This window comes from Haliotis rubra, unplaced genomic scaffold (genome assembly GCF_003918875.1).
Source record: "Haliotis rubra isolate DU_JTF1 unplaced genomic scaffold, ASM391887v1 Scf10, whole genome shotgun sequence".
NCBI classification, from domain to species: domain Eukaryota; kingdom Metazoa; phylum Mollusca; class Gastropoda; order Lepetellida; family Haliotidae; genus Haliotis; species Haliotis rubra.
Window position 1 is genome coordinate 2,107,036 of NW_025764892.1, and position 72,089 is coordinate 2,179,124.

The 72,089-nt window shown below is 38.6% G+C and overlaps 5 protein-coding genes across 9 annotated transcripts; 1 reads left to right on the plus strand and 4 right to left on the minus strand.

Annotated features, from left to right (window-relative positions):
• Positions 1-3,194: 3,194 nt before the first annotated feature.
• LOC124257457 lies at positions 3,195-14,328 on the minus strand. Of its 2 annotated transcripts, XM_046691553.1 has the most exons (7): positions 14,029-14,129; positions 12,183-12,381; positions 10,635-10,757; positions 7,815-7,939; positions 6,245-6,955; positions 5,183-5,264; positions 3,195-4,224 (listed from the first exon to the last, which is right to left on the minus strand). In XM_046691553.1, the coding sequence occupies exons 2-7, from the start codon at positions 12,374-12,376 to the stop codon at positions 3,894-3,896; spliced, it is 1,566 nt and encodes a 521-aa protein (XP_046547509.1). In that variant the 5' UTR covers positions 12,377-12,381; positions 14,029-14,129; the 3' UTR covers positions 3,195-3,893. The 2 variants fall into 2 exon arrangements, with proteins under 2 accessions (XP_046547509.1, XP_046547583.1); XM_046691627.1 differs by lacking the exons at positions 10,635-10,757; positions 12,183-12,381 and having other exon boundaries at positions 14,029-14,328.
• A 3,285-nt stretch (positions 14,329-17,613) lies between these two features.
• Positions 17,614-29,412, minus strand: LOC124257716 (ribonuclease H1-like). The gene is made up of 8 exons (XM_046691878.1): positions 29,258-29,412; positions 27,798-27,889; positions 24,494-24,769; positions 23,047-23,164; positions 21,560-21,614; positions 21,151-21,235; positions 20,570-20,694; positions 17,614-20,060 (listed from the first exon to the last, which is right to left on the minus strand). The coding sequence occupies exons 1-8, from the start codon at positions 29,380-29,382 to the stop codon at positions 19,971-19,973; spliced, it is 966 nt and encodes a 321-aa protein (XP_046547834.1). The 5' UTR covers positions 29,383-29,412; the 3' UTR covers positions 17,614-19,970.
• A 337-nt stretch (positions 29,413-29,749) lies between these two features.
• On the plus strand, positions 29,750-36,212 carry LOC124257803 (40S ribosomal protein S7-like). Of its 2 annotated transcripts, none has more exons than XM_046692012.1 (7): positions 29,750-29,828; positions 31,034-31,108; positions 32,051-32,122; positions 33,327-33,467; positions 34,089-34,153; positions 34,724-34,955; positions 35,134-35,929. In XM_046692012.1, exons 2-6 carry the CDS (start codon positions 31,034-31,036, stop codon positions 34,935-34,937), a joined length of 567 nt encoding a protein of 188 aa, XP_046547968.1. In that variant the 5' UTR covers positions 29,750-29,828; the 3' UTR covers positions 34,938-34,955; positions 35,134-35,929. The 2 variants fall into 2 exon arrangements, with proteins under 2 accessions (XP_046547968.1, XP_046547932.1); XM_046691976.1 differs by lacking the exon at positions 35,134-35,929 and adding an exon at positions 36,105-36,212 and having other exon boundaries at positions 29,751-29,828; positions 34,724-34,874.
• A 7,284-nt stretch (positions 36,213-43,496) lies between these two features.
• LOC124257597 (peroxisomal membrane protein PEX13-like) lies at positions 43,497-51,136 on the minus strand. Of its 2 annotated transcripts, XR_006893330.1 has the most exons (5): positions 51,025-51,136; positions 48,160-48,851; positions 47,502-47,630; positions 44,724-46,680; positions 43,497-44,683 (listed from the first exon to the last, which is right to left on the minus strand). XR_006893330.1 is itself a non-coding variant. In XM_046691735.1 (4 exons), the coding sequence occupies exons 1-4, from the start codon at positions 51,105-51,107 to the stop codon at positions 46,295-46,297; spliced, it is 1,290 nt and encodes a 429-aa protein (XP_046547691.1). In that variant the 5' UTR covers positions 51,108-51,136; the 3' UTR covers positions 43,497-46,294. The 2 variants fall into 2 exon arrangements, 1 of the variants encoding a protein (XP_046547691.1); XM_046691735.1 differs by having other exon boundaries at positions 43,497-46,680.
• A 9,049-nt stretch (positions 51,137-60,185) lies between these two features.
• On the minus strand, positions 60,186-63,276 carry LOC124257988 (serine/threonine-protein phosphatase 6 regulatory ankyrin repeat subunit A-like). Of its 2 annotated transcripts, none has more exons than XM_046692099.1 (2): positions 63,055-63,276; positions 60,186-61,445 (listed from the first exon to the last, which is right to left on the minus strand). In XM_046692099.1, the coding sequence occupies exon 2, from the start codon at positions 61,417-61,419 to the stop codon at positions 60,208-60,210; it is 1,212 nt and encodes a 403-aa protein (XP_046548055.1). In that variant the 5' UTR covers positions 61,420-61,445; positions 63,055-63,276; the 3' UTR covers positions 60,186-60,207. The 2 variants fall into 2 exon arrangements, with proteins under 2 accessions (XP_046548055.1, XP_046548117.1); XM_046692161.1 differs by lacking the exon at positions 63,055-63,276 and adding an exon at positions 62,985-63,023.
• Between the last annotated feature and the right edge of the window lie 8,813 nt (positions 63,277-72,089).

The following is a 72,089-nucleotide window of genomic DNA, read 5'->3' on the forward strand; positions in this document are numbered from 1 at the left end:
TGACTTTGCAGTCTGTTATTTCTCATTTCTGTGACTTTGTATTAAACCTTTACGCTAGCTTTCCCGTGGTTTACGCACGTGTTGCTCTTCCATGGCGGGAAGTTTAGCGTGCCACGTGGTTGTCATATTGCGTTATTAACCAAGTATTTCATGTCCCGTGGTCGCATTACGTAATTTTCAATGTTTTGTACGTGTATATTTATGCTGCTGGTTCCGCTGTTAGCTACAAGCTTGCATGTTTGCTTTCAGGCGTTTACTGGGTGTTCTGTCCGTGGGCAGAACATCCCTAGAGCCGACAAGCATGTTTGTGCTGCTTAGAGAAGGTGGGACATAACCCTGATGTCTGCGAGCTTTGTATGGCCTTTTCCCCCCAGGCCCAGAAGAGAAGGGCGGCGGATTTCCTTTTCTATAAGGAATTGCGAGAGGCGGGAGGGGAACTTACCCAGGAGGTCCCCCCGTCCAAAGCCCAAAAAATCCAAACAAACTAAATCTAGGTCGCATAAGTTGCCTTTCCAGTCATACCACTCGGTGCTGGCACAGGGTCTGTTGAGGATTCCTGGGGTTCCGTTCCCTGCGCCCCCCTGCCCCATGTGTCTTGGGACCGGGGTTCGAGTAGTGTGTCGGTTGCCGGAGCGGGGAGTTCCTTCGGCTCTTCCCTTCCCTTGGTGTCTGGGGCTTGGCCTCCCACGGGTTGCCTCCCACCGGGTCGGGTTCGGATCCTCTTCCAGAATTCTGAATGGACTTTCGGGAGGTCGAGGAGCCGGAGGGCACTTTCCGTTTCTCATCGGCTCTCCGGGAGGTGTGGCAGCGTATTGCCGAGTACATTCCCCAAGCCGCGGTACCCACATGTCACTCGGACTCAGCTGAGTTCCGCCTGCCGGGCGAGGCGTTTGCCCCTAGGCAACCCCCGCAGACACTGCTCCATATCTGGTTGGATCCAGGAGGGGATCGCCTCCGGTTCGACACGCCTCCGGTTCGATTTACCCTAACTCGTTAAGAGGTACCAGCTGGGGGACGATTCTCTGTTCTTTGTGCCGGTGGTTGACGAGTGCGTGTTCACTTCGGTCGCCCTCGGGGGAGGCTCGGCTTTTCAGGCGCAGCCCCGGCTGCCAAGCAAGGGCGTTTAGTTCCACCGTTTGCCCTTGCGGGCGCCCCTCTGCACTTATGAGGAAGTCCACCGGAATGCCATGCAGCAGGTGCGGGTGGTGATCCATCAGGCCTACCTTTCCTCTATTCAAAGGTCGGCTCTGGAGGCGGAAGGGAGCACTTGGGACGTGTCCCCGCATGTTGTTCTGCTTTGCCAATTGTCCGAAGTGCAGGCCCACCTAGCGCGAGACTCTTTGCGGTCTGCCGCGTCTACGGTGATGTGCGCAGTCATGGGGATGCTCAAGCTGTGGCTGTCTACATCCCGCTACTTGGCAGCGAAACAGCAGACCTTGCTGGCTCTTCCCTTCCGGCTGGGAGCGACGTTGTTTCTGGGGGCTCAACGGGTCATTCGGGAGGCTGCTGCTGCAGCTACCTCCTTCAAGGACTCTAAGGGGCGCAGCCTACGCCCGAGTCTGCCGGCTGGCTTCGGCTGCTGGGCAGGGGTAGGAGGAGCAGCCGTCCCGCCAAAGGTAAGGGCAAGGAGCAGTCCTCTTCGTTTTCGAGGGCTTCCGGGAGCATGTTCAGGGCCAGGTGGTTCGTCTTCAGTTGGACAACCTTACGGCCATGACGTACATCCTGAAGCAAGGCGGCACGGTGTCCCTAGAGCTCCTTTGGGAGACGTGGGAATTTCTCCTTGGGATCCTGGCCCCACATGAGTGGATGCTCCACCGGCAGATATTCGGAGTTATCTCCCAGTTGTACGGATCATTCCAGGTGGATCTGTTTGCGTCCGGCGGGACGAATCAGATACCTGTGCTCTGCTCTCGAATACCGGACTAGAGGGCGTTGGCTTCAGACGCCTTCCTGCTGGATTGGACAGGCAAAGTGCTCTGGGCGTTCCCGCCGCTACCACTCATTCCCCGGGTCTTCTCCCAGCTGTCCACCCAGCCAGCTCGGCTACTTGTGCTACTGGCACCGCTATGGCCATCACAAAGCTGGTTTCCAGTAATTCTCAGGTTTCTCGCTCAGCCTCCTGTTCTATTACCTTTGCGACCAGACATTCTCACTCAGAACGGCGCGCCATACCCCAATCCAAGGATTCAGTGGGTGGCTTGGCCTCTGTCAGGTCTAGCCTCGAAGCACGCGGAATTCCTGCAGCAGTTGCAGACACAATTCTGGCTTCGAGGTGGGATTCGACAAACGTTCAATATGAGGATAGGTGGTCCCGCTATGCACGCTGGTGTTCAGATAAGGGGATTGCAGATCCCAGTATTGGAGTTTTTGCAAGCTCATTTGGAAGAAGGCTTGGCGGCTTCAACCATTCGTGGCTACTCCGCCGCTATTGCCACTTTTCACACCCCCGTCGATGGTGCTCTTCTGGGGCAGCACCCTCTTCTACAGCGCTTTTTAGCTGGCTTGGATCGGGTTCGACCTGCTGTCAGGCGAAACAGCCCACCTTGGGATTTGTCAATCATGCTAGATTGGCTGTCCGGTCCTATGTTCTCACGTCTATTGGCTATTTCCATTCAGTTGTTAACATGGAAGGCCGTATTTCTGGTGGCGGTAACATCTGGGCGTAGGGTCGGCGACTTACATGCTATGTCGGCAGACCCAGCGCTGACTGTGTTCCATCCAGATCGTGTCAGTATTCGCCTCCCGGATACTTACTGTCCGAAGATCGATCACGCTTTCCATGTGACAGCTCCTATCGAACTTCCTACTCTGTCTGTTACATTCTTCCTAACGATCGCTATTTATGTGTACTTTGACAGAATTCCCTCCTCCCTGGCCTCCGGGCTTTGGGAGTCAGAGTTAATGCATATATGTACCCCAAGGACGATCTCTATGAAAAAGAATTAGCTAAACCTGTAGAGGTTTCCAATTCTTTGAAGAGAGTCGTCCTTGGGGTAGGGACGCCCACCTCCCCACAATTCTGTTTACTGATTTATTCAGCAGAAGGAATGATGATACGGGCCTAGGTGCTTACCTGGTTGGCTGCGCATGCGTAGCAGGGAGGTAACTCCACGTGGTGGGGGCCGTATAATAGATAAAAAAGATTTTCATTTGTTGTAAAATATTTTTATTAAAACATTGATACAATTGTCACATGACATTTTCAGCGGCAGAAAATGCATATATGTACCCCAAGGACGACTCTCTCCAAAGAATTGGAAACCTCTACAGGTTTAGCCAAATTTCTCCACAATGAGACAACTGGGAAAATTAACTTCTGTTTCAGCTTAACTGGTCCAGTTAATTGAGGAGGCAACAAATAAAGGCTGCTGCATCCAACAAAAATGTCTTGGGGGTCTGATCACACATAACAGAATCAGGAACATTTTGGATGACACCTGGTACATGTCCAACGAAAATGTGATGTTAGATACTGACGCCAGGCTTCACATGACATGTCCTACACCAGTAGTCATGTGAGCATGATATGGCTGATAACGTCCTTTCACAATGAAGATGGCTTTCATTTCACTTTCTCTGCTGTTTCATTCTCTTAACTTTCTGCACCACACCTTTGCTTCATCTCTTCTGCCAGCTGACTCCTTTTGGTCAACTTCTTGAGATGGTTTCACCGCCATGTTTTCTGTGGTATCATCAGTCAGCTTGCATACATCTTCCAGCCTCTCGGGCACCTGACCTTGGTATGACCTTGGCATGAGAGACCCCAGATCTATGTCTGCCAGGAGAAAGCAGGTATGAGTACACTATGACCAGTGAACGTTTGCATCTCCTTTACTGAAAACCTCATGTATCCCAATTATTCAGCTTTGCGAGTCCTCATGATGTTGCATGTGTCATACATTGTGTTTCGTGTTCTTCTGTGTCTGCTCTTGTTCCTCCTGGACATGCTTCCTCTTCCTGAGGTTCTCCTGATCCACGGACCCCATCTGCCCCTGTTCAGTCTGTGTCACATGTGTCCCAGTTTTGGGAATCTGTTCAAGCAAGTCATCACAGGACATCAACTGTTTGTCCTTAACTTTGTTGGATGAGGATGTTAAATGTCTGTTAACCAAATCTCCATATCTGTAACACGTTACCACTTCAATTATGGCCTCTTGTAAATTTGGACTGGTGTTGGTGTTGGTGTTGGAGGAACTGAGTGGATTTCCATCTGGTAGACACATCCTAGAAGAAAACAGACGTTATCACAATATTCAGTTTCAAGGAGGGGATAAAAATACACGATCACAAACCTATACACTGTCAAGTCCCCATTCTCGTTGAATGTACACAATTGCTATTATTTTAATATAAAAGTATAATTAAAAAAACAAACCAACTAAAAATGAATTCAAAGCACAATAACCTTTTAAGCAAGCTTAGTACATCCACTACCTGCAGAAGGCACTTTCTTGTCATAGTAATTTCTAATTCTGACAAGAAATCACTGTCAAGTGTTTTGTTCATGAACAGTTGAAAGATTCCCAGTTGTTGTCAGTGGAAATGTCACATGTCACTTATGTACAGCACGTTGTATATTTCAATCATATACACATCATATTGTGTCCCCCTCTTTATCACAATTACACAAAATGGACTTGACACACAATTCAAGATGAAATGATTCAGTCTGAGAAAGATACTACTACTATTGTAAATGTTAAAAATAATATGCTCAATGTAATGGACTAGTCATGTATTATGCACCAATATGTTTTAACTGACTAAAGACATATGCAGAAAAACATGGCTGAAGTGCTGAAAAAATTATTTCTTCAATAGTCAGGTGATCTATACAACCTTGTGGCTCTATTTTCAGTTTGCCAAAGTGAACTTCAGTATATTGCATTGACAGCAAAAGGTACTATCCAGGTCATAATTCTAAATGTTTTCAATATGTTGTTTGTATCATATATACATATCAATTTTAAAATTGTAACACAATTTCTCAAGATTTGACGTGAGTGAGTAAGTTTTACAACACATAATCCAGCAATATCACTGCAGTGGGCTGAGAAATGGGCTTTACACATTGTACCCATGATAGGAAACGAATTCCTCATCTTCAGCATGACAAGCAAATGCCTCGACCACTGGACTACCCCAATATCCTTCAAGTGGCTTTAGCTGTGATATATCGTACCTGGAATTCCCAGGCTGATGTTGAGCCCCATTAGTGACAGTAGCTGCCGTCTGTAGTCCTCTGTGACACTCAACTGAACCCTCTGAAACAACACACTGTGGAATAGGAGGCATGAAGTCTCTTTCACAAAAAGACTAATGTTATTTGTAACAAACACTGAGCCAATTTGCTTATAAAACAGAGAGTTAAACTTAGTTTTAGGATCAAATGTTACAAAAGATCTTTCAGATTAATGATCTCTTTCTCACAAGAGATTTTTTAAGATAATGGACAGGTTTTCTGACCAAGTTTTCTGGCCCATCATCTGATAGTTAATGGATGACAACCAGATCTCTTGAATAACCCTCAATAAAATGTCAGCATTCCGCATACTAATATCTTGCTATTTTTAGCAGTTGTTGATTGAAGAAGCTCCGTATTTACTTAGCAACTATGAAATCATTGATTTTTAAAGTTATCAAGCTGTAAGAACAGTTTACTGAAAATGATGTTTGCTTAATGAGACATGTACAGTAAGCATGCAAGCAGTAACAATAAATTCTGATGGAAACGTACAAGGAGGTCCAGGTTGAGGCAGACACCTGCAACGAAGTACGAACCATGATTGGTTATTGTGATTTTTTCCAGTAACTTTTTTTCACAGCCAAAATTGTGACTTTTTTCCTTAAACTTTCTTTCCGATCACCGCTCAAAAGTTGCTTGATCTGGTTACAACATAAAGGCATGGTATGCATGTTGAGGAAATTACCTAATTTGATGCAGCAGTGACAGAAATTATACCTCATACAATATGCTACTTTCAGCGAATTGATGTTCCCATGATTTTTTTCAGGTGAAAAATTGGCTCACCTTTGTATGTGTTTGTGGTGGTTCCACCCATAGACCAGGATACGCTCACCTTTATTCCATTTTTGTGAGCTCCTGATACCTTCATTTTTTATATTGATTCATAAAAACATGCTCATGATAAAGTTGAAATTCTAGCTGAAATTTTTATGATAATGTAAAGGTTTTCTGTGGATGTTATTAAATTGTAAATCTGTGACCTCCGTAACACCTCACCTTGAGGGTGACCTGCATGATCTGGGTAATCATCTATTGGTTCCTCCTTGACCTCAACCAGATCAAATTCCTTATCATGAGGCTCTGAAATAAGATCACTTTCCTCACAAGTGTCTGTTGTTTCTCCATCATATTCGTCCTCCTCATCATCATCGTCATCATCATCATCATCAGGATTGATGATAACCACAAAATCATCTACAGGTTCCTCTTTCACCTCGAGCTGCTTCTCCACAAGTACCTGATGCTTTCCAGAACCACTCTCCCTTCCAACATGGTGTAGATTCCCCTGAATAACACCACCCTTATCTGGATGGTCATGTGGATTATCCCTGGTCAGTGAGGTTCTTTGGCCAGTCTGGACTGAAACAGGATTCTGAACTCTAGAACTGTCCAGGGAACTATTACTTAGCACCTGACAACCAATCTCATTGTTCATGTGTTTCGGGGGTACTTCACCTAAAATGTACCCATTCGATACCTGGTTCATAAATGCAGGCTGTTGACTGATCTTCGGATCAGAGGTTGTAGTTTGTGGTTTGTTTACAAAGGGTGAGTGCTCGAGAACATTTTGTTGATAAGAGTTCACGCTTGGCTGTGAGCCGACAAGGACTGGTATTTGTTGCTGATGTTGCTGCTGTTGCTGATGTTGCTGACTGTTACCCGTTCCAGATTTCTGCCTGTCCCTGCCAAGTGTCACATAAACCTGGCCTGGTTCAAAGAAAAGTTCAAAAGATTTTACTGTCAACTGTATAGCACAGGTGGGTATATTTGAAATGTTAACTATAAACTGTATATTTATATACTTATCTTATCTAACTTTGTAAACATATTGGTAGCTGGGACACATTGATGGTTTGGTTATTCAAAAGGCATAATATTTTAATTAATAATGCATTGATTACTAATGTGATATACATGAAGTTAATCAATTTTCCAAAGTTGAAGATTGTGGTCATGTTAAGATTGAGTCTTTCTATTCTATGAATTTTCTTGGAAGATTTCAGGGTGAAGTGGGTGAATGAGTACAACTGCTGAAATACCTAGGAACATGAATGAGACGAACTGGGATTTGAACCCATAATCATTGGTTTCTGGTGTGCCCAAGAAATGCAAATCTACACAGCTGCTGGATCACACTAAAGAAAGATAAAGGGGGTAAAATCATGGAACCAGGTAATAAACCAAGACAATAGTCTCCTTGTGTTATGGTTTTTAGGCACATACGAACATCTATTGTTGTCTCCATTATTGCATGAACAGTTGCAAAACATGTCACTAACTTTATCCAAAACACAAGCCGTCATTCAAGAATTTATAATGTCTCTGTGATGCAACACCCCTATAAACTGAGTGATTACTTCCGTTAAAAAATGTATGAGCCAATGATAATATAACGATTATGGGAATAAAACACATAAAAACGGAAATGACTTGGTTATTTTTATTTGAACCTGGGCCTGAGATACTGAGAAGGTGACTTATACCATCATTTACTTACTTCATTTCTTTGCCACTATACAAATTAATAGAGTGCTAGATAAATATTCTGAACTCATGGTAGGCTTACCGTTCTGATTGACAACTTTGATATTTCGGCTACTCAGGGATTCCCTTGAGCTGACTTCATCCTGACGGGAATCATAATTACTATGCAGATCCTCAACTCTGCTTATTATGCCTGTTTTCAGCTCTCTGAAACATTATTTTTACTAATGTTTTATGTTTCATCATGAAATGAGAATGACAGTACATTACAAAAAGCATTACTGATCTACATAAAAGTTCAAACCAATTCTTTTCACTCCTGCAAAATAATTAATTTCCCAGCATGATACATGCAGATTTACCATGAAATATATGTTTTGTTTTTATGGGATATTTTTCATTGAAGAAATTGAAGTAATTTTCTAACTGCATCCAAAGAGTTATGTCTTTTCTGCAACATATCGATTCCACGACAACCACAAACCTGCGAACTGGTTAACTTGCTCAAGCCTGATAAACCACTTTCTCCCAGAAAATGCTCAGATATTATAAATACAATTGTTTTTTTATAAATCTTAAAGTCACTATGTCACACATTTTTGACAATATATTCACCTATATTATATATATTGGGGCATATGCACTCACTTTAGCTTCCTATTGATGCAATAAAAGACTTATTATCCCTTAAAACTTGCCTGAAATCGATAATTGAAATTTCGAGGCGAACAGCTTCCATACAGAGAACACTTGCCATATATAGAATGAAAACAATTGCTTCGTACATAAAAAACTGTTGCACACGGTGTTGTTGGTTTCCGATTGTTTTTACTTATTCAGTTACAGTGTTGGAGGCTACACACGCACACAAACAACCATTTCTGCCAGTAAAATATTCCTATATTCCAAGAACCTGTGTTACGATGAAAGATATGAAACATTAGACTTCTATTGATAAGATTGATGTAGAAAATTGAAACTACAAATGCTTGTGTTAGTAATATTTCCATAGAACAGCAAGTGTAATATACGCTGAATACATCTCACATTTCTGTTATCATGTTTACAGATTTTATGACTGTGTTCAGAAGCTGGAATGATTAGTAGTGGTTGTAACAATAAGTTTGTTAACTTTGACATAAATATGTGAGAGGGCAACGATGTCTTGTTGCTTAAGAATTTTGTCAATTTTGAGTAATCTGTCACAAGTTCAGGGCTCCAAATCATTATATTAGAATCTCGTACATTTTCCCTCTCCGTATCCTTACCCTACACAATTGTACCAATACCAAACAAAAAGCAATCTACATTCATTTATTGAGTTTCAGTAGATGTAAGAATAAAAACAAAACAAAAATGTATTTGTTTCATGAGAATATTTATTAAGTGACATATTATTGTGAAACAACATAACATGCAATCAACAAAACAATTCAGTGTACCAGTAAGGCCATAACAATTATCTTTCTCATCAACATTACATCTAATCATAGAAATTGTTTCACAATCATAAACATTGCCTTAGAATGTTTTCCTGCAATCCTTGTCAAATTAGAATTGTTCATCAATTTCATCTACGACTGTGTCACATATCTGTTTTACATGTTTGGTAAAGAAACCCTAAAAATTCATGAAAATGATGTCAGGCAATGTTTATTTACAAAATATACACTAAAAATTATATAGGAAAAAGAAACCCACATTTTCATGGCCATAAATTTGTTTTTTACAGGAATCAAGTTCATGTTCTGGGGGACAATGAGGGAGGAAGGGGAGAGGTGGGCGTGGGAGAGGTAGGCGTGGGAGAGGTGGGCGTGGCTAGACTCGAAGAGAGACAGTGGGGCAGACATGACATCCAGCACTAGACTTTCAGGGACTAGTGCTAATTTCAAACTCTGCAAAACATTTCTTATATGGCAAATGAGATATTGTAACAGAATAAATAAGTAAATCATTAGAGCCTATATTGAACAAGAACTTTATCTCTTGTATAAACTTGTCAGTGGCTGACAGCCATCGAGAAGAATGAAGAGGTTGAGGGAGAGATCGTGGCCGAGGGAGGGATGGTTTGCATGAGTATGCTGTACAGCACATCTCAGCCCTGCGAGAACAGAGATTGGACCGAATTTCAATGAGGGTTTACATGAGCTTAAACAAAATATAACATTGCTACAGACAGATTTGCTTGCAGCAAGTGGATCATTTCAACATTGCTATGCAACAAGTATTTGTACATTGATCTACATATTTATACAAGTATAGTTACACATAATATACTCATCCAAAAAAGTTAATGACCACCCCAATATTCAATATTTAAGTATTATATGGATCATAATATGATCTATTTTAAAAATACTTTAATATTGGAAATTGGGGTGGTCCTTCACTTTTTTTTGTTGAGTATAAGATGTTGTAATAATTTGACCCAGCAATAGCACATGCTTGCCAGTGTCTTTTACAGAAAATATATGAGATAAACTCTAAGATTCAAAGTTTTAAAACTCAGAATACAAAAGGCTAAAATTCAATTTAGAAATTTGATTATAGTGAGCAACTAGGGAAAATTATTTATCAACATGAAATTTTTCGTGTGAAACCAAATTGGAAGTGAGAAATACAGGGAGAGGGAATCCATCATCATATTGAAAGCATATATAATCCAAGACTGCAAATGAAATAAACACTTGTACCATAACCAAAATCTTTTGAGACAATACGCTTTGTTCAGTCACCATATATGCTGTGAGTTTGAGGTGTAATTTGAAAATGACGTCACTTAGTGACCAATTGTCACCATGAATGAGCCAATATAGATAAAACATCTCTTGAGTTTCTATCAATGAAGATAACCTATTTATATCTGTGCCGAAATATTTAGCAAATTAATATTCATACATACCCATTAAAGTGATCTGTCGATATACTTGACACCTCAGACTTTCCTACCTCCATGTCATCAGGTCTCTTTCTCATTGGTGCTGATTGGGAATCGGATGCATTCATTCTCACGAATGCATCATTCCTGTCAAAAAAGGATATGATAAATTACCTTGAATTTACCTTGACTAATTTGTTCTTCATAATGACATTAAAAATCACAAACAAAAAGATTACAAAGCTTGACTGACTGAGCTATAACATGTTAGAATATAACTGGGAGTCACATCTGACAGTACTTTGGCAACAAAAGCAAAATAATATATATCTAATTACATAAAAGTAATAAAATATAGGATAAGATTTCTTAAAATGCCAAGTATCAGATTCCCCAAAAATGTTACAACATGATGATGCTTTACGATGATAGAGGTAAAAATAACTGGGCCTCTATTGGGCCTATATTAAGAACAGCACTATCCCGTTTCAAATGTAGTTCTCATGATCTTCTAACAGAAAAAAAGTAGATATTTAGGGATATCATGGGAAAACCAATTGTATCAATATTGTACTTATCAGGAGGTAGAATATGAATACCATTTCTTGCTTCTCTGTCCGTTGTATGTGAATATCAGAAAAGAATACATGAACTTAAGAATATACAACTTACAAGCGAGTCTGGCAATTCTGCGCAGCTGCAATAGCATACTTCCGTATCGAAGGTAAACATCGTCTGCTATCACATTTATGCTGGAAATCGGGACATTTCTACAAGGGACTGGCTTTTAATCACTAAAGGTAAGTAAATAACAGTAACTGACAGATAAATTTACAGTTTTATGAAAATTCTTTTTCTTCAGACTCTTAAACCTTTTTCTTCATTATTCATAATTGGATTTAATATGAAACACTCTTCCTTACATTGATGAAGTGATTTTTGAAAATAATTTGGCCCTAATACGCTTCCATACTTCGGATCTCCAGCTGGATGTTATGCACATCAGTTGCTGCGCAGAATTACCGGACAGCATACAATGTCGTCAGAACGCCGGTAAGGTCAACCGTATGGCATAATGCAACGTTAGAATCTCATAGCCGTCAATAAAATTTATATTTCTAGGTAAATATGATGCATACTAACATGTTTAGTCACGTAAACCACAAAAAATAAGAGACGTTAGTTGCTGTGTTGCGATTGATGTGCTTAGGTGCGCGGAATTACCGGACGGCATTGTATCTATCTGAACCCCCGAATAGAATCCCAATATGAAAGTCACAAAATATCTTGCAATGTATATATACCATGCAATGAATATCAGATCCTCTGCATTACAGATGTGATATTATTTACGATATATTCATTTCTATTGCACCCTGTGATATGGCCTTTTCAATACTGTAAATAAAGATTAATGGAACAATATTATTAAAAAAAAATGCTTTATTCAACAGAAATAATTTGCCTCAAAGGTGGAATATTGTAAACTTGATTGGGGAGTACTGCACTTTACCGGGCGCACTTTTTCTGATTACTTAGCGCTGCTGGGGTTCCCTAGGAAATCATGCTCACCTGTCTAAGAGCAACAAGGCAAACTGCTCGTCTGTCATGGTGCCCCTCTGCTCCTTCCAACGATCCATGGCCGTTTTAATGTACACCATCTGTTGCCGACGCCCTTTCTGCGCAGCATTTCTTCTTTCTCTCATATCATTTGGCGAGAATAAAACAGGCCTGCCTCTACCTTGTTTGTAAACATTCGCCGCCATTTTGTCTAGGACAAAGGAGTTACAGGATATTTGTAAAGAGCGCTCCAAGGGACGTAACTCTATGGGGGTCGCTTGAAATAATGTTCAGCCGATATAGAACGCGAGTAGATTCACTCGGAACTTTTTAATTTAATATTGTAATATAAATACGTAATTTGTTTAGGAATAAACTATATGGTAGCTTCCCTGAGGGCTGATAGTTAGTATTATTGAGAGAAATGCATTATATATTTATTTTAGAGAAGCGTGGTGTGATGCACTTTAAGAAGGTGATCAGCAAATTCAACGTTGTTATCTTTTCGAATAGCTTTCAGCGCCGACCATTGTTCAAAGCAATTTCCAAGATGGATTCGAGTTTTTTTCTCGTCGCTTAGGTTGTCTGCATGTTTCATTGCTCGATTGTGCTCATCGGAAACCCTTCTTCCTTTTTTCTTTTAGGGGAGCGTTAACGAATTAACTACATAAAAGATAAAGGATAAAAGACGCAAAGTCTACATAGCCCATAATTAGTCATTTCAGGTGAGATAATCTCCCTGAGACAAACACCGGCAAAGTTCGGAAAAGACATACAATAAGGGATAAAACTAAAATTAACTTAGGTGATGATTTTGTTTGTTCTTCACGTCCACTGTAACTTACCTTTTATAAGAACATTTTACACCTTAAGTATCTATCATTTTTCAGTTAGACTATGCATTCTGTTTATTCTTGAAAAAGTGGAAAATAGCCTTGAAGTTAGTTCCCCTCTTCTATATATTAGCTTCATGGATTCATCTTTGAAAATACACTGAAATACAGCGGTCTGTTTTCTGAATGTATACACAAAATATGAAAAGTTGATGCCATGCAGAGCTACAGATAACTTTTTTGGGTCATTGAGTTATGTACCCGCTTGTCTTCATCTCAATTGGGTATCCTAATTTTCCTTTGAGTAACCAAACAAATTGTACTCACCTTACTCAAAATCAATTGGGTATTTTGCCTTTTTCCATTAATTGTTAAAATATAATAAAGTTTAAATGTTAGTGTTTGTTATTTATATTTGAATTGTAATATGAGAAACGATATGAAAGACTGCTAGTTGAGTGTTCATGTGCCGAAATAGAACCTCTAAATATACCTGTTCCTTTATCTATCCACTGGTACGCAAGCTAAGATTTGACAGTTTTCTGTGTACGCATGTACAATCAAATTTATTGAGCATTTACAAAAATACAAGCGTACTTGAACGCAACAGACGTAATAGGAATTGAGTTTTCACATAAATATTTGCGTAATTTACGCAGATACGCAGCTTATCTATACCTCTGGCCATGTCTACAATGGTATACATAGATTTGGCGTTTTAATGCAATCTTTAGCTGATCATGACTATGATGTTAAAATGATAAATCAAAGCTCAGACAGTCTCCAAACTTGAGGTAGTCTGCCCAGTTGATAATACATCTTCATACAGATAATTCATGGTGTATGATTTGTTCGATCCCGACAGCAGTTTGGAACATAACAAATCCAACAAGTGTTTTGACATGTTCCCCGAATGTGTTCTTCTTGTCATTTTACGAGCGCTTTAGTTAACATGACCGCTCCTTGTGTTGAGTACACAGGAACGTGTTTTCAAACATGTAACAAACACAATGTCAAAAACGCACCTGCACGATTTGCAGTAGTGTTCGTGTACTTTGAGTAAATGGTCTGCCAGTTCGACGTTGTTATCTTTTCGGAGACTTTTCAGTTCTGCCCATTGCGGGAAGCAAGTTCCAAGATGAATTCTCGTCATTTCTCTTCGCTTGTTTTCAGCCCGTTTCCGTTCCCGCTTGTGTTCTTCCGACACCCTTCTCCTGCCCATCGTTACGTAGTTAAGTATCCGTAACCTAATTGATGAGCAGTCACGCTCGGAAAGAAAACACAGGACAAATTCCGGACAAAAGACAATTACTCCGCCAGTTAATTAGACGCCGAAGGGAAGTAACCGTGTAATGACAAATGTTTGTGTCACCTCCGGAAAATAGGTGTATAACTGGGAGTTCGAACCCAACCTTTGCTATTTTTTGGGCCATAACGATCTTCACATCTCGGGAGCATTGATTAGTTTTATTTATGTAAAATTAAACTCGCAATACTTTCGAAAATACATAAAAGTAACAAATTTTGCGCATTACACATTAGAACTTTACAATACAAGCAATAATTCTGTTCGGAGGAATTCTAATTATGAAATGGCCTGCATAAGTCTTGCATTCCACAAGGTTAAATTAAAACAACATGGTTTATGTAATAACCTGTAGCCGGAAAATATGAACATTCTCTTCGGAAAGCTGCAAAATAATGACAGAAAAGGGAGGTGTGCCTTAGGGACCGCTCATAATTTATGGCTGGGGTGTGTGATGATGATTTGTAAGGAGAAGCATGTACAATGTGAATGACCCCCCCTTAAGATTTATGTACAAAAGAAGTAAACCCCACCAACCCACCCCAAATGTCATGTACAAAATCAATGATTACAACACCTGAAAACTCTGGTGGCTAAGCTGGTCTGACATCAGTCAACATATGGAGGGCAACAAATTCTATAAGTAACCTGTACAATATGTGCAGTATATGTCTCTCGAAAATTATGTATCTGTATGCATAAAAAAGCAGTCAAATACACTGCTGAGTCTCCTCCATATCATTCATGACAGCTTGAATGGTTTTGTAAAATAAAAGAAGACAACAACAGTATTTACTTGTTTACAACACACATATTTCTTGTTCAGAGTAAACAATTAACTGTTCAATGTGTCAAGGAAAAGAATCTTGAATCATTTGTTCAACTGTTATTCTTTGGGAATATAACAATATCATAACAAAGCTCCAACAGGTTTCAGCAACAACAAATAACATTTAAAACATTGTCAATAAATTACTTTATTTGCAAATATCACATGATGCACATCAATCAAGATTATGGGTCCAAATAATTTTCAGTTTGACAACCAAAGCTATGGTTGAAATATTTTGGAAGTGATGGAAAAAATACATTCAATACCTGAACTGGGATATATCCATAGGGTGGGTTGTTAGACTTCTCCCTGTGTACATGACTGCTCTTTGCCCTGTTAGCCTGATTTATGCCTCAGCTTGCAGAGCTACAGATAACTTTTTGGGTCATTGAGTTATGTACTCCCTTGTGCTCATCTCAATTGTGTATCCTAATTTTCCTCTCAGTAACCAAAACAAATTGTACCAACCTCACTCAAACTCAATTGGTCATTTTGTCATTGTAAAAATATAATAAAGTTTAAATTTTATTTATGTTGGATCTGTAATATGAGAAATGATAAGAAAGACTGCAAGTTGCCTGGTTCATGTGTTGAAACAGAAACTCTCAATATACCTAAGTTATTTTTATCTATGCACCAGGCAAGCTAAGATTTGACATTTTTGTGTGTACACATGATCAAACATATTGAGTATTTACAAAAATTTCATGAAAAATTGTACGCAACAGACTATATGAGAATTGAGTTTTCACATAACTATTTGCGTAATTTACGCAGATACGCAGCTTATCTGTACATCTGGCTTTTTAACAACAGTCTAATTTATGCTATTTAATGGCTTGCTGAAAATCATTTTGTCATTATTCGTTCCTAAGTTTTCTTTCAAACGTTTCCATCGTATGGCTGCATCATTGCCTTCTTTGAGTGGCATTTTAGAAGCGGAAGCACACAAGTACAGATTCTTTTACCGTTGTCAAGCAGGAATTCCAGATTGACAACGGTACAAGAATCTGTATCGAAACATCGCACTCACGAAATAAAGAAGATGTTATCCATCAAGGTAGTCTATATTCATATTGCATTATTTCCCAGGAACACCTGCCGACCGTCGCTGTTTGTAATTATGCTCCTCGGGTTCATCTTTAGCGAATCCTTTCACTCCGGCTCTGGCTCTAGGGTTGTGGACTGTATATTCAATTTACTTTTTGTTCTGATAGAATACACTTCGTTTGAGCCTGGTTGTGTGTTAGTCATCTTGGAAACTACTCTTTTACCCTCGACCACTTGTTTACATTTGTTGGAGTAGAATTAGAGTGATCTCCTCTTGGGAAAAGCGACCACATGATGTGAAGGGGGCATGTCAAAACGTTCGTAGTTGTATTCCTCACAGTCTTCCATTTGAAAAGACATCACACAGTTTGATGCTCATTTCTAATGTGGAGATGCGGCGTAAAGCAATATTCATTCATTCATTCATTCATTCATTCTAATGTGGACCTTGATGTTGTAGATGGCATCAATTGTGAAGACTGACTGACTGAGTTTGGTTTTACGCCGCTTTTAGCAATATTTCAGCAACATCACGGCGGGGGACACCAGAAATGGGCTTCACACATTGTACCCATGTGGGGATTCGAACCCGGGTCTTCGGCGTGGCGAGCCAACGCTTTAACCACTAGGCTACTCCACCGCCCTCAATAGTGAAGAAGACTAACTTGCTGAAATGCAGTTTTTTAAATGAACATCAGCTCCAAATATAGTGATTGTCTGCATGGTGTTGGACGAAAGAGATTGAGTGAGTTTAGATTTACGCTGCACTCAGCAATATTCCAGCTATATGACGGCGGTTTGTAAATAACCGAATCTGGACCAGACAATCCAGAGATCAACAACATGAGCATCGATCAGTGCAATTGGGAACCGATCCCGTTAATCCACCCCTCTTACGACAAGCGTGGGTTACTGAAGACCTGTTTTAACCCGGATCTTCATGGGTAACACCCACCTAAGAGGGACAGAATCAAGGGAAAAACCTGAGGAGACAGGGTCAATGGTGGATATATGAGGACAAAGGAGGACATTCCACTTGTATGAAATGGACAAAGGAAATATTTCTTGGTAGACATGGTCAATTGGTCAATTATTGGATGACATTGACAGCGAGCCTGACCACCAGATCCCTGTTGGACAAAAGACTGAAATGATGTATGTCATATCAGTTGAGTCTCACCAGTACACGACTTTACCTCTGAAAAACCTGAATCATCAATGAGAGGGAACTTTAATTCCAACCCAGTAGGGCATATGGACAAGACAAAACTACAGGTACACTTAATGTGATAGATTTATAAGTTTTTTCTGTGTCTCAAGAGAAATATTGTTTACAAAATACATCATCCAAGTAATCTGACCATTTGAAATGAAATCTGACCTGTTGACTAAATGATAATGAGAAACCATAAAACACTAAAACATTTTTGTCAAAAATTTATTAATGAAGCTGTACTATTTCTGCATGAAAACAAACCATGTAACATAACAAAAGCAACATTGTGCCCATAAACATAAATGCTAGGCTTCATCATGTAATAATGTCAGCATGACTAGGTGAATAAAATCATGTTAGAAGTTTTCTTTGAAGTCCATTTTATTCTGGGACAAAAGAATTTGGATAGTACAATTTGTTTGTGGTCTGGTATGTGAAACAATGATAAATTTCTTGAAAACAATCAGTGAATGTAAAGGATTGTGAAACAGATATGCCTTACATTGTGGGGAAATATCATCTTCCCAAGGCAATGGTGGTAACTGATTGTGAAAGCCAGGTTCCAACACTGACAAAATGGGCTGGAATTTTGTGGGTTGATCGTAGAGCCACCAATGGCTATTCTAAGTTATGTCTCTCCTATTGACAAATCAGATTCCACCTTTCACATTGCTAGTATTTCCCTTAAACAAAATGGCAGAGCCCATTCAAAACTATGTGATTGCTGATCAAGATCTTGGAGAGCACTGTGACAATCAACATGCTTGGCAAATCCTGCAATTTAAGGCACGGCAGTTGCCAAGTTGTTAAGGAATCAAATGTTGATTTCATTTAGCAACTTTGACTGGACTATGCAGAGACTCATTAGACCAGCCAAAACATAACTCCATAATTCCAGCGAAGTTCAGCTTTTATAGTCAGTTAGCTCCCTTACCTAGGGAAAATGGGGAAAGGTATGACACAGGCCAAATCGACAAGCACACGCACCCACGTACACAATATGACTATATTTCAAAGTACCTTTTCATTCATGCATGTGATACATCATCATAACATGAGAAGGAGAATATTCTTTGGACACAAGTGTATTGCAAAATTTTACCAGTACTGGAAAAAGCTTATTAAAATATGTCTTAAATCAATTTTTATTTGAGAGGCTTTTTCGCAAAATTGACAGTATACATATGTATTGAAGATTAATACATTGTACACAATTCGCAGCATACAATTGAGCAAAAGCATTGATTTATCCCATATGCCTGGGTTCAAAATTAAAGAAAATGATTTTATGCCAGTTTTAGCAATATTCAAGCAGGGTAAACCCAAAATGTACTTCACACATCATACCAATGAGGGGAATCCAACCCAAACTTTAAGGCACAACAAGCAAAAGCTTCAACTATCAGGCAACTAAATTACCCCTTACCCCTCTGAGCAAAACATTCTTAATCCATGTCATGATGGTTTTAGAACATGTCAAACCTGATCATGGTTAAACACTGAATTCATCAAAATCATTTCCTTAGATGTAGCAGTTCTATTGCTGGAATACTGCTGAATGGGCAAATTATTATTATTGTGTAAGTTATCCTCTTTATAAAAACTGGCAAGCTGAAGGCAATAATTGTAAATGTAAGGAATTTGACCAAATTGCATCATTATCATCTTCCCATGTAAACAGAATTTCTTCAAGGTAGTAGTACTGGAATGGAAATTGTTTAAAACTCTGTGTACCAATTGGTTAATGTCTATGAACCTAAATGAGGAGTAACAGACACATGGGTGTGATACATGTGACTCATGTAAATAAGTACAACTCCAATCAAACATGAACATAACTAGTATATAATCTCTATAACAACCGACATGTCAATACACGACCATGCACATCAATTATATATTTAATATGACCAGTACAACACTCAGGAGATTCAGACATTTCAGTTCAAAATTATTTAATGCAGGGGTAACAGAACACAGGGTTTATTATTATCTGTTTATTGTTGACTCCAAAAACCAGGCTGCGAACCACCTGGATTATGAAAATAACATCCCAAACTGTGAGCCAAATTTCTCATAACACTTGTGCAACAATATTCTTTGTATCTTGATCAGAGTTTGCAGAAAACATGTTATATAAATGCAATCAACCTGGTATTTCTAGCTATGATAACATGATATATGTGTATGTATTAATGAGAAAGCTGATAACAATAAGTGACCTATACTACTCAAATAAATGTAAGGGCCACCTGATTCTTTCCAGTCACATAGTCAATCTGTCATGCCATGGACTCTTGTAATATGAAAGAAATGGCTGTTCCTTTACCTTTTTTGAGTAGTAAATTCACTTCATGTAATGTCACAAAATATCCGCAACAAAAGAAATTCAACCAAACACATGCAACCTACAGTACGAGTATGCTACTCTACATACAAATGATGCATCATATAGACCAAAGTACAATATCTTGTAAGCCATAGTAATTGGAAGCTTTCATACCAGTCACCACAATCTGATTTATTGGAGTATTCATAGTGTTCTACTACATGTTTTCAGCTCCTAGTCAACAGATGGTTTCCTGGCTCCTTCATTTGCAAGTTTGTCTGCAGCCTCATTTCCAGGGATACCTTGGTGCCCACGAACATGCATCTGTTACAAAGTACATACGTTTATAGCCTTGATATATTCACTGAAAAACATCTCATCTCACAATACACTTTTATAGCAGAGGGTCTTTGAACATTTTAGAAAAGAACCCTCAATAACTGCATTTAAATCCATTGTTCTTTTCTTAAGTATTTTCTCTTTCATTCAGTAAAAATGGAATGATATGTCAGTTACTAAGAACTCAAGTACTTAAGTTAAACCGAATGACAATACAAACAGGACTGCAAATTAATCCTCCAAATCTGTTATGTTCAAAGAACATCTGTTTTTCAAGACACAATAGATTATGTTTGGTGATAGTCATCTACTCATCATATCCAACTCCTTTATATGACTCAATCAATTCTGCTTAACTATCGATTAACAACTTTTATGGTAGAAAATAATTGCATTCAAAGCAGTTTTTGCTCTACCATTCTAATTACACCCATAATCATGCTTGTGGTGAAGATTTCATTTAGATGATCTGAATGAGTTGCCTTGATGCTCACCCATTTGACATTGATGCCTTGCAGGACCTCGTCCAGTTCCTGGATATCCTCCTTGTTGGCTACCTCCGTCCCAGCGGCAGTCTTCCACCCCTTCTTCTTCCACCCCTTCACCCACTTGGTGATACCTGCACACAAACATGCTCACAAAAGTTCCACTACACATAGCTCTCATCTTTGCCCATCATGAGCAAGTGAGAATATTTTTTAAATGTTAGACTTCATTGGATGATTGGGTACCACATTGCAATATATACTGAATCTAATAATAGAAACATTGTGGACATGTAGTATATCTGTATACATGTAACATGAAATCCAGTCATTGAAAACTAAAAATACCACAGCCTCCAGATGGGGCTCCCAAATAATAATACAAATAGAGATCAATTAATATTTCAACATTTACTTTCAGAATATATTTTCTTATTGGGATTCTCTAGTAACTGATGACCCTTAATTAAAGTCTATATTTAGTTGGAATGTCCTGAAGTTCAAAACTAATAAAATCCTAAATCCTAAAATTAAATCAATGACTTCTTGTACTATTAAATAACATGCTAATAAACTGTACAGTAACTCACAGTTGATAAGAAATTCACTGTCAGTATTGATCACCAGGTTCTTGAGACCCTTGGACTTGGCCTGCCGCACTGCCTTGGCTGCTGCCTGAACACAACATTTCAGTCAGTTACATAGTGTTTCCATCCTATGAAGAATGTCAGTTAGGAGATACTCTATACATAACTTTATTTTTTCTTTTCAAAGAGTGTGCCATTTCCACAGGGTATTATATGTTATCTGCAGAGTGAGTGTGTGAGTTTGATTTTACAATGCTTTTAGCAATATCATGGCGGGGTACACCAGAAATGGGCTTCACACATTGTACCCACAAGGGGAATCAAACCCGGGGCTTCTGCGTGACGAGTGAATACTTTAACCACTAGGCTACCCCACTGCCCCCTGTTATCTAGGCTTGCTGTTTATACTCACATGTATCTCAGCTCTGTTGTTTGTTGGTCTGCCACCCAGCCTTTCTGAACAATTGCTGGAAACAAACCCCATATATATATATATGTAAATATGCCATCATAACAAACCATATTTAATAGACATCTTAGTATATAAGTTTCCTTTGCATTCTCAAATTATTGTTTTTTAAGTTGTTGAATTTCTGTCAAAATATTTCCATATATTTCTTAAAAATAATTCATTTTCAGCTCGTTAAGTGTTACCAGTCAGCAATTACACAGTATATCTGTACCTCCCTGTTACTCACTAATTGTCCTATGCCAAGAAGCTGTCGACCAACACCTATTGTTAAACTGTTTGCTTTGTATAATCTAGAGAGAATAAACCATGTATATAGACCAGTAAACAATCCAAAACACAGTATTACTGTAAGAGTGGCAGTTTAGATGACTTTCAGGGGTGTTGTTAGTATCCAAAAATACGAGAAAGATTTCACACCCAGTATCAAGTGTTTGTTGACTATGTTCCAACCCAAGAATTACTACACTACTACAACAGCAATCACAGTCATTTTGGTAGCTTATGAGCTTACGTAAGTTACACCATCTATTCTGCACCACAAACCAAAATAAAGAGTGCTCACCATGGAATATCTTTGACATCTCTCTGTCTATAACTATTAGTAAATACTCAAGAAAAACTACTTAGTGTTTTCAGTGATATATTTGGGACTACACTTTCTTAGTAAAGTACAAATTCTAGTACTTGGAAGCTGCAGTGGCTGACTGGGTTAGATCTCTGACTTTGTGTGTTGGTGATTAGGTGCCTGACTCTGACAGTGTGGGTTCTAATCCTGCATGGGACTCAACCGAATAAAAGTACAAAAATCTGTACTTTACTAAGAAAATGTGTGTGTGTGAGAGAGACACAGAGAGAGATATAGAGAGAGAGATAGAGAGAGAGAGAGATATGTGTGAGAGAGAGAGAGAGAGAGTGTGTGTGTGTGTGAGTTGAGTTTTACGCCACACTCAACAATATTCCATCTATATGGCGGTGGTCTGTAAATAATCGAGTCTGGACCAGACAATCCAGTGATCAACAGCATGAGCATCAATCTATGCAACTGGGAACCGATGACATGTGTCAACCAAGCCAGCGAGCCTGACCACCCGATCCTGTTAGTCGCCTCTTACGACAAGCATGGGTTACTGAAGACCAATTCTAACCCTGACCTTCACGGGTAACTAAGAAAATGTTATCCCAAATATAACATGTTACATAAACCACTTTCTAAAAGGCATTGTGTATTCATTCTTGTTTTCAGGATTGTATGAGAAACATCAACACATTTCCAAGATATTTTATGGATTTAAGCTTCTGTAATGATCCCGAAACGTTATGTGGGAAAGAATAAAGAAGCTTAAATCCATATAATATCTTGGACATCTATAACAACTTCTAAATGCCGCTAAAACACATCAACACATTTGCCAGTTTTGTGGGCTTACTTCTTATGTCCAGGGCCCCAGAAGACCCCTATCCCTGCCACTGCTCCTTTCTTGCCGTTGTTGAAACACGCCCCGTCAGTGTAGACTGAGGGAGCACTGGGGTCAGTGAATGGAGTACCTGTGTATGGAGAAACCTATGCTCAGAAATAATCACTGAATTAACTTTTAGGACATTTAGTTTCAGATCAAAAGTTCTGATAAATGAGCCTTCAATTTACACAGTCTAAGTAAACTTAGACTCAGTATTATTCGTTACACTGCTATACTGAGTCTAACAAAACCTAGTAGAAGGTCGCGTCAGCTAACCTTTCCAATTGACCAATCAGAACACAGCTTAACAAATCGCAAAAGTGGACATTTGCACATACCTTTTGAACTTTTACCTCGAAAAATTTGTACCTGAACGATTCACAGCAGTGAGTAAACATTCGCTGAAAATAGTGTTTTGTCAGTATTCAAGCATGTCAACTTGAGGAAATATTAGCTAATAATAACCATGGCAACAGGAACCCCAAAGCGTATATACTGCAGGTCAAATATCTGTGTTTTATGCGGATTTGCGTTTGCTGGGAGATCAGTGTTGGCGACCGGGACCGAGAAAATCCATTTTGTAAGTCCCACCGAACCCTAAATAGTAGCCATTGTGTGATTGGTTAAATTCGTTCTGCTGTCTCGCCTTTGATTGGACGGTCATAGGTCGCTCAAAGGTTACCTGACACGACCTTCCACAAGGTTTTGTTAGACTCAGTATAGCAGTGTAACGAATAATACTGAGTCTAAGTTTACTTAGACTGCAAATTACAAGACAAGAAATCTTTTCTATAAAAGTGTCATATGCATATAGGTGTCAAGTAAAATAACTGAAATGATAGTACCGTAAAATATTGCTTTACTTTAGAACTACTACTCACCCCAGTTAAACAGTGTCAGAAATTAGAAGGCTCCTGGAATCTCTGATGATCTAAGTCAGAGTATCTGAGGCTAAGGACCCACTAATGTGATCCTTCTAAACATTGACACTATGACGAGGACACCTTGACTTTCTCCCTCAAGACCAAACACTGTATGGACACAATCTCTGCCCAACACTTCTGAGTCAACGAGGCTGAACTTCAATCATTTATGGTCAATTTCAGTTTGACTTTTATCATTTGATCTTATTACACTAACTAAGGCTTTACTGGACTCAGTGTCAAAGTGATAAAGATAGAAACAAAAAATTACATGCATAAAGTTAAGAGGGAGGGAGTTTAGTTTTATGCCCCTTTTAGCAATATTCCAGCAATATCATTGTGGGGAACACCAAAAATGGGCTTCATACATATGGGGAATCTAACCCAAGTCATCGACATGACGAGCGAAGGCCTCGACCACTAAGCTACCCCACTGTATAACGTTAAGATACAAATTCAGTTTTATATTTACAAAAAAATTGAAGTGCACCCACCAGACCAGCCTGAAGCATCAGAGGAGTCTTCAGTTTTAAGTTTCTTGCTTCCCTTGTCCGATGATCCCTCAGAGCTGGATCTCTTTAGACTGGACCCTGCTGCTGCTTCTTCTAAAGTATCAATCTGTTCACACAGAGTGGAATAGGTTGATGACATCAGTTCCAGCTGGCCCTGTATTTTATTGGCTGTTTTACGTACTGAGTTCAAGGCTGCTGTTGCTTTTGAGTCTGCCATACTTGGTATAGAACAAAAGTGATTGGAAAAGGCACTTTCACCTGGGGAAAAATGGAAAAATGAAGTAGTAACATTAACTTTGCTTGGATGATTTTACAAAAAATGCCTGATGTAAAAGCTAAAACAAAAAACATGTCATGATTTGGAAACTGTCCAGTTTATACCAACATATACACACATCAGTGTTTCATATTGGTTCATTAGTCCAGGGCAATGACTGATTGTAATCCATTACATGTACATAAATATGGTAATGATATCAAATATATCCTGTCAAAAGTAAGTATCCTGAAAATGTCCTTATGTCATTTATCTAGCAAAATCATCTAAAATGTATATAACAGATTCAAACATCCTTTTACAGACAAACTGTACAAGAATGCATGCACAAATGGCTGCAACTTGGATGCAAACACAATATTATGAAAACCTGCTGGTTTAAGCTTCAGTGGTCAAAGGTTTGAGTGAAAGCTGAGAAGATCAAAACGTCCTTGCAGGTACATGGTACTAGTGCCTCTATCAAATAAAAGATAGCTTGTCCAGCTACGACTGTATGTACATATGCAGGGTGTGGTATGTATACACTTGATTACCATAGGGCATGATTCTGGGTATGTACAAATAAGCCTCCCTTTGTAGATATTCAGAAACCACAGTCCTATTGTAATTTTAAAATGCATGAACATCCCATCCTGTAAATACACCTTGAAGGTGGACAATGTCTGAGAAAGTGCCCATATAATCTACACAAAATAGCTTATACAATGTAAACAAAGAAACTGCTATATCCACACCACTATTTCTTACTGCCTATATAATCTTCTATAATGTTACTTTAGTATGGACATGTATTCCTAATAATTTATTCCTTTTGGCTATGCTCACAAAAAATCAGTACATCTTCATTCTGTCAACGCATGTGGTGTCCAAAATCTGCATTATAGATGGACAGATATACTACACACTGAACTAACAGATATTCATGGATATTGTTAAACTATGTGTATTTGTGCGTTGTGATATTGTTATTAATTCACAGGATTTCATATCGGAAAATGATGTACAGACATACAGGATACTATGAACTACCATCAGGTCCTAACCATGACAGACATTCATGGACTTTGATAAAATAAGTGTATCTGTGCATAGTGTAACAGTGTATTGTGTGTTGCTAAATTCATAGGATTTATATTGGATTATAGGACACAACCATGCACTGTGAGTATTGATTTTTATTTCTGTATTATTTCCGTCAAAACAACCAAATTAGCTGCCAAATGACTGGATACCCACAACTTCTTATAATTCTAGGTTGGATTCTATATTTGACTTTTGCACGATTGTTTTCGACTTGTTGAGGGTAAACATATTTGATCCATTTTTCTATATAGAACCCCAGCAACATGAATGGATAAATAGGTGCACTTATGCAGCGAATATTATGTATTGCTAAATTCATGCACTGTGAGTATTGAGAGGATTAGAAGCTCTATTTGATTTTGCTTGATTGTCTATTTAGTTAAAGGTAAAAATATTTGTTCCTAAATAGTAAATTTACCTTTATATTTAACTTTATGGATAACCCTACAGAGCAGGAGATTATACATAACTGTTTTAATAACGTGGGTTGGGGATGGTAGCACTGAGCCGTAGGGTTACATGACGGAAGTCACAGCTTTCATCCTTGGTTTAATCTTTCAGTTATGTTTTTCAATAAGATATTCACTTTCATATCGCACAGGGAAGCACTACATTATAACATTGGTACAGTTGGCTGTTTGCTCAACAAGTGAAACAATAACTCTGGTTGCTAGCACAAAACATTCACATGATGGCACAAAAACTAAATATTTTCTCTACAAATTGCCAAGGAATAAATAATGAAAAGAAAAGAATTGATGTTTTTGAAAACTTAAAGAAAAGAAATGGAAATATTTACTGTTTACAAGATACACACTTTACTAAGGATATAGAGCAGAAAGTTAAACTAGAATGGGGATCATCTGAAGTACGCTGTTGTTCATTTACAAGTCAGTCTAGAGGTGTAGCCATTCTATTTCAAGATAATTTTGAATTTGAAATACTACAAGAAATAAGATATGAAAATAATGGAAACTATATAATACTTAAGGTTAAACTAGAAAACGAACTGGTTTCAATATCGTATTGTCCACAGAATTCTCACAACCAATAAAGACCTATACAACTATAATATATTAGAATCACCACTATGTACATTTTGCAAGGCTGAAAAAGAAACCATTGTTCATTTGATGTTTGAATGCAGATACATAAATAGGCTGTGGCAAGACCTTTTAAATTGGATTGAAGATAAAACAGACACTACTATAAACCTGGATCCGAAAACAATCCTTTTGGGCTTTCATGAAAAACGTATCGATGTTCTGAACTTGATATTTATCATAACAAAGGAATATATATATTCCAGAAAACTAGCAAATATACGTCCAACCCTTGAAAGTCTCAAAGCCAAATTAAACCACAGTTACAATCTCCATAAATATAATGCATACTCTGTATGCAAATATAGCAAGTTCACGACTTTCTGGTCATCATGCCACAACTTATTTACATAACCTACTCGATCTCACTTATGCTTGTTACTTAATTGTGCTGTGTATTTGAAATAATGTTGTGTATGAATGATAAAACTGTACCAATGCGAAAAAAAGAAATAAAGTGAAAAAAAAAAAAAATCAGTACATTTATCCAGCTACTTATGAGCTGATAGGCATCATTATGCAAACATGGTCTTCACTGAAAACAATACTGAGTGTCATAAGTCAATATCCTAGAAAATGAACCAATATGTAACTCCATGCTATTAATGGACTTCTATTATATTTTCAGCACAAGTTTCCACACCTGAAAAGAATGACTGACAAACCAATGGAATTTCTGTTCTGCATAAAGTAACACTGAAAAGTAAAACTACTCATTCAACAAAATATTTGCATTGGATCTATGAAGCAATTCAATATGTTACATTTGACCACTTTCTAAAATGGCTTTGTGTATTTCAATTCAATTACCAGTTTTGCTCACCTGAATCAACAAACTCTAGGGCTAGATCTTCAGTAGCAAATTTTTTGTACCTTGCACTGGGAAATTCAGATACCTGTGCCTTACACGCCAGCCTGAAACATTAAAGATCAGTGGTACCCAAAGAGAGCTTTGTCCACTCAGTGACCATGAAGATAACTGGTAAAATAATAAGAATCACTTGGCTTTCAATCTTTCTTTATGCAATCTGTGTGCCTGACTGTATGACAGCTGCTGTATGATGACAGTATGTACCAGGCAGTGGCCCAGTATCTGTATATCATCTGTACATTCCCAATTATAGGTATTACTCTGTATTTATTCTAAACTATTCTTTGATTGTTTTCCATTTAAATGGGTTTGTGATGTCTCAAAACTATAATTTCATTTCAGTCTTGAGTACATGTATGTATAAAATGGATGCAGAAAAGAATATATAAGGCATCCCATGAGATGAACAATATTATTCAGGGTACCCACATCGTGAGAAGAATTATATAAGGCCTAAAAAATATAGAGATTATATGATCTACCAGTACTGTATGCTCGTTCCATGTCATTACTTCAAAGGATATTCATATTCCTGTAAAGCATGAGTGAATATGTTTTAAGGCTCCTGCAAAGACCCTTGACATTGAATATATAGATGTTACCTTGGAACCCTAGATTTTGTCTGGGAAAAACCCTGCGTTTAAGAATATAACATGATAAATGCCTTTTATGGCTATCACTAAAATGTCTCATATATATATAAATTTACCAGGACTGCATGACACACACAATTCTTAAAAAATACAATGCAAGGGTTTTGTAAATAAAATTCATAACAATAAATCTTGAAATAATTACAATATTCTGATAGATATCAGTAAATGCACAAAACACATCTGCTTGTGTCCAAACTGAAAAACCACACCCAAACACATGTGGCGTCATTAACAATATAATCGATCTTATCTAACGTCTTACTTTGTTTTATATATATCTCCCTAGACCACATTTCACGGGTTGACACCCGCAATCTTAATGCGCATGAAATTGTTACAGACTATATCTATGAGCAAAAATACTAACAATACACACTAAATGTACGTAGGCCGAGTGCAGTTCCTTTCGCTCCCTCTGTCCTTTGGCGCGAAGAAGCGTGTATCACGTTCCCCACTTCCAGTCCACGCTGACCTATGCTTTATTTAGCTGACGCCTACGCTACACACTTCAAAGTTTGTACAGGTTAGATTTGCATACTATTCTGAAAGAGTCACAATATGACGTTTGATTGAGGGAACGAAAGTTACTGTTACCAGTATTTTATCTTGAAGAATCTTCTCGTTCTGAACCAAAGTATGACGCATAAACCGATCGACTTTCGGTATTGCCCAAAATATTTCCTTAGTTTCGATATAATGCCCGAATTGAAACGGAGACTTCAGAGTCAGTGAACCATGTCACAACACGCCTATTACCATGATTTGTATATTCCTGGATTTCTTCCAACTCTGACAGCATAAAACATATTATACCTAAAGAAATGGTAACTTTCAGTCGCGATTTTTATACCCACAACGAATGATCGTGTCCACGAGGACATTCGTAGCAGACAGCTTCTGCACCGTACTACTAGCTTAACAACTGACTTACTTCGCTACGAACTTCTTTTTTATTATGTACATATTAGATGCCCACAACAATTTTCAGTGATTTTTAAAAAAAAAAATAACACACTTAGAACTTTGGAATGACAATTTTGTTCCACGACCAGATAATTAATTTGTAAATCAAAAAAGGTTTTATTTACAGGTGTATGAAAGTAATTTGTTATGGAAATAGTATTTGCGTTTATGCGGCATGAAGAAATATTTTTTGAAACAAATAATGACGGCCAAAATTAATTGATTATATTTGTACAATTATGAAACGTGTGAAATTAAAATAAACTTAATATTACTGCTACATTAGAAATCCTCGTCAACCGGAACTCCCATTCACTGCGCACCTATCTAAGTCGGTCCTTTTCCGTCGTCGCCATTGCCGAGGGTTAGTGCATATCGTTGGCACCAAGATATATTATCAAAATAAACCACAAACACAGAGATCCTTTTTAACAATATTGTCCAGTCATGTACAGCAGTTCAAGTCCAAACCATCATATATATATTGTGACGTAGATGCTTAGTTATGAGAGAGATATGCCGTGGATTAGGCCGGACTCTTCATTCCTTTGCACATGTTTATCAAAGTAAAACGAACAACATGTGTTAAAAGCATTACATTCCGTGTTCTCAAGATGGTCACGGGTAGCTTGAATAGAACTGATACACAGAAAATAATCATTGCTTGACCATCATTTACAAAATAAAGTTGGAATCTTGTCAATGATGGATCATTGGATAATCTCTGAAGAGAACGAGTTGGTCATCAGTTGTCGTTAATATATTTGTGGTGGGAGCAAGTAAATACTGCCAAACATCAGGACGTGCATTTCAATCAGGTGAAACAATATCAAAACTATCCACCCAAATAAAGGCCTGTCTTTAATGTATAAATTGAATTATTGTTTAAATGTTAGGATTGAACAGAAACTTCAATAATGTGAAATTATGCCATAATGAAAGTGTTAGTGTGATTTACATATCCTTATTCAGTGCATTGAAGATATGCCATCAACACACATTCACTACACATACAGGATAGCAGTTCACACTTCCATAGCACAACTTAAGTTATCCAATACTAAAAAGCGCCTTGAGCATCCATGTACATGGGATGGACTATAGCACTATATAAATTACCCATATACAAGGTCTTCAGCAGCTTATGCCGTGTCGTATAAAGCATTTAACAGGATTGATTGGTCAGACTGTGACAAGTTTCTTCATTGAGTGGCATTTACAAGTTGGTGTCATGAACAACAGGAGGAGTTCTATGGATATACAATTTCTTTATTATTGATATGAGCAATGTTTCAGTGTAGCTACTAACACCATTATCAAGTATCACTTGCTTGATAATGTTGTTAGTAGCTACACCAAAACTGTTGCTGTACATATTAATAACTGAATACACTATAACACTCGCATACTTATTCAGTTTTCACCAAATTATAACTTTAGATTGTTTCGAATTAATGATTAAAGTTAAAAAGAGGGTCCCTCAATTCAGATTTTGGTATTTTCAATTACACTAATAGGTCCTACTTTGAATAGTATGCAAGTTATTGATTTGTTTTTGTTGGATTTCAGATGTATTCGGCTAGCGCTAAAATCATCAAACCCCAAGGGGAGAAACCCGATGACTTTGAGTCATCAATCTCTCAGGTATGTTTCAAATTTCACTTTTATTTAATCAAATTTTCACATTGCTGACTGAAGGTTTATGTACAGTTATAATTTGAGTTAGGCAAGTTTTCATCACTGGTAGTTTACCAGGATCCATTTGTTAATAATAATATTCCTTGGTAAGACTTCTGCCCGTATGCCCCTAAATTTTAATGATTAAAAATTTCTTTGAGTGACATTTTTTAAGTTGGATATGTCTTGTTAGAAATAAGACTTCCCGCCCGTTGCCCGATTATTAAAATTTCTTTAAGTGAGACATTTTTAGAAGTTAGATATTCTTTTGGTATGATAAAATTAAAGAAACATGTTAAAATTCATCCTTATCAGATGAGAAATAAATATTCTGGTGATACGATTTGTCTAGAATGAAATTTAGGGGGGATACTGGCGGAAGTCTTTCCTAATCCTTTAGTTCCATAGATTAATGCATAAAAATCCATTCAAAACATTCATATATACATAAGGCCAGACCAATTTTATTTCTTGTTTTTTCTTATCCGCCAGTCCTTTTTTTTCAAGAATAAGAAAAAAAAAAACTTCATAAATTGCCAAAAATAAAATACTTTTAGTATATAATAGGAAAGTTATTTTGACTAGTGATTTTTATTTTTTGTTTTATTCCCTCCTGCCTTTAGGTTTTCTGAGGACAAAAATCCGTAAAACAAGAAATAAAATTGTTCTAATATTCTTTCTACAGTTTTTGATTTATCATGACTTTATGTTCTTTAAATTGATATAATGATCTGACTTCAGGACATAATTTCATTAATGTTCCTTTGTTTTCTGGTTTGCTTTAATGTTTATGTGAACGGTGTGTAATAGTCTCTTTCATTGTTAATTCTTAGTTTTAGAAACTGATTTTCTTCACCATCATTTTGTCAGTGTCAGCATGGTCAGTTCTTTTTGTTTTTTGTATAACAGGCTCTGCTTGAGCTGGAGATGAACAGTGACCTGAAGGCTCAACTTAGGGAACTCTTCATCACTGGAGCCAAGGTAAAGTCCTTCAACATCATGTCATGTCATTAATCATTTCTTCAGGGATTTTCCTTGAGTCCTGTATTTGAGGGTCCCTGGGACTCATGCTCTTAATCTTCAGGGGTCCTGCACTATACAACAGGGTTCCCAGACACTTAAAAATTATTATTAATACTATGTTGTAATATTGTTGTAATTCAGTTACTGTTATTGTATTGTGTATCATGAGAATCACATTTTACAGTAATTAGACTGCAAATGATACCATAAACAGGGATGAGAATATTCCGTTGAATTCCGAGAATTTCATAAGGCCAAGGGTAATTTTTGTGAATCGTCTAAATCCGTTGACAATTGTATGAATGTGCTTCAGCAGATTTAAAGTTTTTTAATGGTTGCTGTGTTCATATTGTCATTTCTGAGCCAGTTTTAAAGGTCTAAAATGAGTAAATATCAGGAGCTTTCCGCTAGTTTTCAGAGTTTTTATCAAAACTTCATTCTCATCCCTGCATAACCCAGCTAGTACCAAACTCGGTGATAACTTATTGTTACTTGATTGAAATTTTACAAAAAGTATTTGGACTTTTTCTGTGTCCCCGTGGATGCGCTTATTAAATTTTGTTGCATCCGTTGTCAATTTTTATGTGTATAGGACGCAGGAATTCACATCCTGTAAATCCCTGTTCCTTAACACATGTTAACAGTCTTCGCTAAACTCATTTTGGAAATTCAGTTCTGGACAACAATAAAAACGTTTTTGGTAAGCCTTCATTATTTACATCCCATTATTTACTAAACCAGTGTGTTTCTCTTTCCATGAATAACTATATAGTGGTATGACAGGTGAAAATGACTAGTGTAGAAAAGCTTGTTAGCACACACAATCTGCTCATGGTACATTATCCTAATCTTTAACTGTGAGGTAGTTCTATCTTACTGTTGACCCATACACTGTCTGCATTTGCTTGTATGTGTGTTATGATTGTGTTGAATGTACAGGGGGCTGTGGGGTAGCCTAGTGGTTAAAGCGTTGGCTCGTCACGCCGAAGACCCGGGTTCGATTCCCCACATGGGCACAATGTGTTAAGCCCATTTCTGGTGTCCCCCGCCGTGATATTGCTGGAATATTGCTAAAAGCGGCGTAAAACTAAACTCAGTCAGTTGAATGTACTTTAAGATTAACAGTTATTTAGATGTATTAGTTTGATGTTGGTTCATCCAGGAAATAGATGTCCAGGGCAAGAAGGCTATCATCATCTTTGTGCCAGTGCCACAGCTGAGACAGTACCAGAAGATCCAGACCCGTCTTGTCAGAGAGCTGGAGAAGAAATTCAGTGGCAAACATGTCGTTTTCATTGCCCAGGTTTGTTTTCACTCTTTCAGCATACTTGCAGAAAGATTTTTGTTTCTTTGAAGATTTACCTTTTGGTGTTTTTGTGCTACTGGCCATTGGAGATCATGTTGCAAGAACAAAAGAATTCTGTGTTTACAATATGTGACCTCCCAGTTGAATGTTAATCTGGAATGTGACTGACTACCCAAGTGTTTGTTCTTTGCACAAAATTAAATCTTTCAGATGTTTCATGTTACTCTGAGTCTTCAAACTTTGACACTTTGGAATTTCTTCAGACAGTAAACTGATATTCTGTGATTTGACCCAAGTGATAGGCACTGCAGTTTAACTGAAGCTTTGCCTCAATTTATGTGAGTTTATATAGCCTTCTAAGGCAATACATTTTCCTATGCTTAGGCCATCTCTTGGGCATGCCAGAAAAATGTTTGTGGGTTTGAATCCCAGGTATTTTTCTAGCATTGTTAGCATCATACCTGTGCTCATGGATTTCACCAAAGTAGAAAATGTCCGAGAACTGTATTACTTTGGACATTCCTCCAGTATTAACCTGACACCATGAGATATTAAAGGAATACTGTTTAAAGTTGTTTAAACCCAATCAAAAAGCTAACACATGTAATCTTGTTTCAGAGGAGGATATTGCCGAAACCTACGAGAAAGAATAAGGGAAAGCTGAAGCAGAAGCGACCAAGGAGGTAAGATGCTTTTAGATTCATCAAGCCTTTTTTTGAGATGACATAGTTGAAGGTTTTGCAGCATTTTTACCACCATGATGACACACCCAGAGCAAGTTTTCCATCCATTGCTTTTATTAAATTTTGTCAGTCTAATAGTTCCCTGAAGTTTTTTCAGTTTCAAATGAGTGATATTTGGAATTAAATATGGAACAAGCGTAGGGATTTAGCACATACTTACAAACTATTTCGCGCACCCAAACTCAACACCTAGACTGAAAGGGGAACTTGTCCATGCAGAGTGCTTCTAATTTGATAAAAATGATGCAAATTTTACACTGTTGACTAAGTATACACTATTGTCTTATAAGTGTCCCTGTTTTGAGAGATTTGAGCTCCAAAACTGCCCAAGTGGTATATAAATATTTAATCCAGGTCTTTGACATAATACCGCTTAGTGTATTGCCTGTTGGTATCCATACACTTTATGTGATAAATAAGTATTGGCCTTGCTATTTAGTTGCTATTGTCTGTATGAACTGCTTCCTGTATGCTTTATGTGGTTGTTTGATTATCTCCCTTGGTATTCAGCCGTACCCTGACAGCAGTACACGACAGTATCTTGGAGGATCTCTGCTTCCCTGCTGAGATTGTCGGCAAGAGGATCCGGATCAAGCTGGATGGAAGTAGACTCATCAAGGTTCACCTTGACAAAAACCAGCAGACAAACATTGAACACAAGGTAAACATCACTTACCTCATTCTCCCAGATTTGGAGGCAGAAGTCTTTAGAACAATGATATGACAGATTGTGTTTGTTCACATTTACAAGGGGCGGTGGGGTAGTCTAGTGGTTAAAGCGTTGGCTCGTCAAGCCGAAGACCTGGGTTCCAATCCCCACATGGGTACAATGAGTGAAGCCCATTTCTGGTGTCCCCCGCCGAGATATTGCTGGAATATTGCTAAAAGCGGAGTAAAACCAAACTCAGTCAGTCAGTCACTTTTACAAGGTTGATCATTCTTCGTGCCATCAAAAACTGTCTTTAGTTTGTGTTGTCCGGACCACTGTGGTATAGCTGGAATAATGCTGACTGGTCTGAACAACAATCAATCGTCCTGTTTACCTGTGAAGATCGTTTGAAATTGGTCTTCTGCAACCCATGCTTTTCCAAAGAGGTTGGTGATGGGATCGGTGGTCGGACTTGCTGACATTGATTGACACATGGCATCGTATCCAATTTGCGGAGATGGATGCTCATCATGTCAATCACTGGATTGTCTGATCCAGACTTGATTATTTACAGATCGCTGTCATACAGCTGGAATATTGAGTTAAACAATAAATAAAGACCCATCTGTTCACTTATTAGAAAGGCACACAGAGGAATTTTTCAAAGATGTATGATATTTGATCTACATACACCTTTCAAAGAAATCTGAAAGTAGATGGTAGGGCTACCAATATTTTAGGCTAACATTTCATCAGTTGAGAATGCATGTTGTGGCTGTGATTGTTCTTAAATTTCTAAATCTTGATTGTTTGACAACATAAGTATCAAACAGTTGGACAGCATTTGGATTAATCTTCTCTTATCCTTGATGTCTCGGTCAGGTCACTTGGCTGTAGCGTTAATCTCTTTTCCTTCTTTCCTATAATACATCGGGTGCGGTTGGGTAGCCCAGTGGTTAAAGCGTCCGCTCGTCATGCTGAAGACCCAGGTTTGAGATCACCACATTGGCACAATGTGTGAAGCTCATTTCTAGCGTCCCCCTGCAGTGATACCGCTGGAATTTTGCTGGAAACAGCGTAAAATCTACTCACTCGCTCACTATAATACATGGACCTTGTTTCACAAAGTGATGGTAGCACTTCAACTTTGAAAGCCCGTTGGCAAATGTTTGAGGCTGTTAAGCTGTTTTCCAAGGGTGTATTATATGTATGTTTGACCCAACGTGTATCTTCCTGTTGCAGATGGAGACTTTCACAGCAGTTTACAAGAAGTTGACAGGCAAAGATGTGAACTTTGAATTCCCAGAATATGTGCTGTGAAGAAAATAATGTATAAACTTGGGAAGTAAAGCCTACTGTTTTTGGTTTTTGTTGATGTTGTATTAGTTCATCAGACTGGAATTCCTTCTTTTGATTTTACTGATTTTAACTCCAAAAATCAGGTTGGTAGTTGTAATTGATGATATTATGTTATGGAAAAGTTACAAATACACAATTAGCCACATTATTTGAATTTATTAACCAGCCCTGGATGTTCTTGCAAATTCATGATTATGATACACACGGATTGAATTGGATAAACAGACTACCATGGTTGCTAAACCTGACTTGAAAACTGACATCCTAACACAATTTGAGGCATGACATACAAACCCAATGTCCGTTATACTGATAACCAGTCTTCAGTTTTATACTGATAACCAGTCTTCAGTTTGTTTGCGGGGCGACGGGGGTAGTCTAGTGGTTAAAGCGTTGGCTCGTCACGCCGAAGACCCGGGTTCGAATCCCCATATGGGTACAACCTGTGAAGCCCATTTCTGGTGTCCCCGGCCGTGATGTTGCTGGAATATTGCTAAAAGCGGTGTAAAACCAAACTCACTCAGTTAGTCTGTTTGTTTGTCGTATCTGCCAGGCATATCTCTGTACCCATTTACATATTCTGAAGTGATTGAACATTGCACAGATCTACACTGTTTACTCGTGTTAGAGTTGATCAGTTGTATGTCCCATAGCTTATCAGTATCAGGAACCGGGCCATTTAGAAACCCAGGATAAATTTGTGGATACTTCTGCCATTGGTGATGTGTGGGGTTTCATAATTGACTCGTAGCTGCATTGAGATGAGAGAATGATAGTGATAGACCACTAAGATACCATGCTTAACATGAATACACCTCCCGGATATTTTTTAGAACGCGGCCACGCTACCCACTAGATATGTGACTATGTCACATCGTGTCTGCCAATACTAAATACGGGCGGAGAACCAAGACTATGAACAGGCAACAATGATTTAATACTAGCAGACAGCTAATTAGATGACCGTTGAATGGTGAAGTAGAAGCTGTCATGTTTAGATATCTTCGCCATCTGTTTACCACAGGTGATGAACAGAACCCAATCAATGACGCCCAGCTTCTTACTGATGCGGCTAAAGTTAATGTCGTATTTGTCATTATTAAGCATTTAGATTACAAATATATTATAAATGTTGAAAAGGTTTGGTAATATTGGACAGTGGGTTGTTCCTCAAGTGAAGCATGTTTCACCTTCTGTTTCATTCCTTGATCTGATTTTAGTGAGTCAGCTTGAAACCACACTCACTTGATCCTTCCTGTTTAGTATAAAAGACCGACAGAAAATAAACAATATGCAAATTAAAAGACGCACCCAACACGCATTTTTGAACACCTGTTAGCTAAAAGGGCATTTTGTGCTGTAGATATGACTCCCAAAAACGTGTGAGCTTGATGCTCACAACAAACGCGCAAACATCCAAATGCATTGACACGCACTTTCAAATTGTGAATCACGACATAAGGTGCATCATTCATATTTTTAATAGGGGGCGTTGGGGTGGTGAAGTGGTTAAAGCGTCTGCTCTTCACGCCGAAGACCCGGTTCGATTCCCCACATGGGTACCATAGGGGCGTGTCACGCTTAGAAACAGCGTTAGAAAGACATATAGGTATATAGACCCTACCCTAGTACTATAAGAGGACTAGGGTAGGGTCTATATACCTATATGTCTTTCTAACGCTGTTTGTAAGCGTGACACGCCCCTGTGATGGGTACAATGTGTGAAGCCCCTTTCTGGTGTCCCCCTGCCGTGATATTGCTCGAATATTGTGCTAAAAGCTTGAAACCATACACGCTCACTCATATTTGTTATAAGATATTTTTCTTGAACATTATGTAAGTTCAGTTATTTCTTTCCATCTGAGTTAACATTTGTTTTTAAATATTTGTCTTTGACAAAAGATGGCATGAACTGACAACCTTACAGATTTTGGCAGTCACCTGGTGCTATACTATTATTAACTGTCAATTGGACAAATAGCCCCACCAACTGTGTGCTGAAATAGAGCTGATCAAGTGAATATCCTGCAGATGGAAGTGAATTTCGCATACGAAATATGGTCTCGTCATATGGGCTTATGTAATCTTTTCCTTACTGCGTCTTTACTGCGGCGTTAAACGGCAAACAAACAAATCACAGACGCACGCACGCACACCACCCGATCAGAAAGGATCAAGACATACGGCCCCCAACCTGCTAACGAATGAGTGCAATACTGTAGTAGCAGCTTCTACTCTAGCATAAATGTGCTTGCGTCAGTGCCGTCAGCCCCATCAGCTAGTAACACATGGAGAAACCCTGTACATGTGATTCAGTTCGTGACATTTCCGACAGCAGCTGAAACAAAACGTACAATAAATGACAGAGTGTACCCGGCGATATCCGGGTGTTGTAGCTTGATAAGCGGTGGGGGACCGTAGTCATGTGGTTATTTAAAGCGTTTGCTCATCACGCCGATGGAAGGGGTTCCATTCAACACATGGGTGCAGTGTATGAAGTCCATTTCTGATGTCCCCTGCCCTAATATTGCTGGGATATTGCTAAAGTTGGCGTAGAGCCCCACACATAGTCACTGTTGCAACTTGAATGACGGAACAATGAGTTCAGCTCTAATCAGCCGCCATAATTATACGTGTTAACGTCGAAAGACGTTCATACACCCTTGCCAACTTTAGGTGCGGTGAGGGCGATGGGGCTAGTCTAGTGGTTAAAGCGTTCGCTCGTCACGCCGATGACCCGGGTTCGACTCCCCACATGGGTACAATGTGTGAAGCCCATTTCTGGTTTCCCCCGCCCTGATATTGCTGAAATATTGCCAAAAGCGGCGTAAAACTGAACTCACTCAATTCCTGTTGACGTGCATTCCTCCTTTTGTATTTAGTGTGCATTGGAACATTAGTCCCATGTCCTGATGAACGGTCCTGTTTATAATTACTTGTAGTCTGTCATACAGACCCTGAAGCAAATATATCCAAGAAAGCCCACGCAAGTCTAGAAAATGTGGCAAGTCTAGATTTCCACAGCTTCAGGAAAATGAAGAAAGTCTCAGGGCTCCTTTTCATTAGGGCGGTGGGGTAGCCTAGTGGTTAAAGCGTTCGCTCGTCACGCCGAAGGCCCGGGTTCGATTCCCCACATGGGTACAACTTGTGAAGCCCCTTTCTGGTGTCCCCTGCCGTGATATTGCTGGAATATTGCTAAAAACGGCGTAAAACCATACTCAGCCAGTCAGTAGCCTTTTCATTATATATATATTTTTTTATTATGAGCTTTTTCTCTGTAAAATATTTTCATTTCAGAGACTAGTTGTTAGCCTAGTTTACTTGCTATTTCAATAGTTCATGTAACAAATATCCAAAGTCAGAGAAAGTAAAGTTTTAATGTCACGTGAATATCTAGTTCAAATTCCATGGACGCGTATTAGTGTCATAAAACGATTATCATCTACGTATAGCTGACACTTTCATCAATATTCAACAACGACGGACCTGTTTTATCACGGATGTGATGATGGTTCATGCATGTGTACAAGGTTGTATATTGCCATCAACTACAGTCTGTCACAATCTACCCGTGAAGGTCAGGGTTAGACTTGGTCTTCAGTAACCCATGCTTGTCGTAAGATGCGACTAACGGGATCGGGTGGTCAGGCTCGCTGGCTTGGTTGACACATGTCATCGGTTCCTAATTGCGCAGATCGATGCTCATGCTGTTGATCACTGGCTTTTTGGTCCAGACTCAATTATTTACAGACCGCCGCCATATAACTGGAATATTGCTGAGTGCGGCGTAAAACTCAACTCACTCACTTACTTGTAATCCAAAGTACAGGAGGGAGGTAGGTGATAGCAGAGGAAGACGTAGAAACCTCGTCAGGATGTTACATAAGACACGCGATAATGACATTAAAGAGTGTAAGATTCGTTTGCATTATTTCTTACGCGGCACATTCTGCTTCATTCGGAGATTGTTTCACACGTCATGTGCAATTGTGGTCATTATCCACTCAATTGATTTTCCTGGTTATCCAACAGGACAAACGACCAAGTCCGTCAAACAACTGATTCCTTGGTTTCGCAGCTTTACCTCCAGTCGTTTCTTTCTCCGCCTGTGGTGCCAGTACTTGCATGATAAGGGAATACGGATACCTTTTTGCCTGTTTTAAGGCTCTCCCCTGCCTGAGTGAAGTCCATAAGGATACACGAAACTTAAATGCATTTAGTTATGGTCCGCGCAGTTTTCTCAATAATCAAACCTTGTATTTGTAATCGAGCCTTTCAAAGTAAATCAGAAATTGTAATAAGCAAGGTAAGCTACTTCATGGATGGCAACTTCTGTAGTATATTATGATGCGACGTTTCGGAATAGGTTCTTATACGGTTGTTAAGCACTCGTTGTCAAGCAAGTGTGTTTTTTACGTCAATAAGTGTCGCATCATAACTTAAAGAAGTCGCCATTCATAAAATATCTTACCTTTCTATCATTTATCAACTTCTAAAATGCCAATCAAACAGATCAGAAATTCTAAGTTTATGAAATATTTATTATTGTTATGTATTTTCTTTACTTGTTGTATCCTGTATTGAGTGAGTGAGTGACTGACTGGTACTGCGATATCCTGCAACGTCCTGAGACCTGGCATCCCTACCACAAAGCGATCGTGGCGCCAAGGTGATCGTAACTCCAATGGACTTACGATAGTGTCAGCGCTGGCATCGCTTTGTGGAACGGGGCACTCAATCTGACAAATCACCTTATGTGAAGGCCGTTATTTAAAGAGATCTTAGGTGATCGAAACTTCCATACCATAGACTTACGACAGTCGGCGCTACGATTGTTTTGTAGAAAGGCACCCTGTACAGTGTGAGCGAGCTGACTGACTGACTGACTGAGTTTGGTTTTACGCCGCTTTTAGCAATATTCCAGCAACCGTGAGCGAGCTGAGTACTTTGAGCGGCATGTAACATTATTCCAGTAACATTTGGGCATTTCAGTTGAACTGATTGCTTGATAACCTGATAGTTGTTTAACGCCGCATTCAGCAATATTCCATCTATATGGCGGCGGTCTGTAAATAATCGAGTCTGGACCAGACAATCCAGTGATCAACAGTATGAACATCGACCTACGCAATTGGGATACGATGACGACTCAACCAAGACAGCGAGCCTGAACACACGATCAAGTTAGTCGACTTTTACGACAAATATGGGTTACGTGGTGAGGTGAAAGAACATTTCGCTCATATGACTACGTACATGCGTGTTTGTGTGGCTGCTTGTACTAGCGCATACTTAAGCTGGTTTTATAGTGCTAGCTCACCGAGATATAGTATGACCAGAAATTATTGAGAATTTTAGGAATATGTTTAATTGGATTTCTAGTATAAACAACCTTGACCAGCTATCAAGTGCTTGGTTTCATTCAAGAGAGACAACTCCGTTAATCCTTTTTCATTAAATTGTGAAGAGTTATCCCCCTTTGTTTACTTGCTCGCAGACGACATTTTCATTGATCCTCAGTATGGATGATTTAGAGAGAAGATGAAGTTGAATTTAGAGTATTATAACAAGGACATCAGATCAGCTTAAGTGATTTCATGTAGAACAGGCATCCCTTTGTCCATTGTTTATCGTATTTGAAAAATATTGCAAATGGATATGGCATTGAGCACCAGGGAGGCGCAGGTAGGCCTCAGAAAATTGACTGTCGGTGACAGGAGACGGCTTGGTATTCTTGTTTCTAAAAACAAACGAAGGAGTTTAGAAAACTAAAGGCTGGATATGATTGATAGAGGAACTGTGACTGTCTGTAAGGAGACAATTAGAACTGAGCTGCATGCAATGGGTTGGCAGAAAAGTCGAGGAATTCCATCACCGATCATGAAACCTGAACAAAAGGAGCGAAGGTTGAACTGGTGCTTACAGCATAGAAATTTTAACTGGGACAATGTGATTTTCTCAGATGAAAGTTCTATGTGGCTGTTTCCTAATACACTGAAATTCTGGACCAAACAAACTGAAAAACTTTTGTATCAACGCCTAAAGTGCAGTCCGAAATTGCACGTGTGGGGTGGCATATCTGTGTTAGGGGCAACGCCCCTCTGTGTACTTTAAGGGAATATGAACAGTGAGCGGTACACAGATATTCTCGAGGGACATTAACTTCCATCTGCTCACGTGTTCTATGGAAATTTTTTGATTTTCCAGCAGGACAACGACCCATAACATCGTTCAAGGCATTCACAGGCCTGGTTTCGGACCCAAATATGACATTATTAGATTGGCCAAGCTATAGCCCTGACCTAAATCCAATAGAATATGTTTGGGGATTTATGAAGGAAAGTGTCAATAAGAAAAATATTGCTGAAATGAAAGAAGAGGTGGTCCGATATTGGGACAGAGTAATAGTTTCAATAATCAAAAGGTGTATTTGTAATCGTACCATATTTTACTTCTAAAGCATCTTGCTACTATAGTATTTTTTATTTCCTCAACAGTCAAAGACGTAATTAATTTTTCAAACATTTTCCGGGATATTTCTTTACTTCTCATAAAATCCCACACACTTCATTATAACGCAGCCAAAGTTTATAGCACATGACAAGCATTGATGATACAGTGATATATCAGTCAATGTTTATTAGATACTCATGTTGAAGAAAAACATATGTTCCTCTCCAAAATTATTGTTCAGCGTCACAAGTAAAAAATTAAATAAAGTAAAACACACAGCACATGATTTGATTACTATATTTTAAATAAAATGTCACTGTAGATCAATAGGCAAAAAATGAGGTGTGTCAGAGCAGACATATCTGATCAGTAAATGAAATCAAGGTAACAGCTGTTTCATCATTTTAATGAAAATTCCACAGAATCAGATTCACAATAAAATGTGTCACATCTCCAAACACTGTCATCAGCTGGATATTTTAACAGCCTGTCAGTGAGCAGATGAGGAATTAACGTTTCAAAACAACACCATTTCATGTATCAAAAATGGGTAAGTGAGTTTAGTTTTACGCTGCACTCAGCAATATTCCAGCTATATGGCGGCAGTCTGTAAATAATTGAGTCTGGACCAGACAATCCAGTGATCAACAGCATGAGCATTGATCTGCGCAATTGGAAACTGATGACATGTGTCAACCAAGCAAGCAAGCCTGACCACCCGATCCCGTTAGTCGCCTCTTATGACAAGCATGGGTTATTGAAGGTTAATTCTAACCCGGATCTTCACGGGTGGTATCAAAAATGAATAAATAGAGTCCTTGATCTAACATATAGAGTTTTTATTTCCTGAAAAATGAGTTGATCTATAACATCTTATACAATGATAAAATCATAATTGTTTTTAAACAGCTACCTTGCTCAGACCCATGTACAATTCTTGGTGATTGATGTACATACAGATTTTACACATCTCACTTCCACACACACCTGATAACATCTCCAACAAACCATACCTCATGTTTTTGGTGGATGTTCCTCCTGTTCCTCCTTAACCGACACCCCTACCCACCGAAATAAATATACACAAACAAACACTAAACTCCCAAAACGCTTTCAGTAGAAGCAAAAATTAGGTAAGGTAGGATTCTTATTTTGTGTTGATGTTTTATAAGGACCGTAATTTTCAGTATGCAGGTATGTCTGTTTTCAGAAGCACATAATGATTTGTTAACTAGGGTGACACTCAACACATTATTTTAGTAGTATGAAGTCAACAATACTGGGGTGGTATTGTTGTAAACCCATAAAAAATAGCAAAAATGATAACGAGCCAGTAGGAAACAAGAAAAATATTTTCAGGTTCATTTTAATGTCATTACTGAGTGCTTACTGCACAGCATCACAGATTAGGCAAACATACTTTTCTAAAAGTGCTTGTTGACTGTTATCTTAAAACTGCCACATAATATAGTCATGCCTAGCCAAACCTGACTGACTGAGTTTGGATTTATGCCGTTTTTAGTAATATTCCAGCAACATCATGGCGGGGAACACCAGAAATGGGCTTCACAAGTTGTACCCATGTGGGGAATCGAACCCGGGTCTTCCGGTGAAGAGCGAACGCTATAACCACTAGGCTACCCCACCGCCACTGTAACTGAAGGATTTAGATGTGATCCACACAACTGGTGCATGATGAAACACAGCAAGACACTGAGAATGTCCACATGAAGGATCCATTTGTACATCAAAGTTACATCAATTTTACCTCAGAATTGCATTGAAACAGTATATTATATAATTGCATACGTCAAATTAGTCTCAATACAAAAGGGAAAATGTGATATATCAAACATATTTTTTTATTTATATGCAACACAAGATGGCACATGATTTATCCAACACAATTTTAATATACATGCAGCCTGTGTACTGGATAGCAAATTGAATCAGTGTCTGGAGTAGATGTTGTTGACCTGAATAGTGAAACACTTTTGATACCAACATATCTATACAGATAGGAAAGTATACCTGTAGAAACAATTGTACATGATTAGTTTGTGCATAAAACCCAGATTACTGCTTCAAAATGCTCCGGATGATCAAAATGATCTATAGAAATTGAGACCCCAGGTTCTGTAGCTCACTTGACTTATGACAAACATTCTGGTACACATATCAGCATCAAGTTACAATACCCTGAAAGATTCAGGTAAAATGAAACAAAAGGTTTTTGTGCATTACACGTTAGAAAAATGATACCATGAATACAATTGGATCTTCTACACAAAGTTTGAGACCTGCGCGCAAAGTAATCCTGAAGATCAAAATTTCAACTTTTTTTAGTTTCATTTGATTTTTCAAATATTAAGAAAGCAATACAGTCAGTGTCAAGGTTATCAAGAGTAGAGGCTGGAAAGGCCATTCTTTGAGATACTGCGGGACAATAGCCCATGCCTCCACAACTGAAGCAATGGCTGTTTCGGCTATGACAAGCCCTGGGGTAACCAACACACCAGTAAATCTGGCAAAATTGCTGACCAGCTATCTGTGAACACATTGTGCCTGCTTGAGCTTGCTTCACTATTTCCTGCTATATATATATACTATTGAAGGATTATCATATGTGTCTGGACCATCCGATTGATACTTCAAGCCTCTTCCAATGTTCAATATCTGATGATTATTATTCAGACATCATGCAGAAACCTACTTTTTGCCATTGCTCCCCAATATATGCAGATAACATGATGGTACTCATTGGTAGGCAAGTGCATGGTTGGGGTTAAAGATAAGGTTTCCAAATGTCGTACAACAGCATTTTCACTTCGGTGACACAGGCTATTACGCTTTAAAGGATGAATCTGGATCAAAATTCATATACAGGGAACATGTATGTTTTGCCTAACTAGACACACCAAATTTAACACCTATTTGAAAAAGGATGGCTGACTCATAGTCTATAGTGGCCATGGTGGCCATATTACATCAGAATCAAATGAGAAAATATGCAGATATTCCATATCTGGAATCATTCGTACAAAGTTTCCTCTTGCCTTTGTAGTATAAGGTAAGACAAATGTCAGACTACAAAACTTGGCGCGTGAAAGTTAAATGCTGTTAGGTAATTAGGAAAATCAAACTATGACAAAAAATCTTATATGTTTTTTTTCAAGCAGAAAAGGCTGAGAGATGGCCAGAAATGACATTTTCTCTGAGGCCATCATGCACTTTGTATCAACATCATAGCTGTTATTTCTTAAAGTTTTAGCTCATGAGGTCTTGTATTTTTCACAGCAGAAAGTTAAAAATGGGCAGACATAGATAACACAAACTCACCTGACTTTAATCCAGGTGAGCATAAAATGTTACTGAAGTCATATGAAGACAGCCAACATGACACAGCTAAAGTTTCCAGCAAATAAGCAAAAAGTGAGAAACAAATTTGTCGTATATGCATGGTGATAAACTGAAAAGCCCTCCATTTTGTTTTAATAAGAAATAACAAGTACTTACCAAGGATTATTATTAATATGTACAAAGTAATAATTGACAACATTAAGAAATCTCACAGATTCGCGCATGTACAAATAAAATCACAAACAATCCATTACCGACCCTCACGTTGACTTGCCAGCACAGCAGTCCTTTGTAGGCACAGTCTGAGACACAGAAGGACACTCAGGGTCATTGTCCTGGGAAGCACATTTGTCTAAAATGTCAGATGCATCCAGCTCTGCAGATGTCCCCTCATTGAAGACAGTGTCAAGGTCACTTTCAGGCACAGAGTTCATGGTTGTGGAGCTTGGGGTGGGCTCAGTGAGAGAGAAAGAACTTTGTGATGGGGTGATGGTGGCTGCTGGGGCTGGAACGCCCTCGGGAGACGGAGTCTGGTATTTCTTTCCTCTTCTCTTTCCCAGCACTTTCAAATAGTTTGCTGGCAACAGCCCTGTATTGCTTCCATCCACAGATCCAAGTAGCCACCCTCGTACCTTGGGCTGCATCTCTGCAAAACACAAACACAACAAGGTTGCATGTGAGGCCTGCAAAGATGATCATATGTGCCGACTCAGAGTATTCAAATGCTATAATTAGTTGAACTAAACTAATATATCTGTTAATTACTGACAGTAAAAATCATAATAAAAGTCACAAGAAACTTTGAAGTTTGTGTGAAGTTGTCTGACCAAAACTTCATTACCTGATCCTATGTGTATCCAAGAAAACAGCAATAATGGTGAAAGCACAACTAAAATTCAATACTTAGCCCACAACATTATGACATGATTTTATCAGTTTTATGCAAACATGATTAGCAGGCCAATTAAGCATTACAAACAAGCAGACACTGCAACAGTTGTACAAGTTTAAAATCCCCATTTTCAACTTATTTTCCCCATTATCAATTCATATTTCGCCATGTTGAAGGCATTCCCACCATAATGCCTTTTATTCATCAACAAACCAAGCTATCAGTGCTGACAGGAAATGTCCATCATCTTACTGAATCACTTGGGCTTTATTCACTAAGAAAAAAAGGGTTCTTCTCATTTTGTTTTACACTCAAATTGTCTGGGTTTTTCAATAATCTAACCCTTTCTGGTATTAATCATACACTATGTCAACAGGCCATAAACCATACTCTTTAGCAACATTTCTAGAAGAGTTGGGAGAAATTACTGAAAACATTGTTTGAACAATGAAATTTAGAATGGTTAATAAGAAGCATTATGAACTGTCTGAGGCATTAGAAAATGCTGAAGAAAAAACTGGTTACAGATTAAAATGTTTATGTTAACCTAACTATGCCGATGGATGCACACAAACCTTTAGGAGCAATGTTGATCATCTGTCCGGCAGTGAAGGATAGTTCATTGTTGTTGCTTGCACGGAAGTCATACTCAGCTCGGGCAACAAAGTGATCCTCGTCCCCGTTTGCCCAGCTGTTGGTCTCATCTGGATATAACAGAGTATCAATGGTGGACAGTTATATAATAAGTATGGGTAATGATCTATAGTACTTCTGTACATGGCTATTGATTTCATATATAGAAATGAAACCATTTCAAAGAAAATGTTTGTCTAAGTGTTAAGTAATTTCATGATTTTAATCAATAATTTTTCCAAGGATACTGACAAAATCTTCAAAGGTAAGGCAGTTTCTGTTCCCAATTTCATTTGGCTGATTACATATTGTTGCCAAAGCTTTTGTCACTATTTTACCCTTGTCAGCATGGTAAGATTATATTATTACTGATACATCTACTTGTACTGTTTACAGTAAACAGTGATGCATTGTCAGTATTACTGACTGTGATGTCAAACAATTTTCACTCTCTATTCCCATTATTCATGTATAAAAGTTACGTTTAATGATTTCATAAACCAGTAATCACCTTCAAACCATGTATATCACAACACAACCATGACAATGTTAACAGCAATGCACTGACAAGTATGATGAAGCATAATGAAATATACGCACCAATGCCAGTTGAGAAGGACCTGAGGATTTTCCAGATAAGCCAGGGACCTCCAAGGATGATGCCAAAGAACATGAAAATGGGCCAGGCACTGTTCTTGGGTGTGGGTTCCCCAGGGGCCAGTTTGGCTGCAGCCTGGGAGACAGCATCATTCCAGGCCTGGGCTGCATGACCTGGTGGTCGCAATCGCAGCAGTTCCAAGAAGCGCCTGTAGATGTATTTAAGGGTCCGAATGAAAGCTAAAGCAGATATCACAGAAACAAGCTGACTCCTCAGTCTGGACATGTTGTCAGCCACACCGATCACAGCCCGGAATGAATTATACACTGCCTGGAAGGTCGAGTCCATCATCATTCCTACAGAAGTCACTGCACTCACAACATTCTCAATAGCCTGGAAGGCTGGCCGAGAATTCTCCTCTGCTTGGCGGGCAAATGTTCCCATTGAATCCTGGTTTCCACCGAATCTATTGTATCCTCCTCCATAACCACCATACCCATAGCTGCCATAGGAGCTATAAGGGCTGTTATACATACCACCACCATAGGAGGAATAAGGGCTGTAACCTAGTGAACTTCCCATACCATACCCTCCTGCATATGGACGGGCTCCAAATGTATTCTGAGAAGGACGAGTTGGAACTGGTGGTGGTGCACTGGTTGTGCCCTGAACACAGCATGGTGCAGGTGTACCCCTAAAAACAACAAAGTTATAAGTGAGTGAGTCATATAAGTCACATTGCAGTATTTCAGCCATATTGTGACTATGTCAAGTTATATATTGATAATAATCATAGGTAAATCATAAAAACCTGTCAACAAAGGACAGTAAAACAATTAGTTTATCACAGATAAACATTCAAAAACCAGTAAGTAAATTTAAAACATTTTAACTATACAAGACGATACAATATAAAAACAGGCTATAGATTGCCAACAACTAAAGGTAGATCACAACAAAGTTACAAAATCAAAAAGATATGCTTATTCATGAAAGTAGTATCATTCTGAAACATTTACATGTTCAGGGATAAATCTCTGCCTTTTGCTAGGCAAACATCTGATCTGATTGACCTGCATGGTGGCACATAAGTCTGTGCAGGCATTAATAAACTGAATGTCACTTCCGACAGCAATTGGTAAAATGTGATTGATAGAAGCATTTTACATGTCATTGCCAACGGTGGGATACTGCTGTCATAACATCCTTAACATGGCTTGAAGAACAATACACATGACTGCCATGTTGTTTACAATAGCTCTGTTACTTCAATGTAAAATCATTGGGATTACAATTTGGATTCATTTTTATTCCTAAAATAGCCTGCGATTTATAGTAATTAGTATCTAAGTACTGTTTATCCACTAATCTTAATTATTGTATAATTGCTCTTGCAGCTTACAGTTGACTGAGCACAGATGCTATTATTTATCTTCATTAAGCAAGAGACTATTTGCACTGATTAAGCACGTTCATCATGCTCATGATAATCAGATATCCAATGGAAACACAAGTAGACACAGGTGACAGATATATTTATTTCTGCAATAAAAGCCAGGTATTTCTTATGCTTGTAATTCTCCTCTGTATTTTCTACGTGAGAAAAAGCCATAGGTAAACAGGGTTGGAAATAACTTTAAAATTGCTAGTGTACTCCGGCACATGTAAAATCTCTTGCCCTGATAATTTTTCCACTATACCGGCCAATTTTATTGTTGATTTTTTAAATAAACAACATACATGTAATTAACATTGGAAAGTCAACTGGACACCGGTACAGCGTACTACAGCGTGATATAGAAATTTGCAAGCCTGACAGAAAAAAACACTGGACTGGGACGTCGGGCAATGGGTTATTTCCACCCCTGGGTAAAGAGTATATGAGGGAAATATATGATATAGGCGTTGAATTGAGGAAATATGACAAATGGGGCAGTTTATGACTGTGAATTTTTCAAATGTACCAAGATTTAAAAAATGAAATTTTGCAGTAACTTTCATGAAAGGATAGCTATACAGAGTTTTACACCCGGCATGAGATAAGTTCTGAGTCTGATGTCACACATAACCAATTCAGTTCTCAAACCAATGCAAAATAATTCCTCAAACAGAAAAGCAGACATCACAGGGTAAGTTGTCTTATTCATAACATTGTCATGCACATATAATGATGCAAAACAATATGTAAAGAGAATTGAAATGTTTGCACCTGTTTTTGTTTTTTTTCGGAATAAGTGTGTATATTTACAAACAAGAGAAAAGTCTGTTCATATGATAAGCCTACATTCACAGTGCAGTCACTGGAGCAGAAACTGTTTTTGCAGGTTATCACAAATTTAAGCTCACCTGTTATCAGTTTTGTTTACAAAAAATGTTTCAGAAAGGTTGATGTATGTGTGATAAGAGTTTGAGATAATAGATTTATTCTGGTTTAAATCAGGTCACCAGTTTCCATTTCTGTCACGTCCTACACATATGGTAGCTTGTATTGATTCAGTTCAGGACAGAGTAAATGTGTGAATACTGAATATATTATAACAAAATAAGGCTAACACCAGATTACAATTGCGGAAAGGGTCCAGTCAAATACATTCTTACCAAAATGCGAGTCTACAAGAAACGATTCTAGTGCCACATTCAGTCCCTCATCGCGAAACTATAATCATCGCTGGTAAACTGCACTGCAACATGGCAAGTCTGTAAGGTATTTGTCTGTTCGACAGTGATGGTAAAAAGAAACTAAGGGTCGTGAAGAACCATCGTCATGGGCAAAGTCCACTGTGGTATTCTACTCATCATTGAGGCAACACATCCCGTGTCAACCCGTACTTCTGACGCAGTGACAAATATTTGTTATTGCTACCTACCCAGACATGCTGTTGACGGGAGCGGGGCCTGGATTTTGACTGTTAACACCAGCTCTCTCCCACGGCTTCAAGGGTGCAGCCATATTGGGTGACACTGACACCTGGTGATAACACAAGGTAACTCTCAGTGCAAAACGAAGGTTCTAACTGGGCTCCTGTCTACCTCAACTTGTATAAGCGCTAAGCTTGCGCCGCATACAAACAATGGATCCAGTTTAAGGTTTTGATCAGTCAGGACGTGAGGAAAATTTGGTATTTTTTGGCGATTATGATTCACTGAAATCTCAGTTATTTCTCATTTGAACTTTCGTTGATCTGGTGTGTTTTTCTTTTACTGACCTTGTGTAGACATATTTGGTTAAGAAGTACAATATGCACGTCTTACTGGTTTTACGAATCGACAGAACGTTTAAGGATAGTAAAACATGAATTCTTTTACGAGCTTGAGAACGACTGATATACTTGTAAGTGTAATGATTTATTCAGATAATCCGACTTTTTATGATTATTTTCTGTTACTAACAGTGTATGAATTAATTTTGAAAAGTCACTGGCCAGCCAAAATGGTGCTAGCCCACATCATACTTTACTGGCCCTGCAAAATATCAATATCAAAATGCACATAGGTCAGAATTCGTGTGATGTTTGGTAATTGAAGATGGTAAGTTACTGTCGCCCATTGGAAACAAAAATCAAACAAACAGAAAAACTAAGATTTCATTCTTTATTCCTTAAACACATGTTGTCCAGAGAAATCACTGTTCCAATGTGCAGCTCACGTCTAGTGCAAAAGATATGCTAGCAACCTTCATTATACTCATGTACACGTATATTAAATAAAGAACAAATTATCTGAGATTTTCAGCTCGCCAGTCGCTGTAGCTTTAACAATATATTACTGGCCCGATTCACAATCAGCTAGCATTTGGCTAGCGGACCAGTAGCTATTTCGAACAGTACATTTGACATATTTGTATCGTCACAAGGTATCCATAAGAGAGATGTCTTGCTGTCTATATCTACGGTACATACAGCTGTATTTCTTCCTCACACCATCTCTTGAAAACAATAATGCAATGAAGCCCCTTGTACTAAGTATTCGAAACACCTTATTTGAAACTTTGCGTCAATGCCGAATATGTAAATGTGTGGGGTGAAAATTTGAATGGATGAATGGATGATGTCTTGGACTGTTCGGGATTTGCTGAAAACCACGTGCACGGATAAGGTGCAAACACAACCTGTTTCTGGCACGAGTAAGCGGCGCAGCGATGCATATTTTTGGGTCAGGGATCAAGTGATCAACAGCATAAGCATCGATCTACGAAATTGGGATACGATGACTTGTGGGTCTGACCACCCGATCCCGTTAGTCGCCTCTTTGAGACAAGCATTGGTTCCTGAAGACCAATTATAACCCGGATCTTTATGGTTCCGCGCAGCACTACAAAGTGAAGTGCCTTAGCATCTGGCTCGCCCATTCTAATCATTTTGCGTTGACTTCTGGTATGATCAGCTTCCACCATTTGCGCAGTGATCTCCCCAGTGTCTTCACTACTCCTTGGTAATGGTGGCCCCACTGTTTTCACTGAGTGACCCACTCTGCTACCATCCACCAATTGTGTTGGAAAAGAATTCAATTTATATAGCACTGTAGATTTTGATAAAAGAAAAGTTCAGGAAAGTAATCTTTGAAAAATACTTTATAACATAGAAAATAACAAATAGTAATATGAGTACAATTGGCATTTGACTGCATCACAGTTCATTGTGTAGTTCTTTGTTTCACCTGGTGATCTTCCTAATGGCTTTTCTCAGCTGTTTCAGGACAGATTTCTTCTTTGCAGTTTTAGGCTCCATACAGTCCTTAACAGAAGTCATGTCAGTACAAAATACACTTTTCCCATCCACATGGAACTTTTTGTCATGTGAAACAGCAATTTTCTTGCAATTACTAGCAACAGTCGTTTGAGGGAATTGTCTAGTCTCAGTGAGTTCCTCCCGCTTTCTGTCACTCCGTCTTGCATCTTGCATCATCTTCAGTTCTACTTTCAGCCATTCACTCTCCTTTTTAATATCATCAGCATTCTGTTGGAGGTTAGCATTCTCTGTCTTCATCAGCTGAAGTTTTGTCTTGAGGTGTTTGTTCTTCAGCTCCAGACACTGGGCATTGAGTCTGGCGTCTTTGAGGTCGTCACGGACACTGTCCAGTTCGGCCTGAGTAGTGGTAAGTCTCTGCAGCAGATCCGACACCTCCGTCTCGACAGGGTCACTGTTAAAAAATTGAAAAAAAAAAGATAAAATTGTAGTTAGACGGATGTATCACGTCAGTGGGTATTATTTTACCTCAGTTCAGTAAGCAATATTTCAGTTATATCACAGTAGCCTGTAGTAACTGGAGTAGTGACGAAACGAACGAGTGGTTGAAACGTTCCATACCGATTGTAACGATGGTCCCATTTAAGCCCCATTCTAACCGGCACCAAAGGCTAGGACATCTATATACGACATTTACATAGGAGTGTTACATATTCATCTCTTTTGTTAACTTCATTTCAAGCATAACTAAATGTTTAGAAAAATGAATTTCAGGTTTTACTCCCAAAGTGAATGCATGACACTTTTTATGGAATGCGATGAGCACTATTAAGAATAAAAAGAAGTTGTTATCCATAAAAGTGTCATGTATTCATGTTCGTCCAACTTCTAAATGCCTTTCAAAAACTTTACTCCAAAAAGTATTGGAAGGACAAATAATAAATATTCGTCTTTAAGAAGTCAGCCTCAAGCATTCCGTTTATTACTAAAGCGCTTGCCTGTTGCAGTGAAGGGGTCCTTGCAGATTTGGTCGAACGTCCTTGACATTCAGAGGTTGCTGTGTGGGTTGAGTTTCTTCCGAAGGACTGGATACTTGGGCAGCTATGAGTAAAAATAAGCCATTATTAGTTTCGTATATTCAAGAAGTAGTAATTTCGCACAATTACTTTGATATGTGTTCTTGTTGTAAAGAGTACTGCGTGACTGGTGAATGAAGTGAGTGAGTGAGAATGGTTTTACGTCGCTTTTAGCAATATTCCAGCAACATCACGGCGGGGGACACCAGAAATGGGCTTCACACTGGTGAATGAAAATATCAACTGAATAAATAGGTGAGAATCGTGCAAGAATCAACTAACCAATGTCAGCGGTTCTAGACACTGGGATAAATGCTGAAATCCGTTTTGGTTGTGTTTGAAGCGTATGTGTAGCATCGAATTCGATACCACAATCCCAAGGGAATGGCGGTTCAAGGCGTACTGGAATTGGTCTGATCAAACCCATCTGAGGTGGCGAACTGGTGAATTCTGAAAAAAGACAATGATAATTACATCATTGTGTATGAATGTGAGAAGATATTGTCTGCATATCAGTTTATAGCAACAATTGAAAAGTACTGTCAAGTTGGAAGTTCTTTATATTGACACTTGATGAGAATTACAATAGCTTGTGCAAACGAGTAAACAAGTACCTCCTCATTGTACCGTGTCAATAAGGCTGCAATTAAGCATTGATTGATTGATCGGATTTTGAGGGATTCTACGAGCGCTTCCAGCTATGCTCACTCGAAGTCCCTTTTTTTATGGTTGTATACCTTTCACGTCATCGTCGTCACGGAAACAGCTCCACACTTCTGCATCAAAATCGTCGAACTGAGTAGATTCCATCACAGGATATCCTCAGACCCTGCGTGATGGAGTAAATACATGAACGACACAACATTCACCAAACCTTCATATGGACTCATTTACATGTTACAATCAAGCTGTCTGAATAGATTTATCCTAAAAGCACTATTACACCAAAAGTACAAACAAAAAACCATAAGTGTGAGAGAATGTAAAACCCTCGTATTATAAGTCGTATAGGAGGTTCCCATAGTTTGTATTTTGTCGCGACTAAGTCACATTCCGTCGTTAAAATATCAAGTCTTTACTTACCTTAACTCTTTACCAAATGTGACTTCCACTTTACGCCGAACAGATCCGCATGAGAACCGTATCGTGGGACAGTCGAGACAAGACAGCTGATATGGAAGTGTCTGCTAATGATGACACAGTCGCGTTCGGACATCGATCCTTTCCATGTGGTTATCGCCCTTCCTTCTTGAGAAGGTTCAAAATGTCGAGCCACAAATTTGATATGAGCGTTTGAGAGAACAAGTCTGAAGATCATAAAGTGAACAGTGGTTGAGGCTGACTACCTTCCGTTTTATCAGATCCGAAATTCTCACTGCTTGATATTGACGCTGGAGCAGTCCTTCAAAATGACGGGGTGACACTGTGAGCGAGCAGACGTCGTGCAAATGAAGAGGCAATGACAGGGGTGACTCTGTCACTGACCATACATGTCACACAAATGAAGAGATACTGAGTTCATTTTACCTGAATATTTTGATTGGGACTTCTCAATTACTTACTGCCACAACATATTTATCTCTGCAGCAGTGACATCACTCACAGGCCATTCGGATGACATAACACCGAGCCCTCACACCTCACTGAGCTTTGTTTACATAACACGTAAACGCCAAGGTGTTAAGATGGGCAGACCATTGACGTTTTGTGTCATTAAGGAAAACACGAAAATCTTATGCACGAAAAGTCAAATGGCAATAAAAACAACCGATTGACGTAAGATGAAATCCTTATGTACCACAAACAGCGTATGATTGGGAAGTGTTTCCGACAGCGAGAGATATGTTTAAGAGAAATTGTTTGCGATGGAATGCTGATTGACTGCAACTTATAATGTCCCGGAAAAGTTGATCATTGTGTAATTGACTAGGATTGTGGCTATACGGCATATCTCGATAGTTAGGTCAGGATAGGATAACGCACTCTCTTCACTTACACACACACACATATATATATATTAATGAATATAACATAACTATCATTTATCAGATCTGAGTAGAAAAGACGTCCACTGACCTCTTGATCTCAGAATAGTATGTTACGATTACCTTTTAATGCCACACTTGTATATGTTTTTACCCATAAAATATATCATTTTAGTTCATTTGTTGTTTTACGCCGCAGACATTAAGAGACCTGTAAATAGAGAAACCATTGGTCGATAGAATGTACGGGATCCAGTCATTCCCCCACCAATTTTTTTGTTATTTCAAGGTGGGGAAATGGCAGCTGGGGTAATTACCTGGTGGGGAATTGCCCTTCACCCAGAAGATACAGGGCCTTGACGAGTGACGACAGGCAATCAGCCCTTTTAAACAAATACCCACATTCATCGGCATTCAACTGCGTGCAGGTCAGGACACAGATTTTCAGATGTGCTGTCAACCTGACACTTCTGTTAAGTAGACTTCTTCCTTGGGCGTTATATATCAGTTTCTGTTTTTAATATTTGAAATATCGCTTTATCTTAGAAAGAAAATAAATACCTACATAGATTACGTATGGCGTCACAGGACACGCACTGCACTGGATTCAAACAACGGAGTAAGCTTGCAATAATGTTTCTGTTTTGTTTCAGTCTACCTATTATAATTAACACAAGTGACACAGATTTGGGACGTGGTACTCAAACCACGCGACCTCTGCACGCAACTCTCGCGGTGTCTTAGTGGCGCTTTTGTGATGTCAAACAAAGGTCATACCACGAGGTTCAAGTTTCGCCGTGATGAAAAAAACCCCAAACACACTGTTCAACTTTCATAACAACTGACACCGACACATAATAACCACTTTATTTGAATATTTTCCAAATTATTTCCCCTGTGTAAATATATCATCATATTAACTGGTGAATGTGTAATGCTAAGGAAATGTTCATTAAAGGAAAACAGCAGTTTGTTTAGCGATACCTATAAAACCCGCTCCTTGTGGAACCTGCGATGGCTGAGCGGGTTAGACGGCTGACTTTAGTGCTGGCGATTAGGTACCTGACTCTGAGAGTGTGGGTTCGAATCCTGGATGGGACTAAACGCAACAAACTTACTAGAATCTGTACTGTACTGATAAAGTGTAATCCCACATATATCATATGTTACGTTTCACGGCATATCATTAAGATGAAAAGAACTCAAACCGTACAGTGCAGTTTCCATTCTATGAATATATCCAAGTCATATTATGGTCTGTCATTATTTTCTTACAAAACAAACCGACGTATAGTACAGTTTCCATTTATGAATAAATCTAAATAATATTCCGGTCTATCATAATTTTGACATGTCAATAAATGGAAATAAAACAACCCCAAATCAACGTACAGTACAGTTTCCATTTTATGAATACACCAATATATACAAAGAACTTAAGAAAAGCAAGATTTATGGATATCAGCTTCTTTATTGTAGATAACACGACGTTTCGTAGTGTATGCTTGCTCGTTCATCAGCATACATTCCGAAACGTCGTGTTATTCACATTAAAGAATTAGACATCCATAAATCTTGCTTTCCTTATGCATTCTACTTCTAAATGCCCTTCAAAGATTTGACAAAGAACTTAATTAAGCACCGAGTGTAACCTCCATGTGACTGTATGAGTCAGCCCCTCCTCCTCATACCTCCTGATCCTCTCAAGGGGCAGTCTACGCAATTCCTCGTGTAAAGCAGCTTCCAGTTGGGCCAGGTTCTGTACAGGAGGATCCCTTTGTTGCACACGACAACCAATCATGTCCCAGATATGCTCCAAAGGGTTAAGATAACGGCACATTCAATCGTGAGATATGTGAGAGGGTGCGTAACCAAGTTCTTTAAGTATATTATGGTCTATCTATCCTTCCAAGTATGTTAATACTGTATATGGTTATTTCTGATGAGATTTACTATTCTGTAGAAAAAAAGTATTTTAGAATTTCAGTCCCTTTGTTGTGCTACATTACATCAACATTTTACACATCCAGATCTTGTATTTTTCTGAGAAGTTATTAAAGATTAGATTCAACACAATTTTTCTTTTCTCATTTTCCACCTTGGGGGGTTGGGGTGTGGGGTGTGATGATGATTTTAAGGGGGGTCACCCATTTTGTTCTGGAGAGGTAGGGGGTGTCACCAATTTTGTACACAAAAAAATAAAATAAAAATGATTCTAACTTTCGGGAAGGGGGGGGTCGCATTGATTTTGTACATGACATGCATTGGGGGTCACATATTTTGTACATAACTTTTAGGGGTGTCATTCACATTGTACATGCCTTTCCATGAAAATCATCATCACCACCCCCTAGCCAAAAATTATGAACGGTCCCTTAGCATTATTAGTTTAACAGTGGTCATTGGTCATATCCAAATTGAACATATCTGTTTTTGTACTAGAGGTTCAACAAAATGGCAATATCATGTGAGAAAATGATTAGTTACTGTAGATTAATAATATTTGGGATTAACAGTCTTTGTCAGTGCCTAAGTTCATCAACCTAAACTGACTCCCTGTCAACAGTATCAATATATGACAAGTTAAAAGTGAAAGGTGGGATAAAATGGGGTTTGACATGTTGGAGGTGACTGCACATGCACATACCTGTGTGTGTTTGAACTACTCTGGACTAATGCTGGCTGTTTAGTGCTAGTACACTGAGATACCAGGCTACAGTTTAACATGGATACCTCCACCAGCTATCCAGTCCTTGTTTTATTCTGTTAATGCAGACCTGGCACTTTGTGTCATCTTTTCATATCTATTGGTGTGCTGCTGCTATGAATTTGAATCACCAACCTGCACCCTTGGGGAACACTCTCTCCACTAAAGAAAGAGTGAGTGAGTTTAGTTTTACACCATACTCAGCAATATTCCAGTTATACGGTGATGGTCTGTAAATAAATGAGTCTGGACCAGACAATCCAGTGATCAACAGCATTAGCATTGATCTACACAACTGGGATACAATAACATATGTCAACCAAGTCAGCGAGCTTGACCACCCAATCCTGTTAGTCGCCTCCTATGACAAGCATGGGTTGCTGAAAATCAGTTGTACCCCAGATCTTCACTACAGTTTTGCCAAAATGAAATTTCTCAAAATGATTAAGTAAATTGAACCTGGCAGGTTTCAGAGTAAATCTACATATGCATTAACTGCAACAGATAATAATGCACTTATAAGTATTCTAAGAAAGATGGCACAAGAAAATCCTTATGCTATGTCCTTCCTCTAACTTTCCAACTCAGCTTGAGGCCTCCAGCAAATTTGTAAGTATAGCATATTCGTAACATGGTCCTGTGGATGAAGTGAAATGGGATTTAACATGCCAATATGAGGAGACCTAATACAGAGATCATGTATGTTTTATAAATCTATTCTGTCAAAAATAGTGAACATGACTTTCAATGTAAACCTTTGGAGGTGAGGACTTTATATGCTCTACTTCTGATGTCATTCCTCCCTCAACGAACCATGGCTCCTATATAAATATACAACTCTGCTCGATATGCTTCTTTTCTATGTTTGATAGACCACGATTGAGTGAGTTAAACCATGACTCCATGAGTTAAAATTTAACGTTGCATCAGCTATATTTCAGCCATTTTGCAACTAGACCATCATTGGGAATCTAGGGTACAAAAGGATAAAATTTAATATTATTATGCTTATGTCTTGTATAAGAACATGAATCATGCCATTTACAAATTATATTGGTCTGGAATTTTGATGGTATCTTCCAATCTGACAGTGCCATTATCATGATTAATGCATTTACGACACCATTACATTCTCTATTTATAATGTGTCTCACTGAAACATATGATTTTCACATCCACCCACCCCATATTGTAACACCGTATCTCCCAAAAAAGAAAATCTAGGTTTTCCACAGGTTCAGCATGTTCAGGATCTCCCAGCTCACTGGGGATACTTTCCAACCGAAAAGAAATTGTTCCTATCAAAATTATATCTCATATACTTCAATGATTCATTTAATAGATTTTACATTTAGAGTGGTTTTGACTGGAAACATATACATTCTAAAAACATTTTATCTTTTTTAAAATGTTTTTTTTTACAGGACATTCTCCTGTTCTGGCATATTTTATTTTAAAAGAATTCACAGCAGAACCTTGCTGATAACCTTTCTGTAATAGTTACAGCTGCCTGACCACACCCATAAAAGCACTGAGTTAACACAAGTGAACAGTAGGTGAGGTAAAAGAAACAACTCCATGAAGTACATTTAATGAATCAATGATCTATGTAATAATGCAATGCAAGGTCATCTTTCACAGTCTCTGGTAAAGGAAGAGTCTTAATAGCTGTTTTGATGTCCCTACCAAACATACTCCTAACTTTGAATCTACACAAGTGCTGAAGCGTCCTAGCATTTCGTCCAATATGCCTGCAGTCCTTCACCACTGCGTACCAGATTGGATGTTCCTTATCCCCTGGATCATCCTCATACACTATATCTTCTTTGCCTGGGTCAGCCCCTGCCTGTATTAGGAGTTCCACCAGTTCAGCATTTCTTTGAAAAAATGCCATATAGAAAGCAGTCCTGCCTAAATTGTCCAGCACGTCCAACTTAACATTAAGGTGTCCAATGAGATACTCGGCTATCTTATTATGATCTCTGTCCACAGCATGATGCAAAGCTGTGCGCCCTTCCTTGTCCTGAATATCAGCACAGGCTCCACTAGAGCCTAACAGTTCAACAGTGTTCCTGTAGCTCCTCTTGCTGGCTAGTATAAGAGGGGTGTCACCTTGACTGTTGATGTGGTTTATGTCTGCCCCAGCATCGATCAGAACACGAGCGGTGTTCACACATCTTACAGACAGACAAAGAGGAGTGTTTCCACAGTCTCCAGTGTCATTAACATTTGCACCATTTTCCATGAGGTATTCACACATTAATGAATTTATCATAAATGCTGCAAAGAGTAGGGGTGTCATGGTGTCGTGAAATGTGCTGTTTACATCAGCACCTGCATCTACCAGCAGTCTCAACATGTCCATATTTTCTGTCAATATTGCCCAGAACATGGGTGTTGAGTCACCAGAGTCTCTTGAATCAACAGAAACACCATAATCTTCAATCAAAGATTTCACCACTGCTATCTGGTTTGCAGCACATGCAAGATGAACTGGGTACTCATTCTTCCCAGTAAGGTTTCTGCTTGTTTCCTCTGGGCTGAACCCATGAGCGATAAGGGCCTTCATGATGTCAAGTTGTCCAGTACGGGCGGCTGTGGCCACAGGAGAATATCTCAGTTGTGAATAATAGCGATCTTGGACAAGTGATGTGTATGTTTCCGGTGTGATATGGTTGTGATCTAAGTACTCAATGACCGTTTTGGCATCACCACTGGAGATCAGGCTGTACAGCTGCTCAAAAGACTTCACTGTTGCAATCGTCTTTGGTTCTGGCGGTGTCTCTGGTTGCTCTTGGTGTTCAGCCATTGTCTACCAATAACTCAAAGGGAAATCTGAAATTACAGGCATCATGCTTTAGCTGTGTTAATGAGTCATTATAAGCATGAAAAGATAAAAATCTGTGGTTAGTTGCAAGCAATGTTTTAGCATCCAAACAAAACATACCTGGGGGTAAATGTTTTATGTTTCACAATACTGTAAGCATGATGTTTATGTAAACAAGTTTGGGTAAACAAAAGGCTCTGAAGCAACTATGAGCTCAACATGAGTTGTCTCCCTTTAAAAAGTCACCATGAAAATGACATTGCATTTGCTACAGGCTGGTTACAAATTAGCCAAACTAAGAAACCACTATATTGAACTGCCTTGATAATAATAATGCCTTGTTTTAATAATTATGTTTGATGCTCTCTTGAAAGCATGCAGAATGTTGTATGTGACATAAGTGTGTGTAGTCTCAATTCTCATATGATTCTTTCTAACTTTCCAACTCAGCTTTAGACCTCCTGCGAGTTTGTTAGTATAGCATATTCGTAGCATGGTCCTGTAGATGAAGTGAAATGGGCTTTAACATGCCAATATGAGGAGACCTAATACAGAGATCATGTATGTTTTATAAATCTATTCTGTCAAAAATAGTGAACTTTACATGCTCTACTTCTGATGACTGCTGCACTGACTGACTGACTGAGTTTGGTTTTACGCCGCTTTTAGCAATATTCCAGCAACATCACGGCGGGGGACACCTGAAATGGGCTTCACACAATGTACCCATGTGGGGATTCGAACCCGGGTCTTCGGCATGACAAGCCAACGCTTTAACCACTAGGCTACTCCACCACCCCGATGACTGCTGCAACAAGCTAACACAAACATTTAGCTTAACAAGTCTGCATGAGGATAGAATACCTTTCAAAACTTGGGTAGGGTATAGGAGAGGTTGGGGATCTGTGTACACTTATTATTCAAATAATTTATCAGCTGTAATATAAAATCTATTAACTCAGTTGCTATTACTTCTGCCAATTTTAATGTAAAGTAAGTCAAATAAATACTTGTTAGTTTTTTTGTTTGTATTATCATGTTTATGAATTGGATTGCTTTCACAATGGAATTATTACACAGGACCATGATACTTATATTTCACATTAAAAAGGCCATTAATGAGACAACATGCAGGCTTTATCTGCAAGTGGAATAGGCCTTAGTATAGAATAGTTACATGGTGATGACATTACAACTGGAAATTTAAATGCATTTTCCAGATACATTTGTCCTTTAAAGTTTAAACTGGATATGATTTGTTTATGCACCAAACATGTATTGTCTAGTTGATGTTTCTTTAGCATTTGCTGGTGATAAATTTAATAATGCCATGCTCAGCAATGAAGCACCTTTTCCCGTGGTCACAGATTAATATTATCACGAAAATTTGACAATGATAACCTAATGACGGTTTCATAAATTCAACACATAAGCACCATCAGACAACACCTCAGTGATATGTCTATGGTCACTCGATGTTATTTATCTGGTGTACATGCATTCAGAATTAAGAAACTTCAAAATTCACCATATTTGTGCACACAAACCTGGATTAAAGACATGTTTACAAAAGTTATGATCCCCAGCTGAAGTGGACTATAGTGTATTTCAACAAACCTGTCTCAGTTTTCTGAATGGGAATCGAGTTATTTTCCCACTTATAACTTGCACCGTCTAAATTGCAGTCAAGCACAAGGGAATGCATTGGATGGTGTCATGATGATAAATATACGAATTTACAAAAACCGCCAGTCAAAAGCATAACATGTTTCTTTGACTGTTATTCACAATATGGTTTCTTCGTCACGTCTTAGGATAGCCAGGAGCGTCCATATTTCAAGGGAGGTAATCCAGTATTTACTCGACTTATCGACTTAATCTACTGCTACACTACTTTGATAAATTACAGAATAAGTGTTCGAATCCCAATTATTACAATTGAGGTTTTTATTTTCTTTGAATTAAATTACGATATTCATCGTTGAACCATAAATTGATACAAATATGTGCTAACAAGGCAAAAAGGGCTCACTGACATCCTCGACCTCGACACGATGTGTCAAAAAGCACTGAGAACTTCTAAGTTCAAAACATGAAAAAAACATATCAAAACCAATCTGTATCTTTCTATATAAGTATGTAAACTATTCGGTAAATAAAAAAGTGTTAAAGTTATAGGTCGCACCAGGGATACTCTACAACATTATATAGTCTCCCTGGTCGAACAAATGTTTAAGTAAAACTCTCAAAGTTAAAAAAACCCTGCAAAATATCTATGTGTTTAAGAAAATCCAAGTACTGAAATTAAACTTAGCTGGTATAGAAACTATTCACAAAGTTTGAAAAGAATCTAAGCTCTTGTTTTCAAGTTATATGTCGCACAAAAATGTCCCCGGAAAGAAGGACGGACTATCGGAATTCGTTGGTATAACAATATAACCCGAGTCCTTTTAGATCGAGGGGATAATATACTTCAATAAGGTTATCAATAAGGTTTTCCTTCTCACACTTTTCTAAAAAGGGTTCACTAGTCAGGCCGAAGACCCTGGTTCGATTCCCCGCATGGGTACAATGTGTGAATCCCATTCTGGTGTCCCCCGCCGTGATATTGCTGGAATAAACCTAAACTCACTCCGACAGCAACTGAAAATAAACATATCAGGTATATGACAGAGTGTACTCGGCGATATCCGGATGTAGTTGAATAGGCGGCGGGGTAGCCTAGTGGTTAGAGCGTTCGCTAATCACGACGATGGCACTGGTTCGATTCAACAAATGGGTACAATGTGTGAAGCCCATTTATGCTGTCCCCGCCGTGACATTGCTGGAATATTGCTGAAAGCGGCGAAACCCAACCCATTATGAGAACCTTATTGTTTGATCAACGTATATTCCTCTGTTAGTTTACCCGTGAAGGTCCGGGTTAGAATATTGATCTTCAGTAACCTATGCTTGTCGTAAGAGGCGACTAACGGGATCGGGTGGTCAGGCTCGCTGACCTGGTTGACACATGTCATCGGTTCCCAATTGCGCAGATCGATGCTCATGTCTTTGATCACTGGATTTTCTGGTGAGTGAGTGAGTGAGTTTTAGTTTTACGCCGCTTTTAGCAATATTCCAGCAATATCACGGCGGGGGACACCAGAAATGGACTTCACACATTGTACCCATGTGGGGAATCGAACCCGGGTCTTCGGCGTGACGAGCGAACGCTTTAACCACTAGGCTATCCCACCGCCCCTGGATTGTCTGGTCCAGACTCGATTATTTGCAGACCGCCGCCATATAGCTGGAATATAGTTGAGTGCGGCGTAAAACTAAACTCACCCACTCACACTGTTAGTATTTACTATGCATTGGAACACGAATTCAATCTATTTGTTACTGCATTGTCCTGTTCATAATAGTCCTTGTTATTTTAGTAGTTCATGGAACAAAGAAACAAAAACAATAATTACACCCAGGTCATTATTTACGGACAACAAAGTACAGGCAAAGAGACAATGACTTTGCCACCAGGATAAGGGGCGTGTGTATTAGGGGCTTCACGGTATTCCGGGGATGATTGATAAAGGCCACATATGTCATAATGATATGTAATCAATTGTTGGACAATAACACAATTAACCGTTGTTATACGCATATATTACAACACATGTAGCCTACATTCCCTAAACAATGTGAAACTCAACCTTGTAGTCTGAAAGTAACAATGTTTAACTGCTTTACAGATTGAAATATATTGCCTGGGTTTTGGGGATTATTTTCTGAAATGAAACGCAACGTAAACATTGTGAAAAGTGTTTTGATTGTGACTTACGTGTCAAAAACATTGTGTACGTGATTCCCAAAAATATACCCCAAACCCAAGTGTGTAACCCAAGAATAAAAGTTGTAAATCTATTTTCAGGCTTTTTTTTTGTATGTGTGGTATGACGTGTTTAAGATCCAGGTTCGAATCCCCGCATGGGTACAGTGTGTGAAGCCAATTGCTGGTGTTCCCTGCCGTGATATTGGTGAAATATTACTAAAAGCGGAGTAAAACCTCGCTCCCTCACTCACTCACTCACCCACTGATCGCTGGGGATCCATTTCAGTTTTAATGGAGTTTTTTTGTAATTTAAAAACATTAAATATATCAGAGACTCGTTAGACTACGTCAATACCAGGGCACCTTAAAGTATTTTTTGTGTGAAATTTCAGAAAGTAGATCTGCGTTTGCTTTGGTCAAGTTAATTGTTATGTTATATTTCACTACTTGTAGAAGCCATCATGTGTGTGAAGAGTTTCGTCGGAGTTTCGAAAGCTATATGATATACGCAGCTGAACCTAAAGAAAGCTTTGAATTCAGGGTTAAGTTTAATTATAATATGAAGCTGTAAGAAGGCATAAGACAAACATTTTTATTTAGACACAGAAACAAGACATCGATTCTCTATAACTGAGAAACATCTTTAATCTTCAGTTGATTTCCAAGTGTAATTTATTGAATCCACACATTTACATGTTAAACTCAGTTTACATATATGACGTTTCTAGCAAAACTAAGGTGGAACACTTACAGTAAACTGCGATTATAACTCACTCATAATAATTCACTTATTATAAATCGCCATATACCGTAGTCCGTTATATACATTTCAACTATACTACCCATCAAAAGTTTAGACTTGCTTAAATCAATCACTATATGTTATGTATATACATGTGGTTACAGCGAAGATGAATTTCTCCACTAACTTGGGGGAAACATCTGCAAACCTTATGCAGATTAATTGTACGAGGATCATGCATCAAATTGCTGAAAAGCATGTGCAAATATCGTGCATGTGAACAGCTGCGTTTTGGTGTAAAGTTTTGATAAAAAACCGCCATTTTTCACCGAGTTTCATCATTTATTGAACACATGACAATATTTTCAAAGTCACGAATTTGTTTTACAATACATCAGCTCATGTGTAAACAGTACCTTTAAACTGTATGGATTATTTTACAAAATCTAGTTCAGAACAGTTGACTGAAGTAAGTGGCTACATTTACAATAGTGAGTCTAAGCTTTTGATGGGGAGTATAGATCCTTCAGCTATGGAGCTCCAAAACTCTGGAAGCAACTGCCACTTGAGCTATGACTTTCTCCCTGTGTTGTTAAACCTTTCAAATGTTTTATATACTCCTTTCTGTTTAGGAAATGATACAAAGTGTAACCCAAATATTCAGCCACTTTTATGCACTGAAAACTGTTTTTAATCATTTGTATGTTTTTGATATAGTTGCGTTTTGAGCATACATTATGTGAGGAGTTCATCAAAATATAAATACACATGTTACTATGTTTTGCTGATTAAGATGAAAATGCAGCAGAGAGGGTTCGAGTGATCCTGGCACAGTCAGGCTGGTAAGGCTCACCATCAGCTCAGGGTCCTTGCTCCCTTCTACACGCATCCCAGACAGCGAATGGGACTTTTCCCAGGAAACGCTGCCAAGTCGAACCCACCAAGAACTTACCGGAGAATATGAAGACTCCCCAACTCATTACCCAGAATGCCAGAAGGGCTGTGCTCCCGGTGGAGGCCCCAGGCACTCTCCTGATCTGCGCCAAGTGTGGAAACCTAGAAGGGACATTATCGCATTGTCGCGTTGTCGCCCTCTCAGAAACAAGCAAAAGAGGCAAAATTAACCTAAGCGCGACAATGTGTCAATGTCCCTTCTAGGATTCAAAATAGCCAAGAGATCGGGAGGTACCAAACCAAGGACGCCGAGCACAATGGGGAGCCTGACGACAGTGTACTTGGGACGCAAGCGAGACATTTCAAAGGCGAGGTCCGCATATATGGCATGCTTTTCCTGAATCTTGCCGATCACGTTGCTGTCCACTTATATATACAGAACATGTCCAGCACCAAAACACAGTTCGATGTGAGCGAGTTCGTTATGAAAGTAGTTTACTTTATTAAATTAATTAAAGATCCCATTCAATGAAATGTGCATGAAACTGACCCTCAACGTGTACATCTTTACCTTGTTTAGATCCCATTCAATGAAACGTGCATGAAACTGACCCTCAACGTGTACATCTTTACCTTGTTTAGATCTCATTCAATGAAATGTGCATGAAACTGACCCTCAACGTGTACATTCTTTACCTTGCTTAGATCTCTGGGTCCCGGGGGAGCGGCGTCAGGGACACCAAGGGGGCTTCTGTTTCAGCCTAGGAACTCGGCCGTGACCTACACCCTGAGCTGGACACAAGATATACTCCTCAAGACTCGGGGACTGATTTCTTCAAGAACTTGAACACGTGTGCATGGAACATCCATGGTCTGCACTCGCACCTAAAAGATAATTCATTTATGGATTTTTGTGCACAGTTTGACATTTTTGGTCTTTTAGAAACGATGCAAAGCGATTCCACTACGCTTTATGGTCTATTTACAGAATTTATATGTCATGTATCACTGGCAAAACGGTTACGGAAATATGGTCGTTATTCTGGGGGCGTGGCTGTTTATATCCGAAAATCGTTTGAGAAGGTTTTCCAAAGAATATATCCCAACTGGGAGAATAGCGTCTTTTTTCACTTTAAGAGAAATTTCATTGTTGGATTCCTTTATATACTACCAGAAGGATCCCCTCTTTATGTTGACCAAGATTCTAATGGCATTGATGAGCTTGATTCTAAAATAGCTACTATTAGAGCAGATTACGGTGATGCTATTTCTATAATACTTCTAGGTGATTTCAATTCGAGGGTGGGCTCAAACGATGATTATTTGTTGGAAGATGATAGTGATTTGAACTTCTTACCATTATCAGAGTTGTATCTTCCCGACAGTTTCAGTGAGACTAGAGTAACACAAGACAATACAGTGAATATGTATGGCCTGGCTCTGCTAGAAGTGTGCAAGGTATGGGGTATACATATAGTTAATGGTAGGAAAAAAGGCGATGAAACTGGGTCTATTACATGTATTACACACAATGGTTCAAGTCTTGTTGATTTTATATTGGCGTCGACCAGTTGTTTTGACTTGATTAAGGATATGTTTGTCCACTCGCGGTCAGACTCTGACCACCTGCCTCTATCGTGCATTGTACAGGTATGCGTCGAGAATTGTGGTGATAACTCGCTAGTAACCAGTGTTCGTCATGTGGAGTGGGAAAAACTCGTAAAGTTCAGGCGGAACAATGGTAGTTTAGACAAGTTCAATGAGTCTGTAGCCTCTAGTACAGCGAGTTGTATATCAGATGAGTTTCTTGATCTAGTCTTTTCTGATATCAATGGTGCCACCGAGAAACTTGTTGAGTTTCTCCACTTTGTGGGAAGTCACTTTCAATGTCCTGATGTTCAGATCCCGAAATCAAAGAATATTCAACCTAACTGGTTTGATGAAGAATGCGAAAGTTCAAAAAGATATAAGTTCTACTGGCTTAATATGTTCCGCAAATGCAGACCAAATGAAAATCTAAACAGATACATTGAAGTAAAGAGACACTTTCGCCTCTTATGCAGAAATAAAAGTAGAATGTTTAATGGTGGTATTGCTGATGAGATTCAGAGTGCAGCTAAAAGTGGTGACTGTAAGAAGTTCTGGCATAAGATAAAATCTCTACTGAGCAATTGTAATGAAAATAACACAATTACGGCAGATAAGTGGGTGACATATTTTAAGAACTTGTTAAACCCGACGTGTCGGGAAACAAATGTTGAGTTCAATGAGAATGTTGACGCATTTTTGTCACAGCATGATTACTGTGCGGACTGTAACAATACTGACTTTTTATCTGCACCAATTACCAGAACAGAAATAGAAAATGCAATCAAAGTGTTAAAATCTGGTAAATCCCCAGGTATTGATGGAACACCACCCGAATTCTTCAAACATGCTCAATGCATACTTCCCTACCTAGAAATATTGTTTGATGCTATACTGGACAGCGGCATTTTTCCTGATATTTGGAATGTTGGCTTGATCATTCCACTCTATAAAAAAGGAAGCACTCGTGAACTAAATAATTATCGTGGAATCTCTTTGTTGAATGTAATGGGGAAAATATTCACTTCTATCCTCGAAGTCAGAATCCGTATCTTGTTAGATTTAAACGATATATTACATGAATGTCAAGCAGGGTTTAGGCCCGATTACTCATCAGCTGATAATATGTTCGTTCTGCAAGCTCTATGCCAAAAGTATTTAAGAAAACGGAAACATCGGTTTTACGCAGCTTTCATTGACTTTCGGAAGGCCTTTGATTATATAGACAGAAACAAGCTTTTATATGCTCTTATCTCCAAAGGTATACATGGGAAAATAATACGAATCCTCAAAAACATGTATGATAAGGTATCTGCTTGTGTGAAAATATCTAGTGTACGAACAGAAGTATTCTCGACAACATCTGGACTACGACAAGGATGTATTCTCAGTCCTATTCTGTTCATTTTCTTTATCAACGAATTAGTAGATGAAATGAATGCATGTGGCCTACGTGGAATATTTGTGAAAAATGGTATGAATGATATACTTTTATTGTTATTTGCAGATGACGTCACTCTCATTGATGACACAGTAATAGGTTTGCAAAAAAACTGGATACATTAAAATCATTTTGTATCAAATGGGGTCTAGAAGTTAACTTAGATAAATCCTGCATTATTGTTTTCAGGAATGGTGGCTATCTTCGAAATAACGAAAAATGGCTTTATGATGGTACAAACATTAAGGTTTTATCTCACTATAAATATCTTGGCATTGTTTTCACGTCAAAATTGTACTGGTCTAAAGCATGTGAAACATTAGCTTTACAAGCCAGGAAGGCATCATTTCCGATATTTTCTCTTTTCAGAACTTATCAAAATATCTCTTTGAATGTGGCATCTACTATATTTGATAGCAAAATTGCACCGATTCTGCTTTATGGTGCAGAAATATGGGGTTTTACCTATCGTTCAAATATTGAAAAAAATACAAAGTTATTATTTCAAAAGATATCTTCGTGTTAGCAAAACTGTATCTTCAAATATTGTACTCGGTGAAACAGGTAGAAGCCATCTTTGTGTACAGTATTTCACCCGTTGTATAAAGTACTGGTGTAGACTCCTGAATATGGAAAGTTATCGTATTCCAAAGGCATGCTATGTAATGTTAAAAACATACGACGACAATGGTGGTCGAAATTGGGTATCCCATGTACGTTTACTTTTATTTCACTCTGGATTTTCTTTTGTGTGGTTATCGCAAGATTGTGGCGATGTAACAAGTTTTATAAGTGTTTTTAAACAGAGATGTAAAGATATAGATATACAGAATTGGTATGCAAAAATCACTTCTTCATCATTCTTAAATCATTACTCGTCAAATAAATCTGTACTTGAACCGGAAAAATATATATCAGAGTTTTGCTATGATAAAGATCTCTTACGAGTTTTATTTAAATTCAGATGCATGAGTCATAAACTTAAAATTCAACACAACCGTTTTAATAAGGTAAATGCTGATTCCATTAAATGTGATAAATGTAATTGTAATTTGATACAAGATGAGTATCATTTCTGACTCGTATGTCCATTTTATTCACAACAACGCTCTTTGTACATTCCTGATTTTTATATTATATCTCCAACCAGATCAAAGTTTACTCAGCTGCTTGCAACAAAGAATGTAAAACTCCTAAAAAATATTGCAATTTATCTTAAACTATATTTACCTGTATAAATTGTAAATTGTTCGCCTGACCATGTGCTATATTTTGCTTATTGAATTGTACTTTTGGTCATGTGGCCATCAATACTGAATAAAGCTCTTCTTCTTCTTCTTCATACAATGAAATGTGCATGAAATTGACCCTTTACGTGTACATCTTTACCTTGTTTAACGTTTTCTTTTGTTATGTGAAAGAATTTACGGTATTGGTATAAGGTAATCACACTGTCATTTCTTGATAAAAATTTCGTTTTAACTCGTCTACAGTTCTTAATGCGATCATATTGACGGCTCTCTTTTTCTGCTCGGTTTACATACAAAATATCACATTTGTTTTTTCAGTAAAAGTTCCCGGAGGTATCAACGTAAAAGATCCCTGCAGTTGAATATACTCAACTGCGATGTATATGTGACGTTAAAGCTCCCAAGAACGTGGTTGTCATAGGAAGCGGAGGAGATGGTTAGCCGCAGACACGTTCCTTTCATTAAGTAAAATATATTATTCTTAGCATCAAACTCCAGTTCAAGAGTAATTTTACCGGTTTTATGCAACGTTTTAATAGATCCAGTAGCTAAGTCTACCGTTACCAGGTTGTAACCTTGAGTAGAAATAATTGCGAACATATTTACCAAAGCTTCATCAAAGGCGATATCAAGTACTGTCATATAGATTAGAACTTACGTTGAACTTGAGCATCTAAACATATGCGGACGACACGCTTGTTTTAGATGCAGAAGATAGAAAATCCTGATCCAATGACCTTACGGCCACGCACATATCCTGTAACGTTTAGCCCGGTATATATCATTCTGGCTCTGTGGTCATTGTCGGCTATAAGATGCACTGAGGATAACACGTTTGAAATTAGTGACTTGAATAACATCACTATATCCTTGTTTGTCAGAGTCACGCCGTTCGGAAATTGACAGCGACATGTAGGCAATGTGGTT

Coding starts and splice junctions, on each gene's coding strand:
- LOC124257457 (XM_046691553.1), bottom strand. CDS start 12,376: ATGGCGGCGAATGTTTACAAACAAGGTAGAGGCAGGCCTGTTTTATTC. Junction 7,940..10,634: donor TCGACAGATCACTTTAATGG/GTATGTATGAAT, acceptor ATAATGTTTCAG/AGAGCTGAAAACAGGCATAA. Junction 6,956..7,814: donor CAAAGTTGTCAATCAGAACG/GTAAGCCTACCA, acceptor TCTTTGAACCAG/GCCAGGTTTATGTGACACTT.
- LOC124257597 (XM_046691735.1), bottom strand. CDS start 51,107: ATGGCTGCACCCTTGAAGCCGTGGGAGAGAGCTGGTGTTAACAGTCAA. Junction 48,852..51,024: donor CCCGTCAACAGCATGTCTGG/GTAGGTAGCAAT, acceptor TGTTGTTTTTAG/GGGTACACCTGCACCATGCT. Junction 47,631..48,159: donor GTCCTTCTCAACTGGCATTG/GTGCGTATATTT, acceptor TGTTATATCCAG/ATGAGACCAACAGCTGGGCA.
- LOC124257988 (XM_046692099.1), bottom strand. CDS start 61,419: ATGGCTGAACACCAAGAGCAACCAGAGACACCGCCAGAACCAAAGACG.
- LOC124257803 (XM_046691976.1), top strand. CDS start 31,034: ATGTATTCGGCTAGCGCTAAAATCATCAAACCCCAAGGGGAGAAACCC. Junction 31,109..32,050: donor TTGAGTCATCAATCTCTCAG/GTATGTTTCAAA, acceptor TTTGTATAACAG/GCTCTGCTTGAGCTGGAGAT. Junction 33,468..34,088: donor ATGTCGTTTTCATTGCCCAG/GTTTGTTTTCAC, acceptor ATCTTGTTTCAG/AGGAGGATATTGCCGAAACC.
- LOC124257716 (XM_046691878.1), bottom strand. CDS start 29,382: ATGTCCTCGTGGACACGATCATTCGTTGTGGGTATAAAAATCGCGACT. Junction 23,165..24,493: donor TGATGCTTCAGGCTGGTCTG/GTGGGTGCACTT, acceptor CTCCATACACAG/GTACTCCATTCACTGACCCC. Junction 21,236..21,559: donor ACAACAGAGCTGAGATACAT/GTGAGTATAAAC, acceptor TGTTGTGTTCAG/GCAGCAGCCAAGGCAGTGCG.